This window comes from Mustela nigripes, chromosome 16 (genome assembly GCF_022355385.1).
Source record: "Mustela nigripes isolate SB6536 chromosome 16, MUSNIG.SB6536, whole genome shotgun sequence".
In the NCBI taxonomy this organism is placed as follows: Eukaryota; Metazoa; Chordata; class Mammalia; order Carnivora; family Mustelidae; genus Mustela; species Mustela nigripes.
Window position 1 is genome coordinate 59,756,393 of NC_081572.1, and position 62,533 is coordinate 59,818,925.

The 62,533-nt window shown below is 61.4% G+C and overlaps 3 protein-coding genes and 2 long non-coding RNA genes across 12 annotated transcripts; 2 read left to right on the top strand and 3 right to left on the bottom strand.

Annotated features, from left to right (window-relative positions):
- The first annotated feature begins 11,393 nt into the window (after nt 1–11,393).
- On the top strand, nt 11,394–15,758 carry GGT6 (gamma-glutamyltransferase 6). 4 transcript variants are annotated; one of them, XM_059380038.1, is made up of 5 exons: nt 11,394–11,510; nt 12,898–13,113; nt 13,647–13,852; nt 13,940–14,053; nt 14,305–15,758. In XM_059380038.1, the coding sequence occupies exons 1-5, from the start codon at nt 11,500–11,502 to the stop codon at nt 15,336–15,338; spliced, it is 1,581 nt and encodes a 526-aa protein (XP_059236021.1). In that variant the 5' UTR covers nt 11,394–11,499; the 3' UTR covers nt 15,339–15,758. The 4 variants fall into 4 exon arrangements, with proteins under 4 accessions (XP_059236021.1, XP_059236022.1, XP_059236023.1 ...); XM_059380039.1 differs by having other exon boundaries at nt 11,396–11,510; nt 13,650–13,852; XM_059380040.1 differs by lacking the exon at nt 11,394–11,510 and adding an exon at nt 11,761–11,953 and having other exon boundaries at nt 12,843–13,113.
- On the bottom strand, nt 11,678–17,084 carry LOC132004010 (uncharacterized). 2 transcript variants are annotated; one of them, XR_009400403.1, is made up of 3 exons: nt 17,018–17,084; nt 16,516–16,628; nt 11,678–11,761 (listed from the first exon to the last, which is right to left on the bottom strand). It is a non-coding gene; the product is annotated as an uncharacterized LOC132004010 (long non-coding RNA). The 2 variants fall into 2 exon arrangements; XR_009400402.1 differs by having other exon boundaries at nt 17,013–17,084.
- MYBBP1A (MYB binding protein 1a) lies at nt 17,024–29,436 on the top strand. The gene is made up of 26 exons (XM_059380020.1): nt 17,024–17,264; nt 17,387–17,482; nt 18,129–18,212; nt 18,299–18,373; nt 18,472–18,579; nt 19,729–19,904; nt 19,992–20,159; nt 20,279–20,396; nt 21,379–21,674; nt 21,885–21,995; nt 22,527–22,652; nt 22,835–23,002; nt 23,092–23,197; nt 24,919–25,015; nt 25,090–25,241; nt 25,483–25,563; nt 25,636–25,785; nt 25,875–26,051; nt 26,144–26,301; nt 26,859–27,099; nt 27,266–27,391; nt 27,470–27,538; nt 27,968–28,081; nt 28,199–28,300; nt 28,568–28,704; nt 28,804–29,436. Exons 1-26 carry the CDS (start codon nt 17,067–17,069, stop codon nt 29,351–29,353), a joined length of 3,984 nt encoding a protein of 1,327 aa, XP_059236003.1. The 5' UTR covers nt 17,024–17,066; the 3' UTR covers nt 29,354–29,436.
- LOC132004011 (uncharacterized) lies at nt 18,491–21,914 on the bottom strand. The gene is made up of 2 exons (XR_009400404.1): nt 21,837–21,914; nt 18,491–18,865 (listed from the first exon to the last, which is right to left on the bottom strand). It is a non-coding gene; the product is annotated as an uncharacterized LOC132004011 (long non-coding RNA).
- A 52-nt stretch (nt 29,437–29,488) lies between the features above and the next one.
- Nucleotides 29,489–59,072, bottom strand: SPNS2 (SPNS lysolipid transporter 2, sphingosine-1-phosphate). 4 transcript variants are annotated; one of them, XM_059380021.1, is made up of 14 exons: nt 58,549–58,954; nt 47,409–47,474; nt 39,253–39,389; nt 35,635–35,786; nt 35,407–35,473; nt 34,500–34,642; nt 34,193–34,345; nt 33,910–34,099; nt 33,531–33,596; nt 32,005–32,103; nt 31,771–31,934; nt 31,427–31,565; nt 31,159–31,205; nt 29,489–30,690 (listed from the first exon to the last, which is right to left on the bottom strand). In XM_059380021.1, the coding sequence occupies exons 1-14, from the start codon at nt 58,916–58,918 to the stop codon at nt 30,300–30,302; spliced, it is 2,184 nt and encodes a 727-aa protein (XP_059236004.1). In that variant the 5' UTR covers nt 58,919–58,954; the 3' UTR covers nt 29,489–30,299. The 4 variants fall into 4 exon arrangements, with proteins under 4 accessions (XP_059236004.1, XP_059236005.1, XP_059236007.1 ...); XM_059380022.1 differs by having other exon boundaries at nt 30,599–30,690; nt 31,427–31,522; nt 58,549–58,950; XM_059380024.1 differs by lacking the exon at nt 31,427–31,565 and having other exon boundaries at nt 30,599–30,690; nt 58,549–59,072.
- Between the last annotated feature and the right edge of the window lie 3,461 nt (nt 59,073–62,533).

Below are 62,533 nucleotides of genomic sequence, written 5' to 3' on the forward strand. Positions count from 1 at the left end.
TCCCCAGCCCCCCAGTCCCTGAGCCCTCCTCTTCCCAGTGCCCCCAAGTCCTCCCAGGACCTTGCGGCCTCTGCTCCCCCACTGCTCCCAGCCCCCATCCCCCCGTGACCAGACAGAACAAATCGTAGCCAGGCCGGTTAGGGTTCAGTGGTTTCTGTTTGGGGACATGACCGGGTCCCAGAGACAACGGCGGGACGGCTGTACAGTGTTGGGAACGTGCTTGCTGCCGCCCACCTATATGCTTAAAAACGCTTAAAATGACCAATGATTTGTATGTTTTACCCCAATTTCAAACTTTTTTTTTTTTAAAGATTTTATTTATTTATTTATTTGACAGAGAGAGATCACAAGTAGGCAGAGAGGCAGGCAGAGAGAGAGGGGGAAGCAGGCTCCCTGCCGAGCAGAGAGCCCGAAGCGGGACTCGATCCCAGGACCCTGAGATCATGACCTGAGCCGAAGGCAGCGGCTTAACCCACTGAGCCACCCAGGCGCCCCCAGTTTCAAACATTTAACAGCTTTTTCTGTCTACGCCGTCCTCCCGGCCTCACACTGGCTGAGCCCCTCCCTCCCCACTCCAGCCTCCCAGCTCCCCCATCTGTCTGATTTCCTCCACCCCTTCCAGGACCTCCAGCACCCCAAGTCCCCCACTCACCCGAGTTGCTACCCCTGGCCCCATCCATTTCTCCGAGCCCCTACCAGCCCTCCGAGCTCATCCCACGCTTGCCCGCCACGTCCACCCCACCCAGTAGAACCTCTCAGCGACCCTGCTCCAGGCCCTCTCCTTCTGTCAAAATTTTCCGGGCATCCCAGGAGCTATTTTTCCTCTTGGGGCTCCTATGAGTTGGGAATCGTGGCAGAAACCTGCCCACTGTGTGGTAAACAGGTGTAGCAGGATGTGAGACTAGGATTGGCCTCGTCCGAGCACTAAGGACGAGGACAGAAAGTGCCTGTGCCTCCCACGTTCCAGAGGGAGGGGGACCCACCAAAGCCAGACCCTCAAGGGAGGTGGTGAGAACCAGACCCTGAGCAGACCCCCCTCTCCCACCTTGAGCTCACAGAAGAGGCTCTGAGGCTAAGAGCGGTTAGGAAGCACTAGAAGCATCAGTTCTCCACGGAGACCTGTTCTGTGAGTCCAGCAACGGGGACAAGGCAGGGATGTGCTGGTTCCTCACTGTAGTCGAGGGACAGCAGCCTCATGGGGACCACGGGGAAAGTCAGTAACTGCCCCAGTTCCAGAAACGAGGGGCAACACAGAGAACACGGCTCGTGCCTCAGGCTTCCGCGAAGGAGGACCTCCTTTCTGCCTTGGAAGGGTTAACGGCCTCAGACATGGCCCCCTCCTACCATAAGCAGTTCAAGAACACAGGAAGCATTCTTCCACATGGAGAACAGCAGACAGCTGGATGGGGGTCCCTGGGAGAAGAGAGAGCCAGGTGCCGGCCCTTACCTACAGACGGGCTGGGAGGGGTGGGTGCCCCGACACCGCCCCCATCTCACTGAGGGGAGCGGCTGGAGGTCACAGGCCAAGGGCCGAGGAGGAAGGAGACTCCAGAGAAAGAGCTCTGGGGGTCTGCAGAGCATCTTCTGGAGGTTTGCTGAGAACTGACGTGCTTGTTCGTGGGAGGAAAGAACAACCACGAAGTAGCAGGCCAAACCACGTGTGGGGCTCACACAGTGGCAGGAACAGTCCGGGCCGCCAGCAGTCAGAACAGAGAGACCACGTGCACAGTACAGCAGGCACGTTTGAGTCTTCAGAAGGTCATGCATTTCAGCCAAAGGAAGGGCAACCTACAGAACCGGAGAAAATGTTTGCAAGCCCCATAGCTATCTAAGAAGGGACTAATGTCCAAAATACATAAGGAACTCACAACTCAGTATCAAAGAAACAACCCCATTAAAAATGGAAAAAGGACCCGAAGAGACATTTTTCCGAAGAAGATGTACAGGTAGCAGAGAGGCGCACTAATCACGGATTATCAGAGAAACGTTCATCAAAGCCACAGGGAGATACCACACACACCTCCTGGGAGGCCCATTCTCAGGAAGACACTGGGCAGATGTTGGCGCTGACGTGAGGAGGGGACCTCGAGCACTACTGATGGGTGTGCAAAGGGGTGCGGCTGCTGTGGACACCGTGTGACTACGCACCCCATAGACAATGGGATGTTATTCAGCCTCGAAAAATAAAATCCCTTGGGGCGCCTGGGTGGCTCAGTTGGTTAAAGCCTCTGCCTTCAGCTCAGGTCATGATCCCAGGGTCCTGGGATCGAGTCCTGCATCGCGCTCTCTGCTCAGCAGGGAGCCTGCTTCCTCCTCTCTCTCTGCCTGCTTCTCTGCCTACTTGTGATCTCTGTCTGTCAAATAAATAAATAAAATCTTAAAAAAGAAAGAAAGAAAGTACCACCATTTGCGGATTCATGGCCGGGCATGACGTGACATGTGATAACCAGAGAAAGACACATCCTGCATGGTCTCCCAGGTGGGGGGTTGGGGAGGGGACATCAAACTCACAGAAACAGAGTAGAAGGCTGGTGGCCAGACTGAAGTTGCGGGAAATGGGGAGAGGCCAGTCAGCGGGGACGAGCTTTCAGTTACAGCATGAGTAGGTTCTGAGGGTCTAACGTACAGCACGAACAGCACGTACAGCACAGTGACTGTAGTTGAAACACTGAATTGCGTTGCTAAAATTTACTAAGAGAATAATCTTAAGCTTTCTCACAAGTACAAGAAAGGTAATGATGTGAGGTGATGGATGTGTTGATTAACTTTGTAGGAATTCTTCTTTCACAATGTGCATGTACATCAAATTATCGTGTTGTGCACTTTATTTTTTTTAATTTTTTTTTTTTTTTTTAGTAATCTCTACCCCCAGTGTGGGCTCGAACTCATGACCCTGAGATCAAGACCAAAGCCACCTACTCACCCCCTCATGTTGGACACTTTAGATAGGTTACTATCTTATTTGTAAATTATAGCTCAATAAAACCACCAAAAAGGCGTGGAGGGAAGGGAATGAGAAAAAAAAAAGAGAAGAAAAACAAGAACCATGCACTAGTAGCAAGGCTGACTCATCCCAGAATAGAAGTTGCTTTAACAAAGCTTCCAAAGAAGCCGAAAGGATAAAACTGGCTCACAGATTACTTAACCATGAGCCAGAACAAAACCACTATTTTTTAAAGAAATACACCAGTATACAGTACTAAACAATGTAAAATCTAGAACATTCACCTATTAGAACATTACCAGGCCTGCAACAGAATAGAAAAAGGTGACACATAAGAAGGAGAAAAAAAAATTACTAGACACAGATCCAGAAAAGACAGAATGAGGGAATTAGTAGATAAAGACTTTAAAACAGCTGTTTAGACTCATAACCACCACTGAGGAAAATTTGGGCAGGACGAGCAGAGAAATGGAAGATTTACAAAAAAGACCAAAGTGGGACTTCTGGGGTGTGAATGCACTATACCCAAAACGAAAATACACCTGATGGGGTTACAGCCAGAGGAGACACCCCCAAAGGAAAAATCAGAGGACCTGCAGAAAATGTGACATAACCTGCCCCAAATGAGCCACCAGGAGAAAAGCCACCGGGAAAGCCGGGAACAGAGTCACGGCACCGCGTCCAGCGGTCTCACATAGGTGTGGCTGGGAACCCGGGAGCAAAGGAGAACAGATATTTCATTACATCATGTTTAAAACTTTCCAAAGGAAATGGTGTTCATCAACCCAAAGACCCAAGAATCTCAACGAAACCCAAGCGAAGGAACAAAGAAAACCACCCCAACCAAATCAAATCAAATCAAATTATAATCAAATCGTCATCAAATTGCTAGGGGAAAGAAAGACAATATAAAGTGAAAACTTCAAAAGTGATCTAGGAGATCCCACTTGTCACCAAGACGGAATGAGTGGCAAGGACTGAGTTTTCCCTCTTACCCACATACTCTAAAAATAGACAAAACACGTGGAATAATAGTTTTCTAGCGGTGAGGTCGGGAAGGTGGGGTCTGCCGTTGCTCCCACTCATTGTTTTGGCTTCAGCGTTGTAAAGGTTTCAAGGAAGGGGCACATGTCAAGTCTGAAATAAGGGGAAGAAAATCATAAATATAAAAGCAGAATTTACTTAAGTGGAAAACAGAAACACAATAAAGTCAATCATGCCAGAAATTAATCCAAAAACTGATTCTTTGAAATTATCTATAACATGGGAGGGAGGGAAGGAGGGAAAGTCTAGGCAGACTGATCGGGGAAAGAAAACACACAAATTATCAGGAGTGTAACAGAGGACATTTCCACAGACTCTACAGGCTTCAAGAGGGTAATGAGGGAGATAGTGTGAACTATAAATTTGACTAAATGAAATGCATAAATTCTCCAAAGATACAAAGTGTTAAAACCCACTCAAAAAGAAGAGCTAACCCTTCTTAAAAGAAAACTCCAGGCACCAATTACTTCACTGATGAAGTCTACCAGATATTTAAGAAAGAAATGCTCAAGGAAACATTTAGGAAATTAAGGAAGTTTTTGAAAGAAAGGAGCTACACCTGGCTTGTTTGTTCCTCTTACTCAAACTAGATAAGACTTGAGCAAATCAAATCCAATAACACATAACAAGATAATGCCTCATGACCGTCAAAGGTTTATGCCAGGAAGGCAAGCTTAGGTTAGCATTTGAAAATTAATCAGCATAATTCAAATTAATAGTGCGAACTAGAAGAACTATAGGGTTATCTCAGCAGATGCAGAAAAACCATTTGATGAAGTACAACGTCCACTTTAAATGATTAAATTTTTTTTTTTAACCCTCAGTAAACTAGAGACGGTATGGAACTTCCTCAACCCCGTAAAAAGCAGACAGGGTAATCTTACAACTAACACTGTTCTTGACCATAAAAGGCTAAAGGTGTCTCCTCTAAGAATAGGGGACAAAAGACTAGTGTATCTTGTCTCACTTCTCCCGCTCAAAACTGTGCTAGGGATTTTCGTCAGTGCAACAGATAAGGAACAGAAGGCATGCGTATTTGATACAAAGTCAAACTCTTTGTTCCGGAAACGGAAGTGTTCACTTAGAAAATCTTCAGCGATTTCACTGAGAAACTGCTGTTACTAATAGATGAGCTTAGCAAGGTCTCAGGACACGAGATCAAGGTTAATACACAAAAACCAATCGGATTTCTTTACCCAAGCAAGACATCACTAGCGGGGCCCTGAGATGTTCTCTAAAATACCATCTACAGTGGCAGTCAAGCAGCAGAAAGTACCATTTGTGACAGCAGAAAACGGAAAGACCGCCTAAGGAAACGTACAGCAGGCTTGCACGTGGGCAACCGCGAGGGACCGCAAGCCCAAGTGGAAAAAGTCCTAAGCAAATGGTGAGATAAACGGGCTCATGAATCGTAAGATGATTTTTGTCGGTTCACCCTCAGTGGGCCTAACGAGCACTGCCATACCCGTCAGAACCACTGCAGGCTCTCCTTCCAAAAACTGCAGGAAGGATTCTAAATGCTAGCCGGCGGTCTCAGAATCTAGCTGCATCCGTCGAGATAGTGTGCTCAGCGTGTGGGAAAGACGGAGCTATGAACCGACCGGGACTCGCTGTGGGCAAGAACGGAGCCCACACATGGGGTCATGTGCACGCGGTCTATGCACTTGCAGCGAGGGCTGGAAACAAGGAAGGCGGCGGTTTCTCCCCACAAGGGGCACTGGCGTAATTGGGTATCTACATGCACAGGTAAAACGGACTTTGACCTGTACCTCATGCCATTCCCCCAAATTAATTCAAAATGAATCATAGACCTAACTAAAACTAGAACAGAAATGGGGGCACCTGCTGGCTCACTGGGTTAAGTGTCTGCCTTCGGCTCAGGTCATGATTCCAGGTTGGTGGGATCGAGTCCTGCATCAGGCTACAGGCTCAGGGGAAGCCTGCTTCTCCCTGTCTGCCCCTCCCCCTGCTCGCGAGCTGGCTCTCTCTCTCAAATAAATAAAGTCTTTTAAAAAATTTTTAAAAGGAGGGATGAAAACATGCTCCCACAAAGACATGTGTGGAAATGCTTATAACAGCTGTATTCATAATAATAAAACTGGAAACAACCCAATCCTCACCAATGAGCAAATACATTGTTGTCTATCGATACAGCGAACGTCATTCATCAATAAAAAAGTACAAGTACTTGTGACAACACGGGTGCTTCTCAAAGCGAGTAATGGAAGAGGGTATATTGTATGATTCCACTGGTTACAGGTCAACCCTCTAAACAGGAGGCCTGGTAAAGGCAATCGCGGGGGGGGGGGGGGGGGGGAGAGGTAAGCTTGGTGGTTCCAAGGGCCAGGGATAAAAGGCAGGCCCAGGGGCACAAAGAAACTTTTTGCGTGATACTGATCTCCTGTGTCTTGATTGTGGTGGTGTTAAATACATTAAAATTGGTGAATTTTACCTTCTATGCATTATACCCCCAAAATCTGATTTTCAAAATGGGATGCATGGCTGACTTGTTGGCCACCGGCGGTTTTGCGGGCGAAGTGAAGACGGTTCGCCGCCCTGGACGCCAAGAGCCCCAGGTCCGCGTGGAGAAGGGCCGGCTCGTGCGGGCCTCCCAGGGACAGGTGCGCAGACCCGGACCAGGGCGCCCTGGAGCCTACCCGGGCGCGCCCCCTGGCGGGAGGCCGGATCCTGACAGCCAGGTCTGAGGCGCCTGCCGCTGGGCGCGCAGGAGGCTGGGCCACCTGCAGGCTGGAGCGGGAGCCCACGGGGTGCGGGTGAGGGGCGGGGGACGGGGGCCGTGGTTCAGGCCGCGGGCCTGCAGAAGAGCCCCGCTCTACATGAGTCAGCCTCGTACGCACACCAAGCCCGGAGAGGCGGTGTGCCAGCTCAGACGGTGCGGCTTGGAGACGTTGCTTGCCTCTCCCGTACCTCCACCCCAGAAGAACCAACAGCGGTCGGGTGGGTGAGGAGGAGGGTCTCAGGGTGCAGGGGTGGGCGGGCAGGTCTGGACAGAGTCGGCCACACACACACACACTGTCCCATGCACAAGGGCACACCTGCCCACACACACGCTTGTCCTCCCCTGTTGCCGCAGACCTCTCCAAAACAGACCAAGAAGGCATAAAGAAGAGGATTTTAACCTTGAATGAACTTTTCAGTTTTGTTTTGTTTGGGGAGGACTTGTGCTGTTTCTGCGTTTTTCATTGCGGTCAAATATCCCTGACATTGGAGGCACCTGGGTGGCTCAGTGGATTGAGCCTCTGCCTTCAGCTCAGGTCATGGTCTCAGAGTCCTGGGATTGAGTCCCACATCAGGCTCTCTGCTCAACGGAGAGCCGGCTTCCACCTCTCTCTCTGCCTCTCTGCCTACTTGTGATCTCTCTCTCTCTGTCAAATAAATAAATTTAAAATATATATATATATACATATATATATATATATATATACCTGACATCGAATTTACCACTGCTGGCCCTTGTTAACGGTTCAACCCTGCGGCAGCAAGTTCACTCAGCGTGGGTCTGTCTCCAGAAACTTCATCACCTCTGACGACAGTCCCCCACCCCTGGCAACCGCTGTCCTTGTCTCCATGCCTTTGGCCATCCTGTACCACTTTCTTTTTTTCTTTTTTTTTAAGATTTTATTTATTTATTTGACAGAGAGAGATCACAGGTAGGCAGAGAGGCAGGCGGGGGTGGGGAAGCAGGCTCCCTACTGAGCAGAGAGCCCGATGTGGGGCTCGATCCCAGGACCCTGAGACCATGACCTGAGCCAGAGGCAGAGGCTTAACCCACTGAGCCACCCAGGCGCCCTGTATGGCTTTCTTAATTGCAGTTACTGAAATGAGACTTTCATGACTTGAAGTGACCTGGGAACTGTTTGCTGAGAGAAACGGTCCTGTGTTCAGTTCAGGGTCATGGACCATCCCCGCAGAGCAAGCTGTTCTTTCTTCTCGAGATCTGTTGATTCCAGTAATGGCCTTTTGGGCCACTTGTGTCTTCTCACTTGTGTTTTAAGTTCCTGCTGTTATGTTTTAAATTCACCAATAAAGAGTGAGCCCTGGGCCCCATCCTCAACCCCCAAAGAAGCAGAAGGTCAGACCCCCCTCACCATGTGGCCCAGCTAAGCTGTGTAATTTCCAGGTCCTATAGGTAGTAGACCTCTGTTTCTGCAATGCTTTTTTTTTTATTATTATTTGAAAGAGAGAATGAGCAGTGGGGATGGGCAGAGACAGAGAAAGGGAGGAAGCAGACTCCCTACAGAACAGGAAGCCCAATGCAGGGCTCGATCCCAGGACCCGGAGATCAGGACCTGAACCGAAGGCAGACGCTTCCCGGACTGAGCCCCGAGGTGCCCCTGTTTGTGCAATTTCCTGGTGGTTCTGGGAGATGTCTCACAGTTACAGTAAGATTCACAACTGCCTTTCCAGCCACAACGTTGCTGGATGACAGCCCCAGACCAACACCAAACACCATCATAGTCCCCCTTCCGACTCGTGGACCAAGGCGGCATTCAGAAATTATTAGCTTAGCACCAGCATTTTATAACCCCAGAAAGATGTGATTATTTCATTTCCCAGGTGCATGATTCCGACGGCAAACGGCATACGCTCATTCTAACGCTGCCTCCTCCCTCTGTCCTGGCGTTCTTGACTTGCTCAAACCATTTTCAGGTGTTCCTGCAACTGGAATCACCTGGAGTGATTTTTTTTTTTTAAGGATTTTATTTATTTATTTATTTGAGAGAATGAGTGAGAGAGAGCATGAGAGAGGAGAAGGTCAGAGGGAGAAGCGGACTCCCCAGGGTAGCTAGGAGCCCAATGCGGGACTCGGTTCTGGAAGTCCAGGATCGTGACCTGAGTCGAAGGCAGTCGCTCAACCAACTGAGCCACCCAGGCCCCCCCCAGTGATTTTTTATACCGATACTCCGGTCACCTCACACAGAATCACCTGCCAGGAAAAGCCGGTTTTTCTACCCTGACACTTCATCCCCTCCCTGTCTATAACCCAGCGTGTCCCGTGGGCTGATTACACAGCCAACCTGAAGAAACGTGTGTGCACACACACACACGCAGCCACGCACGTATACAGCCATGCACGTACACACGCACCCGCACACGCACGCAGGCGCCCCGCAGGCCTGAGCTGGAGCGATGCTGAGCAGGAAAGCCTTGCCTGGAGCCTGAGGAGCCGGAAGGACTGCTGACCACTGACCACACACACTTTCTTGCTGTGGGGACACCTTCTGGGCAGAGCCCCCAGACTGCGGGAGGTGGTGCGTGGTCGACTGGGGGACCACCCGGCCTCAGGCAAGATACTCACCGAGTAATGGGTCTGGGAGGGTGTAAGTCCAGCAGCACTTGCCGGGGGGCCCCGCAAAGCCTCATGATGATGAGGCTCCCTGGCAGAGACAGTGACTCAGCTGGTGTCTGATGGCAGTGGGAGCAGGGAGACCAGGGTCCTGGTATTTTTTTTTTTTAAACTGACAGAGTGTGAGGAGCACAGGTGACATAGGGAAGTGTTGAATCTCTAGACACTCCGTTGGACGCTACAGTTAACTGTGTGTTTTGACTAACTGGAATTTAAGTAAAAACCTTAAAAGTAATAGAGGAGGCACCTGGACAGCTCAGTGGGTGAAGCATCTGACTGGGGATTTCAGCTCAGGTCACGATCTCAGGGTCATGAGATCGAGCCCGGCTCAGAGCCTGCTTAAGATTTGCTCTCTCTCCCTCTGTCCCTCTCCCAACAGGCAAAGGAAAGGTGCACACACATGCCCTTGATCTCTCTCCCTCTCTAAAAAAAAAAAAATTAACAGTGATTTCCATTGCAAAACTCACTGGAGGGCCAGATATGGCAGTTGTTGTCAACTGTGGCTACTCATTGGAAACACCTGGGAAACCTTGTAACCATATGTTTTTTTAATTTTATTTATTTATTTGACAGAGATCACAAGTAGGCAGAGAGGCAGGCAGAGAGGCAGGCAGAGAGAGAGACAGAGAGAGAAGCAGGCTCCCTGCCAAGCAGAGAGCCCGATGCGGGACTCGATCCCAGGACCCTGAGGTCATGACCTGAGCTGAAGGCAGCGGCTTAACCCACTGAGCCACCCAGGTGCCCCGTAACCATATCTTTTAAACACCCACCTAAAGATTCTGACTTAACTATTTAATGGGTCTGCCTGGGTTCTAGGAGCTTTTTAAGCTCACCAGGTGATTGTGATGTGCACCCACAACTAAGAGAAGGAGTGAGTGTCCCTTTGGTCCGATAGCCAGAGGTGAGCCACCTGCAGGTATGCGTGTGTGGTTGCTGGTGTGACTCATGCAGACCGCTGTAGCCCAGGGAGATTGAAGCCCTATGGCGGAGGGGTGAAGAGCTTCCTAGACCCCGTTCCAGCGGGGCTGGGGGCGGGTGTTCCCATACCAGCCGGTTCCCTTGCCTCCACTCGTTTCTAATCCCGTGTACCCGGAGACAGGGTCAGAGTCCATGGGGTAAGACTGCCCCCGCCTCTGCTTCAGACCAGCATAGCAAGTGAGCTGTTCCCTGAACTTTTTTTTTTTAAGATTTTATTTATTTGATGGAGACAGACATAGCGAGAGAGGGAACACAAGCAGGGGGAGTGGGAGAGGGAGAAGCAGGCTTCCCGCGGAGCAGGGAGCCCGATGTGGGGCTCGATCCCAGGACCCCAGGATCATGGCCTGAGCTGAAGGCAGATGCTTACCTGACTGAGACTCCCAGGCGCCCTGTTCCCTGTACTTCTGAGCAAATGGATCAGAGGTTCCCACAACCGCCTCCTCAGGTCAGATGACTTGACAAGAGGGGCTCACAGAGCTCAGAGAAACCCTTTGTTCCCGGGATCGTCGTTTGTTACAAAAGCCCCACTCCACCAGCCAGCACCCCCACATGCCCACCGACCAGAAGTTCTCCAAGCCCTGTCCTGGGTATTGTGGAGGCTTCACGACAAAGCACAACTCCTCAAATCCTGGGCCGCTGGTGACAGAGGCAGCCTCCAGCCTGTCTGCCGTCCGTCCCCAGTGGTCAGGGGTGGGGCTGGGAGTTCTCCAGGCTAGGCCACCGGCTCCCCTCATTAACAAGCAAAAGTCACCTATAGGTCTCTCAGCATTTAGAAGCTGGCAAGGGGTTAAGAGCTCCGTGGACAAACAGGATGACAAAACCTAAATCCTGACCTATAAATCACAGGCCCGGGAAGGAACCCACGGCTCTGGAAGGTCCAGGGTGTATCAGACTTTCAGCGAATCTCCTTGTTTGAGTCACACCTCAGCTCCAGGAGGACATATGTTGCCCGTCCTGTTTTATTGAAGTGGAGTCAGGACTCCCAGCGGCTACACCACGTGCCTGGCCACGTGGTGAGTCCGAGGCGGAAACTGGCTGAGATCCAGGTCTCCTGAAGCTGATGCCACTCCCCAGCCCTGCCGAGAGGATGGGCTGCCTCGGCCCGTGGTGCTGCCCGGCCTGACCACCAGGTGTTTCCGGAGTCCGTCGTGCCTCTAAGTGGAGCATGGCTAAGAGGTACCTGTGGGGAGCGGTGCTGTCCGGGCCCAGGGCTGCGGGAGCCAGAGAGGGCGCAGGAGGACCCGGGCAGGGGGAGTCTAGGCCCCAAAGAGCTCTTCCGGCTCTGCTCTGAGAGTCCTGTCCGTTCCCAGGGGCCAAAGGATCCTGTCTGCTAAGCAAAGGAAGCCGGCGCTGGGAGCCCAAGGGCTGGCTGCAGGTGGCAGGACACGGGAGCACCACGGACTTCCACAGTCCCCGGCGGCCTTTTCCTAGGAAAGAAGAACAACCTTCACCCTGAGATTATAGGCTTCCCTTAGTTTACGAAGCGAGAGCAGAAGGTCTTCGAGATCACTCCCACACACACTGGGCAAAAGGGAAAGGACGCAGACCTCTGCCACAGTCTGCACGTGACTCGTTCTTTTTTGATCTGAGAAATCAGAAACCCCGGACACCAGTCGAGCGTGAGCGCAGGGGGACGTGGGAGGCAGGGAAGTGGAGGTCGCAGGTGTTTGCGGCTTTCTGTGGGTAGTGCTACTTAAAGTGTGGTCCGGGATCACCCAGGAAAGCCAGTTCCTGGTGCCTCCCGCAGACCTGCAGAGTCAGAACTCGGACCGCACAAACTCCCTGAGTGATTCCGATGCACTCAGAGGGAGATGGGAACCACTGGGGAAATCATGAAGCCGTGGGAGAGGAGGGGCCAGTGAGGGCGTGGGGCCCTAGGCCAGGCGGAGGCAGGACCCGGAAGGGGCTGGGGCCAGAAGTGGAGGCAGGGATAGCTTTACCCTTGAAGTGGGGAGGAGAGAACCCAACGGGAGTGCGTTTGCAGTTGGGGGTGGCCTCGAGACTGTTCAATGTGGGAGGCAGGGTCTGGCTGTGAGGCCAGGGGACTGGGGGTATGACGTGGTCCCAGAGAGATGGGTCAGCACGGAGCAGGTGTGGGGAACTGGGGCCAGGCTGTGGGCCCAGGAGGTCTGCCATTCCATCTGTTGGCAAGAGCCACAGGACGCACCATGGAGTCCCCTTCCCCACCCTCCAGGGGGCTCCCCGGACAGAGAAGGCCGGGCTCCCCCACACGGCCCACACCGGCACCTGATTCCTGGCTGAGCCCTGACCCAAGTCACACTGAGTCCCAAACAGGCTGTGGGATCTAGTAGCTGCATCCCCGGAAGGTAGGGGACCTGCAGGAATGCTGACTGGGTCTCGGGCCACGGCTGTGGTCCCTGGGGCTGGGCTCCTCCTGCCTCCCTGAGCGGCACCCCCTCTCAGGCCCCCCAGCCCTGAGAGCCCCAAGGCCTGTGCCCTGATGGGGCAGTCTCACACGCAGCCTCCCTGGCCCTGTGCCCTGCCCAGACCTGTTCTAGATTCCACACCACCCTTCCCCAAGGCAGCCTCCACCTCCCACCAGCCAGGCGCAGGCGAGGCCAGGACTCAGCGGGAAGGCCGGCAGGCGGCAGAGCCGGTGTGGGCACCGTGGGGCCATGGAACCGGAGGCGAGGCCCGTGCACTACCGACAGCTGCTGCTCTGGGACCCCAGCTTGGGGTCTGAGGACGACGAGGACAATGAGGAGGAGACCTCTGAGCTGGTCGTTTCGAATTCCTGGAGGCCCCACAACTCCTTGGGGTGAGTCAAGGAGGGGTCTGGGCACCCGGCCCCTTGGGCCTGAGGCTGGCAAGTCCCTCCCTCTGGAGCCCCTAACGTGGGGGCAAAGGGCAGACACCCCCATGCTTGGCTCGACTTGGCTCCAGGAACTTTCTGGGTGAATGGGGAGAAGCCGGGCTGCAGCCCCAGACCCCGTCTCCACCAGTGAGTCCGAGGTCTGTGCTCGGATTACCCCCAGCCAGCCGTGCCCGCTGATCCATCAGAGAGCCCCACCCCCAATCCCGGTGCAGGAGGCACCTGCTGGGCAGGCTGGGTCTGGCCACACCTGGCTGGGCCCAGCTCCTCAAGCCAGACAAGCCCCCCACAAGGCCTCTCTCCTGCCAGTCTCAGCCCAGAGACTCCCTCCCTGGCTGGCTTGTGTCCCCAAGCCCCTTTCAGTCACCATGTCTCCTCTATGTGGTGCCAGGAGGCTTTTCTGGAAAATAGTCCCTAGGCTCCCTCAGAATTCTTGGTCGTCCCCTGGTCCCAGGCCTGACGCAAGACACCCTTCTCAGCAGGAATGAGGTTGGCGGGCTGCCCGGGGCCTGGGCTCGCCTTGGCGCCGCCCTGCTGCTGCTGGTCACTGGCTTCTCCCTGGCCGCGAGGCAACTCTACATCAAGAGTGACCCTACAGGAAGCCAGGCCTCGGCAGCCCCCCGGCCCGGCGGGCACTCCCACCCCCCTGGTGTGTACCACCACGGTGCCATCATCAGCCCGGCAGGTCAGAGCCAGGAGCCGCTTGGGGGAGGGCAGGGCCCAGGGCACTGGTCGCCGGCCATGCCCCAAGACCATGTCTTCCTGGCCGTAGCCACGTGCTCCCACCTGGGCCGAGAGCTGCTCATCGCCGGGGGCAACGTCGTGGACGCGGGAGTGGGAGCAGCTTTGTGTCTGGCGGTGGTGCACCCTCACACCACGGGGCTAGGTCAGTGCCCCGCGGCCCCGGGCCTGCTCCCTGATCTGTACCCTGGGGTCCTGACACCCCAGGCCACTTAGTAGCAGGACCTAGGCTATGAGCCCTGCTCCCTGGTGCATGTGGTCTTGACCCTGGGCCTAGTTACTGACCCCTGTGTCCAGGCCTAACCTCAGGCTAAAGCAGCCACCTCCCCCCGGGACCACTGAACAAGCCTGACCCCATGGCCCCTGAGTCCTGGGTGACCCCTCTGTCTCTTCCAGGTGCCACATTCTGGGCCCTCTTCCACAACAGCTCCTCAGGCAGCCCAACTGCCCTGATGCCGGGCCCCGCACAGCCCCTGGCCCCCGGCCTGCGGCTGCCGTCCGCCCTGCCCAGCCTGCGCCTGCTGCACGCACGCTTCGGCCGCCTGCCGTGGTCACAGCTGCTAGGGGGCCCTGCCTCGCTGGCTCAAGACGGCTTCCTGGTGGACACAGCCCTTGCCACAGCTCTGGCAGCCCGGGGCACAAAGGGCCTCTGTCCACTACTGTGCCATGCTGATGGGACCCCCCTGGGCGCCGGGGCCCGAGCCACCAATCCCAAACTTGCAGCCGTGCTGCGCCTAGCGGCCCAAGCCCCAGCCCCGGACCTGGCCGGGGATGACCTACTGAGCCTGCTGGTCAGAGACCTGGGGCTGCGTAGGCCCCAATCCAGGCCCACACCTGCCCTGGAGCCCGCAGTGCAGCGAGCCATACCCCAAGGCGTCCTGTCCACCACCCCCGGCCCCTCAACCTGCCCGGAGCTGCTGGCGATGGTAGGGGCAGCCCTGCGCTCAGGAGAGCCCGGCCCCGACCCCTGCCCGGCGCTCTCAGCAGCTCCCGTGAGCCCTGTGGGCACTGTCCTGGCCACTGTAGACAGCAGTGGCTCAGTGCTGCTCCTTACCTCCTCACTAAGCAGCCCCTTTGGCTCTGGACGCCTGTCCCCAAGCACTGGGGTTCTCCTTAGTGACCTGGTGGCCAAGCCTACAGCCAGTGCCTGGGCCTGCCCCCTCCTCCTCCAGGGAAGCTCGGATGACACAGAGGCTGACATGTTAGGGCTGGTGGCTTTGGGAACTCCTGCGGTGGCCAGAGTTGTGACTCGTGCCCTGCTCAGTCACCTGGCTGGGCCCCAGACCCAGGCCCAACATGAGCGACGGCAGGGACCGACACTGAGCACTAGTGTTTGTGGCCAAGGGACCCTGCTCCAGGTGGCTGTCCAGGCAGAGCATGCCCATGTCTCCAGTGTCCCCAGCAGCTGCTGCACTGTCCAGGGGTTCTAAGTGGGGGATGTGTCTAGCCAGGGGTGGGAGGGTGGGGGTGTCCCACCTGACGGCAGGAGCGGAACAGACCCAGCAACGAGGACGTGCATAGCAAGCATGCCTAATTACCGGCTCGCTGCTAGCTCAGGCCCACAACGTCTGGCCTAGTCAGTACCCTGGACTCCAGATCGGGTTCTTTTTCAGCTAAGGAGACTGAGAGTACTGGGGAAAGAGCCCCAGACTCCAGTTCAGATCCGGTTCTGAGAAGGACAGGTAGTAGGGTGCCAAGCCCCTGTCTTGCCTCCAGACCCCCTGGGCAGGGCAGGGCAGGCAGAGCCTGGGGTCCCGCTGGCCTCTCTGTCTCCCCCTTCAGGCCACCCTCTGCGGATGTCTCTCAACTGAGCTAGAAACAAAATAAAGATAAAATCTCTGCCAACCCGCTTCCCAGTTTCCCATGGGCCTGTGGGGTGCTCAGTGTCGTGGCCTGCAGCAGACCTAACCCGCACAGGCAGACCCTGGGCCACGGTCGCGGGCCACGGTCCTCCAGCTTCCCCTATCCCTGTTCGCCTTCTGTTCCTGGGGCACCATAGACAAAAGGTAAAGGTTTGCGTCTCAGTTCCTAAAACGGCAGAACAAGGAAGGGGATGAGACAAGGAGCAGGAGGGGCCCCAGGAGCCTGGGGTCAAAAGGAGCCGGAGCTGGGGGTGTGGGCCTTAAGGGGTGGGTTTTGGCCCTGACAATGCCAGCCTCCCATCCCCAGCCTGGGGTCCCTGGGGTTGACAACCCTCCAGAGACAGCCTCTGCAGTGCCAACGCAGGGTGACCCGCTGTGCTCCTCCTCCGGGCCTTTGCCCAGTCACCCCTGCTTTCCTGGAACTCATTCCCCCCGCTCAGTGAAGGGCAGCACCGGCTACCGGGCTATGTCCGCCCTCACTGTCCTTCTCCCCCACACCCATCACCCTCGACCAGCTCCGGATCAGCTCCGGACCAGTGGGACTCCCCCGGGGTTGGCTCCATCCACCCCACCAGGGGCCCCTCCTGCTTTTCCGCTGCGGTCCTGCGACCCCCGCCCCATACGGGCTGAGTGATCTTTTCAAGGCCTGCCCACGCACAAAACCTTCCGGCGTCCCCACTGTGCTCAAGCTGAAGTCTGAGGGACTCCCGGGTGGCTCGGTGGGCCAAGCATTCCGCTAGCATACCGCGCCTGGTTTCCGCTTGGGCCGGGGCCTCGGGGTCCTGGGATCGACCCCGACAGGACTCCGCAGGCTCACTGGGGACTCTGCTTGAGACGCTCTCCCTTCTCCCTCTGCCCCTAAAATAAATAAATAAATCTTTAAAGCGAGTCAATAGGGGCGCAGGGGTGGCTCTGGCAGTGAGGCGTCTGCCTTCGGATGGGGTCTTGAACCCGGGTCCTGGGATGGAAGGCCCCCCCCACGTTAGGCTCCCCGCTCAATGTGGAACCTGCTTTTCCCTCTCTCCTCGCTACCTCTGTCGCTATCTTGGTCTCTCTCAAATAAATAACTAAAATCCTTTTTAAAAAATAATAAAATTAAATAAACCCCGGGGCGAGCGCACCAACCCCACGAACCCCACCCCCGGCCAGACTCCCCGCCCCCGGTCCCCTGCGCGACAAGGCCCCGCCCCCGGCCGGCGAGGCCCCGCCCCCGCGGTCCGCCCAGCGCGCAAGCGCCGCGACCTGACCCGGAAGAGAACGTCTTCAGAGCCCACGTGTTCGCGGCGCTAGGCAGACATGGAGAGTCGGGTCCCGTCGGAGTCTGCGTCCCCCGGGGGGGCGGCCACGAGCGGCCCGCGGCCGGCAGATCGGGAGGGGCTGCTGCAGCAGAGCCGCGAGTTCTTGGACTTTTTCTGGGACATCGCGAAGCCGGAGCAGGAGACGCGGCTGGAGGCCACGGAGAAGCTGCTGGCGTACCTGCGCGCGAGGCCCCAGGTGGGCGGGCGGGGGGCGCGAGGCGGCTGGAAGGGCAGGGACAGGGCAGGAGCGCGTGGCGGGGGTGGCGGTGCGCCCCGCGGGACCGCCGTCTTCACCGCCGGCCCCGCTCGCTCCGGCAGGGACCCGAGAGGAAGTACGCCCTGAAGCGCCTCATCACCGGGCTCGGGGTCGGCCGAGAGACCGCCCGGCCCTGCTACAGTCTGGCCCTGGCGCAGGTGAGCGGCGGCTCCGGAAGGGGCCCAGCCGGGCGCTCGGGGCGCTGGGGAGTGGGAAGGGCGGGCATCCGAGCCGAGGCGCGTCCCCGCGCGGACGTGGGAAACCGAGCGGGGCGCGTGCCCAGGGACGCCCGGGCGGGTGGGCCGGGGGGTGAGCAGTTTTCTTTCTGGGGACGTGGGTGAACCAGCCTCAGGGGATCACCGACCAGGCAGTGAGCTTTGGGGTGGGTTACCGTGCCTTGGCGAGGTTCGGCGCGCTCTTCCCTCCAGGGGTACCCAGCGGGTTAGAGGCTGCCCCGAAGGCACGTGGGCAGCCGGATGGGAATTCGAGACCCAGTCCCTTAGCAACCTCGCTGGGGGCGACTCAGCAGGCTGTGGAGGCAGCAGGCTGTGGAGACGGGCTAACGGAGTCTCAGCCAGAGGAGCTGTTTTCTGAAGCCTGATGGGCCCCGGGCCGGGAGGCGAGACTGAGCTCCCTCCAGCAGCCGTGTTCACACACCAGCACTGCTTGGAGTGGGCACCCAGAGGCCCTGTGGGCCTCGCGCTGGAAGTCGAAGGGTGATTTGGAAGGAGGCTGGGGTCTCTCAGGTGGGGCTGGACCTCCCCTCCCTGAACGGCTCACCCTCGTGCTACAAACCCCCGGCAGCTGCTGCAGTCCTTCGAAGACATCCCCTTGTGCAGCGTCCTGCAGCAGATCCAGGAGAAGCACGACTTGCAGAAAGTTAAGAAGGTAAGCATCAGTGGCCTGGGGGAGATGGGCAGCCCCAGGCTGGGGTTCCTGGGCCCTTTTCACTGATGCCTGAAACTTCTTTCTAGGCGATGATGAGACCGGCTCTTTTTGCAAACCTCTTTGGGGTGCTAGCCCTCTTTCAGTCTGGCAGGCTGGTGAAGGTGAGAGGTTTGGGGGCAGGGGGCATGTGGGCGGGCTGGAGAGTGGGGGGTCCTGTAGCATGCCCTGCTCATAACCGCATTCCCTCTCTGGGCACCAGGACTCCGAGGCGCTGCTGAAGTCGGTAAAGCTGCTGCAGAACCTGGCCCAGCACCACAACCACCTGCAGGAGCAGCCCCAGAAGGCCCTGGTGGACATCCTTTCTGAGGTACAGACTTCCCACCGTGGGGCCCCAGGTGGAGAGGCTGAGAGTAGAAGCCTGGACACCCCAGAGCAGCAGTGTCCCCGGGGAGGTGTTCAGTCTCGCGGATCTGGAGTGATGTTTCCACCCACGATCGGCACGAAGTCGAAGAGGATCCTTACGTTCTTCTCCCGTCGAGTCCCTAGAGTCCCGCGAGCATCTTGTCCTGGGGTCCATCTCCACTCACATTACTGCACTCCGAGAGCTCAGCAGCTGCCAAGTCGGACAGCGCCATTCTAGAGCAGCACCTGTCCTGCGGCAAGCGAATTAAACATGTTTGCCATTTTTGTTTTGGGCTGAGCTGATTCCCAGGGCCCCGCAGCCCTGCTGGGGAAAGGGAGGTGGGCCAGTACCTAGAACCCTTTGTTTTGGAGGAAGAGGCAGGGACGTGAACTCAAGTCCCAGCTCTCCGCTTGGCGCAGCTCATACAGGAAATGAACTCATCCCTCGGGGCTCCTGGGAGGCTCAGTGGGTTTGGCGTCTGCCTTCAGCTCAGTGTCCTGGGATCAAGCCCCATGTCGGGCTCCCTGCCTAGTGAGGAGCCTGCTTATTCCTTTGCGGCTCCTTCGACGGATGCCTGCTCTCTTAGTTGTTCTCTGATAAATAATTTTTTTTTTTTTAAAGATTTATTTGACATAGAGAGAGATCACAGGTAGGCAGAGAGGCAGGCACAGAGAGAGGGGGAAGCAGGCTCCCCGCTGAGCAGAGAGCCCGATGTGGGGCTTGATCCCAGGACCCTGAGATCATGACCTGATCCGGAGGCAGAGGCTTAACCCACTGAGCCACCCAGGTGCCCCTATCTGATAAATAATATTTAAAACGAGCTAGTCCTGAGTCAATCGAAAGAGGTAATTAAAAGGGTAGCTAGTCAGCATCGGTGGGGCAGTTGTTAAAAACCCCAGGCCCTAGGACTGGCCGTGGAGTGAGCTCCCTAACAAACAGCTTCCCAGGGTTCTGGGGCCTAGCAGGGTGGGGGCGGCTGTCCCACCTCACCCAGCACTGTGGGGGGCCTCACAGAAGCCTGGCAGGTGCAACAGGGCCACAGGGCTCACCTCACGGGACGTGGCACAGGTGCTGGATGGTGTGACCCTCCCCCAACCCGTGTCCCCACACCAGGTCCCAGCAGCCACGTTGCAGGCGATCCTGCCGAAAGTCCTCAAGGCGGACTTGAATTCAGTCCTGGGCTCGCCCGAGCACCTGCAGCTCTTCCTCTTGGCCCAGCAGAAGGTGCCGGAGAAGCTCAAGGAGCTGATAGGACCAGTCAACCTGTTCTCAGATGAGAACATCCCCAGGTGTGAGGGCGGTGGGAGGATGGGCTCCCCTGGGGACCCTGCCACCCAGTGGGCCGGCGCCCCCTGAGTCCCTCTACCCCTCCCAAGACTGGTGAATGTCCTGAAGACGGCAGCTGCCTCCGTGAAGAAGGAGCGCAAGCTGCCTGCCGTGGCTCTGGACCTGCTCCGCCTGTCACTGCAGGAGGGCAAGTTCCCGAGATTCTGGAAGGAGGTGGTTGAGCAGGGGCTCCTGAAGAAGCAGTTCTGGCCGGCCAGGTGCGTGGGGGCACATCTCAGGGGTGGGGGGCAGCCAGGTGTGCAGGGCCCAGCTCGGGGTGGGGGTGGAGAGCGGCCAGGTGCGCAGGGCTCTGAGCGGGCTGTCCTCATGCCCCCAGCTATCTGTGCTTCCGCCTGCTGGGCGCTGCGCTGCCCCTGCTGTCTGAGGAGCAATTGCCCCTGGTGATGCAGGGCGACCTGATCCGGCATTTTGGGGAGCACATGGTCACTGCTAAGGTGGGTATCCTCCCCGCCCCTCCCCCAGCACTGCCAGGAGGACGGGCGCCTCGGGGGTCAGCCAGCTTCTTGGGAAGAGGGTTGCTCTTGGCCACAGCATCCCCAGTCTCCTGCCTTGGCGGTCCTGCTGGGGAAACAGGGGTCCTTTCCCTCTGGGCAAGGTGAGCCAGCTGGCTGCCCGTGCCCTTCCCCTCTGAGTAGACTTCGGCAGGGTCACTCCTGGCCTCAGGCCCCTCGGCACAGGCGTACGTGGCCAGCGGCCTGCCCAGACCTCCCGACCCCCACCTGGTGCTCCAGTGAGGAGAACCGTCCTGGTCTGTGACCACCAAGCGCCATGTGCGGCCCCGTGCTGCGCCCACACTGGACGGGAGAGACCTGTGCTTGTTTGAGTTCAGGTTTGGGAGCCCGGCTCCCCCTGGCCCGGGCCTGCTTCGCCTCTGTGAACTCGGCGAAGATGAAGGGTCACGTCCCCTGGAGCGCTCATGGCGGGCGCCTGGGCATGGGGTGTGGCCACCCCCCTGTTCTGGCTGCAGCGGGGCAGGGCAGCCGCGCCCCAGAGCTCCACATCCCACAGGCACCACTTGGAACCCTGTGACCTTGAAAAGTTAGTGGCCAGTTTTCTTCACCTGTAAGGTGATAGAAGGGGCCCCCAGTTAGGGGTTGTCATTGAGGATGATGCCTGCGGCCACACGAAGTCACATGGCGTGGTGCACGTGGCACGGTGACACAGCCAGGAGCTGGACAAGGGGGTTGATGCCCCAGCCGGGACCCTGCTCCGCCCTCCCTGAGCCGGAAACCCAACCTGTCCTGGGGGGGGAGTGGGTAGATGGCGGCCCACTGTGATGCACAGTGGGAGGGCCGGGGGGGTGGCGTGGCCTGTCCATGGATGACATAGGGTGTCAGGCCTTGGTGTCACCTGTTGGAGAAGAGGGTGGTGGACCCTCCTGGCAGGTGACCCCGGTGTTGGCCTGACTCTCAACAGCTCCCAAAGCAGTTCAAGTTCGCTCCGGAGATGAACGAGTATGTGGGTGCCTTCCTGGAGGGCTGTCGGGATGACCCCGAGCGGCAGTTGGCTGTGGTGGTGGCCTTCACCCGTATCACCAACCAGGGCCTCCCTGTCCTGCCCACGTTCTGGAGGGTTGTGCGGTCCCTGAGTCCCCGTGCCCTTAAGGGCTATGTGGCCTGGCTACAGACCACGTTTCTCCGGCCCGACCTGGACTCCCTGGTGGACTTCAGCACCAGCAACCAGAAGAAAGCTCAGGATGCTTCGCTGCATGGGTGAGTGGGCGTGCGGAGCTCGGGGTGGGGGTGCCGGGCCGCGTTCCCACGGGATGGTGGCCCCAGGAGGGGAGGGAAGGGGAGGACTGAGCCGCCACTCTCCCGGAAGGCCCGAGTTTCCTTGTGTGTTCCTGTGCTGGTGGCCAGGCTGGGAGAGCTCACCTTCCATCTCTGAGGTGGGTACGGAACCAGTAACTCGGCTCCCCACAGGCCTGAGCGAGCGGTGTTCCGGCTGCGGAAGTGGGTCATCCTTCGCCTGGTCAGCACCGTGGACGCCCTGCATGCGGAGAAGGAGGACGACTTGATTGAGGAGGTGGCCAGGTGGGACAGGCTCTGCCCTCAGTGCCCTCGTAGGAGCCCAAGAATCAGGCCTCTTGTCTAGTCTTTGGTCGCCCTGGAGCCAGGAGCTCTGAGTTCAGGTCATCAGGGGGAGTAGGCTATTCTTGCTCCTTAGGCAGAAGGCAGTTTAGGGAAAAACCCCAGGAGCCCCTGAAAGGAAAGGTTAGGGTTAGGGTTAGCCGTGGGCCCTGCAGACGCCTGCGGGGCTAGGGAGGCTCTGGTGCTGGACTCGCCTCTGCCAGGTGCTCTCAGCCCTCACCACGCGGCCAAGGGGCGGGGGGGTGGGGAGCAGCCCACGTCTGCAGAGACTGTGGCGTGCTCTGATGTGGTGGCCTCATGTGTGGCCTGCTTCTGAGGGACAGACTCCAACTTCACCGCAGTTAGGCCAAGTTCAGTTCAGCTGGAGATCCGGACTTGGGAAATGTTGTTTCTGCCACTACCTGTCCCTGGGCCCTGGGTGATGCCATCCTGGGCGGGGGCTCCTGAGACCTGTGGCGCTCCTGCCCTCCCCAGGTTTTGTTTCTTCCACTCGTTCTTTGAAACGAAGAAGCCCACGTCCCAGATCCCAGAGACGGAGCAGCAGTTCTCCTTTCCTCTGGAGAGCCGGACCCGGGAGGTGGTCAGCAGCGCCTTCTTCAGGTGGGCCGTGGGCAGCCTCGGAGCAGGCAGGGTGGGCGGGCAGGGTGGGACAAGCTCGCTCGCTTCCTTGGTTCTCAGCCGGGAGCACATGGAGGCCCAGTGAGCTCCAGTGGGCTGGTTGTGGGCGTGCTGGGAGGCGGCCGTGCCCGTGGCCAGCCTTGACCCCCGCCCTGCCCTCCCAGCCTGCTGCAGACCGTCAGCACCCAATTCCGGCTGGCGCCAGTGCGGACCCCGGATGGGCAGCCCTGGACCCACCGGCTGGTACAGTTTGCAGACTTGCTCTTGAACCACAGCCGCAACGTGACCCCCCTGACGCCCTTCACCACACAGCAGCGCCAGGCCTGGGACCGGTGAGGGACTGCAGTTTCCAGGGGGTGGGTGGGACACTCCAGGGCCCAGGGGGCAGCAGAGGCCTGAGAGCCTGCCCGTGTCACTGCAGGATGCTGCAGACGCTGAAGGAGCTGGAGGCCTGCTCTGCAGAGGCCAAGGCCAAGGCCAGTGCCTTCCAGCACCTGCTCTTCCTCGTGGGCATCTACCTCTTCAAGGTATCGTGGCCTGGGGAGGAGCGGGCCATGTTCTGGGGGCTCTGCGAGTCGAGGCTGGCATTGTAGGCCCTGGTGGGGTTACAGTCCAGGAAGAGCTGCTCCGTCCACTTTCTGGGCCTCCGTCGCATGCTGAGCTGCCTATGCGGCATTTCTTATCCCCCCCCAGTTTTGCAGCAGGTGCCACCTTGTTTGCCGGCTGGGGCGGCCGGAGCTCCCGGCCGAGTAACCTGGTGCAGGCCACACAGCCACAGCCTGGGATAGGTCCTCGGGTCTGACTGTGCTCTCCCACCAGACCTCCAGACTTTCCTGCCCTCACAGAGGTGAGATGTGGCTGAGGACCTGCAGCCGTCCAGGACGGGCCTGCTCCCTCAGTGCTCGCGGTGGCCGTAGTCCGCGGTCCGCAAGGATCGAGGCCCTGACCTCTCCCTGAACCTCACCCGCTGGCAGCCGCCGTGGCAGGTGGGGGTTAGCACGTGTCCCTGTGCCTCTCCAGTGTGGGGCTCTGCCCCATCGTCGTGGCCTGCACGTCCATGTCCCCACGCTGATGACCGCATCTCTTGATGTCTCCATTCTTTCCACCCGGAAGCTCTTACTGAAGCTAGGGCTCAACTCTCGGGGTTTGTTCTGGCTCCTCCGGAGGCCGCCTCTCAGGCTACAGGATGTTCTTGTGCTTTCTGGTGCCGCCTTCTGCCCGTTGGGCTGGGGTCGGGGTTGTGGTCTGTGCTTCCAGACCTCAGACGCCCAAGCCGGCCTGCAGGCGATCGTGTGTGCGCGTGTCGGTCTCTGTGAGGTGTGTGTGCGCGCCGTTCTGTGTGCAGCATGTGTGTTCATCTGTGTGTGTACATCTGTGGTGTGTGCGCGTGCCTGTCTCCACGTGTCCGTGTGTGGTGTGTGGGTGTGGCGTGTGTCGGTCTGTGTCTACACCTGTCTGTGGGGTGTGTGCGTGCAGCGTGTATTGGTCTGTGTGACGTGCACATCGGTCTGTGTCTGCACCTCTGTGTGACATGTGCGTGTATCGGTCTGAGCTGGTCTGTGTGACTTGTGCGTGTATCGGTCTGTGTGTGTGTGGTCTGTGCAGAGGGTGAGCATGTGCATGTCCATGTGAGGTGTCTGTGGGCTCTGTGTGTGTTGGTCTGTGCACGGTATGTGTGTGCAAGTGTCTGCGTGTGTGTGCACATCTGTCTCTGTGCGAGGTGTTCGTGTGCTTGTTTGTCTGTATGTGTGCACACGTGGGGGCCTCTGCCCCTTCGGATCCTAGCGTTGGCCTCTGATGGCAGCAGGGCGGCAGCGGGCACGGGATGCCCTTGGCACCTGCCCCCCAACTGGGCGCTCAGCTCACCCCAGAGCTGCATGTGCAGCCGTCCTGGATGAAGGGTGTGGGGCGCAGACGGCCTGGCCGCGCTCCGCCACCCTGTCCAGGTGCAAAAGCTGTGCCCCACGGGGGGCTTCAGCGCCCCCGACTCCTGGGCAGGGCTGTGGTCTGCGCTAACCCCGGCGCGATGGGGGCGAAGTGGCGTGGAATCAGCTCCAGTTAACGGTCCTGGTGCTCTGTAGGGACATTGCAGTCAGTGTGGGGGAACATATAGCGTCATCAGGCTCCCAGGCCCCACTGTGGCCTGTTGGGTGCTGAGTGGGTGCCTGGGGTGCTCAGTCCTGGCTGGGAGGGGCTCAGCGGGACCGGGAGTGGGGCCTGCCCTGATCCTATCCTCGCCCTTCCCCAGTCCCCCGCAGACAGCTGCGAGCTGCTGGCAGACATCCAGACCTGCATCCAGAAGAGCCTGGGAGAGAAGCCCCGCCGGACCCGCTCTAAGGCTGCCAGTGGGTCACTGCCCCTAGGGCTGGGGCGGGTGGGCACATCCCCACGGACCTGGCTCAGCCTCTCCCGCCTGCAGCCCCCCAGGAGCCGCCATGGGTGGAGGTGCTGGTGGAGATCCTGCTGGCCCTGCTGGCCCAGCCCAGCCACCTGATGCGCCAGGTGGCCCGGACCGTGTTTAGCCACGTGTGTGTCCACCTGACCCCACGGGCTCTGCAGCTGATCCTGGATGTAAGCTGGGTCATCTGGGGAAGGGGTGTCTGGGACTGGGCTTGCCACAGGATGAGGGCCTCCTCGTCATTGCTTAATGTGCAGAGCGGTTGGGAGCCTAGCCGGGCAGTGCTGTGCTCCCCTCTCCCGGTTCCATTCTCCTCCCTGAGATGGGGGACTCTGGGCTGAGACTGGATGGGGCCTGGTATGGGGGGTGGTGTCTGCAGCAACAGGTGTGTCAGCTGTCAGAGAATCTGTTTAGGTGCTGAACCCTGAGAAGAGCGCAGACGAGGACAACGTGGTGGTTACGGATGATTCCGAGAAGCAGTCGGAGAGCGGGGAGGTGCGTGCCAGGAGGGGTGGGCAGGCGGACGTGGGGTGGGCAACGGGAGGCGTGACACAGGGGACCCCGCAGGATAAGAGCTCAGACAGTGAGGACGACAGACCTTCGGCTAGCGAGGACGACAGTGACGATGAGGACAGCAATGAGGAGGACCGGGACGGGGATGTGGACCAGGGCTTCCGGGAGCAGCTCATGGCCGTGCTGCAGGCAGGGAAGGCCCTGGTGAGCAGTGGCGGCGGGTGGGGAGGGCGGGGGGCGTGCCTGCAGCCAGCAGCCAGCGGCCAGCTGCTCAGCGGGCGTCTGTCCCCTAGGGCGCGGTGGACGGAGAGGATGACGGCGACGAGGAGCTGGGGGACGAGGCCATGATGGCCCTGGACGAGAACCTCGCCAGCCTCTTCGCCGAGCAGAAGCTGCGCATCCAGGCCCGGAGGGACGAGAAGAATAAGCTGCGGAAGGAGAAGGTGCTCCGGCGAGACTTCCAGATCCGGGTGAGTGTGGGAGCCGCCGACAGCGCCGCCCCCCCCCCCCCCGCCGCCCCCCTGCACGCCCTGCACCCGCTGACCCATCCCCCTGGCCACAGGTCCTGGACCTGATTGAGGTGCTGGTGACCAAGCAGCCCGAGAACCCGCTGGTGCTGGAGCTGCTGGAGCCGCTACTGGATGTGATCCGCCGCAGCATGCGCACCAGCAGCTCCAAGCAGGAGCAAGACCTGCTGCACAAGACGGCCCGCATCTTCACGTGAGTGTGTAGGCGCGGGCGGGGCCAGCGGGAACAGGGTCTTGGGACCAGAGCCTGGCGCGGGTCCCCGCAGGAAAGGCGGGTGTGGACCTGCTGGCCCCAGCACGAACGGGGCCAGACCTGAGGGCCCGAGTGAGCTTCACGGAGGAGCTGGGGGGGCGGGACAGACTGCGCCCCCACAGCATGCCCTTGCCAGCCCCAGATTGCGCTCGCTCGGTGGGCTGTCCCCGCCACCTGCCAGGGTTGAGTCTGTGGATGACCTGGTCCTCGTGACCTGAGCATCGTGGACCCGAATCTCAGGGCCCAGAAGCCTCTGTCCTAGGGGAGGCAGGTTTGCCCGTGTGGCAGGCTCAGCCCCGGGCGCTGGTTTCTCCTCTTGCTCACCCTCAGCAGAGCTGCAGGCAGCCCCGGGCCCACCCTTGCCGCCGCGGTCAGACTCCTGTCCTCTGGGTTCCTATCTCCCTGCCTGTGAACTGGAACGCACAGGGGGCGGGCTCAGCTCGGTGGGGCGAGGCGGACGGTGGTGACCGGCTCTTCCACCCTCTCCCCTGACGCAGACACCACCTGTGCCGCTCTCGGCACTACTGCCACGACGTGGGCCGTGGCGTGGGGGCTCTGTACGCACAGGTGGAGCGGCTGGTGCAGCAGGCAGGCCGCCAGGTCGATGCCTCCCTCTCCCTCTACTACTTCAACGCGGCCCTCTACCTGCTCCGCGTCCTGAAGGGCAACAGCACTGCCGCCACTGTCTGCAAGCCCCAGAAGAAAGAGAAAGCCGGCCCCAAGCCCGGGGGCCCCAAGGTGAGCCGGCCCCGGCCCAGGAAGGCTCGGCCACAGGAGCGTGGCTGCAGGGTTGTGGAGGGGAAGTGGAGGCCGTGACTCCTGGGAGCCGCCTCCCAGCTCCCCGAGGACGGCCGTGCCTGTCCCTCTCCCCAGCATCACGCAGCTGCTCTCCCCTGTGGCGCAGGCTAGTGGCGGCTTGGATCTGAGCCTCGTGACCCCGATCTTCTCTTCGGCGCTGACCTCCTTCCTGACCAAGCGCAACAGCCCACTGACTGTGCCTATGTTCCTCAGTCTCTTCTCCCGGCACCCGGTGAGCGTCCGGGCTGGCCTGCCCCCGGAACCCCTTTGCGGCCTGGCCCAGCTCATTGCCCCGTCCTGCCGTCCGTAGGTTCTCTGTAAGAGCCTGCTCCCCGTCGTGATCCAGCACGTGACAGGCCAGGCACGGCCCCGCCATCAGGTAGGCCTGCCCTGGACCACAGCCCTGGACCCCAGTCCCGGGCTTGTCAAAGTTATCCGCGTGACCGTCTCCGCCCGGGTGTTTGGGAGGCCCTGGAGGTGCTCTGGCGAGGGCACAGGGTCACTGTCAGTAGGGAAAGCTTCAACCCTGCCGCTGCCACCCCCCATGTAACCTGAACCCCGAGCTCCTTGACATGTGCACTCCGATGTGGCTGTCCCCCAGGGTCAGGCTGACGGGCAGGCCTCAGGAGGGCACTGAGCTGACGAGCGGGCCAGGCACTGTCCCCACTGTCCCGGCCTCAGCTCCTGCACCTGCCTGGGGAGAGGGCTGGGCCCAGGTGGTGGCTGCTCCTGGGTCCCGTGGAGTCAGCTCAGTCCTCCCTGAGCTTTGGGCTGCTGCACTGAGGCGCCCATCCTGCCCCCCAACCAGGCCCAAGCCTGTGTGCTGCTCCAGAAGGCCTTGCCCACGCGGGAGCTGCGGCTGTGCTTTGAGGACCCTGAGTGGGAGCAGCTGGTCAGCCAGATCCTGGTGAAGGTCACAGAGGTGAGGGCTGTGGACCCCTGCCGCGTTCCCGCTGGGGTGGTTCTCTGGGACCCTGGGCTTCAGCTGGAGCTGGGCTGCCTCCTCCGGGCTCTGGTGTTGAGCGGGCGTCTTCCCTAGAACCTGCGGACGCTGGGAGAGGCGCAGAGCAAGTCGGAGCAGCAGCAGGAGCTGTCCTCCCTAGGGTTGCTCAACACCCTCCTCAGGACCGTCCATCAGGAGGTGGGCGGTGCGCGGTGGTGGGGACGGAGTGCAGGCTGGGCTGAGGGGGGGGCCCACCCCATGGGAGGATGCCAGGGAGGGCCGCGCCCCGTGGAGGGAAGTGCTCGTGGGCTGGGCAGCAGCTCGGGAGGTCGGTCCCCCGGTCCAGCCCAGGACGGGGTCCTTAGCAAGGATGCTGGTGGCGGGGGTGGGAGAATGTGGGACCCAGAGCCTAGCAGGGGCCCTGCCTCTGGTCCCTGCGGCAGCCATGGTGTGTCCTGCCCGCAGAAGCTGACGGTGGACCTGACCGGCGTGCTGGGTGTGCTGCAGAGCCAGCAGCAGAGGCTGCTGCCGGGGGGGCACTCGGCCAGCTGCAGTCGCCTCTGCAACCTCTACTGGCAGGCCATGAAGGCCCTCGGAGTCCAGTAGGTCCTGGGGGGGCCTGGCGACTCCCTCGGGCGGGGAGCACTGTGGGGAGGGCCACACCTCTCACTGGGCACGCCCTTTTGTGCCCTGTCTCCAAGGCGCCCCAAGTCAGAGAAGAAGGAGGCCAGGGAAGTCCCCAAGGTCACGCAGAGCCCCCTTAGCACGAAGAGGAAGAAAAAGGGGTTTTTGCCGGAAACCAAGAAGCGTAAGAAGCAAACGTTGGAAGGCGCAGCGCTGGTGGAGGAGGCCAAGCCCACGACCTCTGGGGGCGACCAGCCCCCCAGCACAGGCAAGAGGAGGAGAAGGAAGAGGAAGGCCCAGGGGTCCACCCAGGCCAATGGGACACCTGCCACCAAGAGGCCGGCCCCAGAGGCCATGACTCCCAGTGCTTCTGCCAAGACCCCGAAGCTGCAGGAGAAGCAGCAGCCCTCCCAGGTGAACGGAGCCAGGCCTGCGTCCCCTGCGGCACCCGCCGGCAGAAAGCAGCCTCAGAAGGATCTGCCCGAGAAGGGAGTGTCTGGCAAGTCGCCGCAGTCCGCGCTGCCGCGGAAGAAGGCCAGGTTGTCTATGGCCAGCAGGAGCCCCACCCTGCTCCAGAGCGGGGCCAAGAGAAAGAAAGCGTCGCTCAAGAAGGCCAGGAAGCCCTGAGCCCCAAGAGCCCTGCGTTTGCCCCGCGGTGAGTTCCGGCACCGGAGGGACTCGCGTGTCCGCTATCCCCGCGCACCCCCGCTGTCCCCATGCACCCCCCACCCCGGGCGGCTGTGCCCTGGGAGCCAGTGCGGCATGATTTAAATAGGTTTATTCCTTCATTTACAAGAGGAACATATTTGGCTTCTCTCTTAAGACTCTGAGATTCACGATCAGCAGCTCTGAAAAATAAAGGAGCAGTTTGGCTTCCGGAAGGAAGAGGAGGCAACACTTGGACGTGGTTCTTGTACAACAAGAAAACATCGCTGGGGCCCCCGTCGGGGTCGGGCTGGTCTTGGGGGTCCCACCCCCGTAGGTGCCCCAGAGCTTGGTGAGGAGGGGGTGCTGCTAGCTTGCACACGCACAAGCCACGCCAGCTAACTACGGGGCAGCGCGTCGTTGGGGCCGGCACCTCGATTCCAGCCGGTGTGCAGGAGCACGTGGGGCAGGGTAGGGTGAGTTCCGCCAGCAGGCAGGTGTGGAGGCGGTGGCAGGGCCCCTGAGCACTGGCAGTCGGCCTGGGGTATGGGCCTCGCTCCTGGCCGTTTTCCTGGGACAGGAATCCTCATGGGGTGGCTGCTGTTTCTGGCAGCTAGCACCCTGGGCCCTGTCGCTGGGGTGGGGAGTGTGTGGCTCCCACACCCAGGCCTGGGTCACAGGTCAGGTGCAGCAGCCGCCAGGGCCTTCACCCCTAGAGACGCCAGCTCCCTGGCAGGCTGGTCCTGCAGGCAGCAGAGACCAGTGTCCTTCGCAGGGACAAGCCAGGCTGGGAAGTGCCCAGCCACGGGCACCCGGCTCTGCCCACTGCCCGCTGGAGTCCATCGTTCCCGAGGTCAGAGTGGTCCCCATGTCCCCGAGCATGAGGTTGGACCACCCTCCTCTCTGTGGTCCGGGAGCCACTAGGCCTTCAGAGATGCCATGTGGGGAAATCCAGCCGTCCGGCCCCATGGTCTGGGGACGGCAGAGGCTTGCCCGGGATCCTGTAAGGCAGGGACAGGCCAGGCTCTCCCCATAAGCCCATTGGAGGCTGTCTTCGTCCTGGGCCCCAGGGGGTCTGCAGCCTGGACCCGGGGCTGGGAGTCTGTGCGGCGCTGTGGCTTCCCCACACACATCCTTCCACGCTCGCTGAGGACATGGCCTCTCGGAGCCACGGCCACTCCACAGCCCCAGACCAGAGAGGGTGGGTGCCCAGCCTCGGATCACACACAAAACTTCGAGGCAGCCCAGCAGGGCCAGGGTGCCGTGGGACACCTCCCAAGTAGGGTGTCAGTGAGGGGTCTTCATGGTCCCAGAGGCACCTAGAAAGAGGGGCCAGGTCACAGGGGGCTTTGGAAGAGGCCAGTCCTGACTGTCCGTTTAGTCTTCCTGCTCTTTGAAGAAACGGGCTTGTTCCTGGACTCTGGGGGCATCACGGGGACAAGGGAGGGCTGCTTGGAAGAGCAGCCCCCAGAGGCTGGGCTCAGAGGAAGGTCAGCTTAGGACCTGGCATGCTTCTTGGGGACTGGGGAGCACAGTCCCAGATGGAGTAGGGGTTCCAGCCCCGACCTTTGCCCTCAATTCCATTTGAGGAAGGAAGCCGGAGTCTGAGTCTGCCTGCCCCCCCTGACCTAGCAAGTCGGCGCGGGCCACGTTTCAAGAGGAAGATGGCCCTGGTCCTAGAGCTGGTAGGAGGTGCCTCAGGAGAAGCTGCTCCTGCTTCTGGAACATTCCCCTGGACCCCCACCCCTCCCTTCCTGCCAGGAGCTGTTCAGCCCGCCTGCACTCACGGCCTCAGACTTTGACAGATGCAGGCGGCATCACCAGCTGGTTCACCCTGGGGGAGAGACGGGCGGGGGTCAAGGTGGTGGATCAGCGGCGGCCGGGCCCGGGCACTGCTCTGGCACATCGCATCTCGGGGGCCGGCTGGCCGGACGTGCCGGGCAGGGACCTCGTCAGCCCCAGGGGAAGGTGGGAGAGCCCAAGGGTGGGGAGAGGAGATAGAGGAGCAAAGAGGAGAGAAGAAAGAAGTCAGAAAACAGGAGGAGGCGGGCTAACCTCCGCTCCTCTCCCTGAAAGCCGGTCCCCAGCCTGGGCGTGCGAGCTGTCCACAGCCCCTCCTGCGGGCTGGGCAGACGGGTCCATCCGGCAATCCTGGGCGACCAGGGGACCTGCTAACTGTCCCACTCCTGCAAGCCTGGGCAGGCAGGGGACCCACATGTGCCAGCTGTCCCCAACCAAGCCTCCAGCCCTGCAAGCCTGGGCGGCCAAGGGACTCTCCTGAAAGCCTGGGTGGCCAGGCAACATGCATGGACCAGCTAGCTGTCCCCCTCCCACGAGCCTGGGCCACAAGGGGACCCTATGTGCCCCCCGCCAGCAGGTGCCTGACCCTGCACACTCACTGCTGCTCAGCCTTGGCGCGGTCGCCGAGGAAGAAGAGGGCCGTGGCGAGGAAGAACATGCCGCCCAGGACCACCACGAAGGGGCAGAGCATGAGCGCGTAGCCCAGGCTCAGGAACTCCCAGAGTGGGGAGTCCTTGGTGCTCTGGCGGATCTGGTCCGAGATCTGTGGGGGTGGGAGCAGGTCAGGGGGTGCCTCCCACCCCAGGAGGCCGCCCCCAGCCACCAGTACTCACAAAGCCGATGAGGTAGGGGCTCCCGGCGTCCCCCAGCAGGTGGGAGGTGAAGCTCTGCAGGGCGACAGCCGTGGCTCGTCTCGTGGGGATGACCACATACTGCAAAGAGGCCGCAGGTCAGATACCAGAGGGCACAGCTACCGGCCTCGTCCCTGGGGTCCCTGGGGGCAGGCTGCCTGAGGTTCTGCCCCGGGCATGTGGCTGGGAACCTGTGCGGGGGTCACAGGAAACGGAGGCCCGGCACATGGACGACATGGCTGCGGCAGCGCTGGGACTGGAACCCATAAGCTGAAGACCATGCTGGTTCCCCTCCATGAGGACGTGGCAAGGCCCAGGCTGGCCTGCCTGGGGAGGCCCTCACCCCCGATTCTCCACTGCCCCCAGAGCCAGGAGCCCCCCAGGCTAGGCAGATCCTCCGAAGCCTCAGAGCAGTGGTGGGGGGGGGGGCAGCCCACAGGGCCCCTCCTTTCAGGGCTGGGGGAGGGGCAGCTGGATCCGATGGGACTGCATGGCCCCATTTCCAGCAGTGATCAGTCATGTGGCTGTGACCATAAAATGGGACAGGATTTCCCTGGGACCCAAACCCTGCCAGCAGCTGGGGCTGCCCCCAGGGGCAGAGGGAGGCACAGGAGTCCCGCCCAGCACCACAGACTCCCTCCTCCCTTCACTCTAGCCCCAGCCACTGGCCTGGCTCCATGTGAGCCCAGGGCGGAGTCAGACCCCCCCACTCCCACCCACGGATGGCCCCCCAGTGAAGCAGGGTGGGCTTCCTGGAGGAGAAAAGCCAGTAGGAGCCCCCCACGGCAGGCTGACTCTGATCCTCTGGGCTGTCCCATAGTGTGGCCCAGACCCCAAGTGACATCCCTCCCCTGCCTCCCAGGGAGGCCTGGCCTGCTGGCTCCCACTCTCCCTACAGCAGGCCCTGTGCCCCCTTCTCCCAGCCCCTCCTGGCCCTGAACAGGGAGGATGTCCCCCCCAGTCGCCCCCCACAGTGCCTGCTGCCAGTTATCGGGGCCACACCCCCTCCCGGTTCCTCCCAGGGACATGGCCCCTGCCGCTGCTCAGACGGCCCTTTGTCCCTGGCTGGCTGGTCGGGCTCCCATTGTTGGCCTGTGAACACCGCCTCTGTCCACCCAGCCCAGCCGCGGGCTCTCAGGCAGGCGCCCCTGGGACCCAGGCTGGGTTGGGAGAGCCGGGCCCTGAAAGCTTGGACCGGGTGGGGGGTGCACGCTGGCAGGCAGCATCCCCTCAGGCCAGCCTGGCAGTGCCAGCCTCCCGGCCGCGCGGAGCCTGCCAACACCCCTCTCCCCATCCAGCCCCAGCTTATCCCTCTGCTTGCCCAGGGCTCAGCTCTCAGACCCCGAAGCCTGGTCCCCTCCCCGCCTCCACGCCCACCTCCCCAGTTTGCCTGGCCTTCTGTCCACCCCCCATAGGCCTGCCAGCCTCCAACCTCTTCACCACCCCCTCCAGCTGCCCCAGAGGTCCAGAAGCCTGGCTTGGCACAAGGGAACCCCGGCTGGCCTCACCATGAGGATGTCCGCGGTGATGGCCCAGTTAGAAAAGAGCAGTGTCTCCCCAACAAAGATGCAGATCTGTCCAGGAGAGACCACAGCGGCTATCAGGGCCTTCCACCTGCGGGCTGGCAGGGAGCCCCCCAGGCTTCCCACCCCTCCCTGGGGCCTCCATGTCTGGGCACTCAGGCTCACAGGAGTCTACAGAATACAGAGGGACCTCAAGGCAGGCTGGCAGCTCGAAAAGACACCCAGGGCCCCGGACAGAGCAGGGGGGAGGACAGGCAGCCGACAAGGGCCTCCCCGTAGGGAGGAGCCCCGTGAGCCAGACTGCATGTCCCACACCCTCGGCCCAGCCCCCGCCCCCCACGCGGGCACCCCCCGCCGCACTCACGTAGGCGCCCACGATGCTGCTCTTGGCCGCCACAAAGATGAGGCAGATGAAGATGGCAGAGCCCAGCATGCCCACCGCACACACCAGTGGGTCGGCCCTCTGGGTCCGCAGGCGGCACCAGCGCGTGGCTCCCGCCCCCGTGAGCACTCCCAGAAAGCCGGTGAAGCAGGTGATGGCCCCGAAGATGAGGCTGTGGGAACAGAGGGCAGGGGGCCAGGGTCAGTGGGGGGAGGGGGCGAGCCGGGGCAGGGGGAACGCCACCCGTGTCCCAGGCCGGCCCCACCTGTCCCTGGCCCCGCACGGCGGGCTGCCGCACGTCTCCGCTGTCTTCTGCACGACCTGAGCACGGTGCAGGTACAACGGGATCCACATGCCCAGGGCTCCTGTGGCGAAGGACACGGCCGACGTGGCCAGGGAGGAGAAGACGTAGCTGCGGCTGGAGAGGGGCAGGCAGGGGCAGCGGCACTGAGCGAGGCCACCGAGCAAGGCCCCCGAGCCTGTCCCCGTTGCAGGGGTGAGGAGCACTGGCCCGTGGGCAGCCTGGCAGGGAGGGTCCTCCGCCCACCTAGACCCCTCCCGGCTGCACTCACTTGCGGATCAGGGCCTTCATGTCACGGAGCCATGAGCTGTGCACCCTGACCTGCCCCCCAAGCGGGTCAGCGTGGCCTCTCTTGGTGGCTGGGACCAGGATGAGGATGAGCGTGCCTGTGATCATGCCCACGATGGGGGACACCTGGTGGGGCAGGAGCACAAGCTGGGACCCCAGGCCTCTGGGGCATCATCTCTCGGCAGAGCTCCCCGGGGGCTCCTGCTCTGCTGTCCAGGGAAGGAGGAGGACGGATGGACGGAGAACGCACAGACTGCGGGATGAGTTAACAGGCGGAAGGCAGAAAGACAGATGGTGGACAGGACGAGGACCGACGCACAGAGGGACCGACTCTGGAACCACTAAGAGGGTGGGGGCCCAGGGTCCAGGGAGGTTCCTGCTGCTGATCGGGAGGAGCCCACGCCATCATGCCCGAGGGCATCCAAGGTCGGGAGCAGAGCCTCTGGGACACCCGCCCCCTCACCCGCTGGATAGGCCCGTCCCCACCCCCCCCCCCGCGCCCCATCAAGAAATTCCACGGAGGCTGCTTCCTTCCTGCTTTTGAGGAAAAAACACTTTGTCTTAAGCTTCCGTTCTTCCGCGGGACGGGGCATCTCTGTTTCCTCTGATCGCGCCGTCCTGGGGCCTTGGCAGACTCGCCTGAACCCTCGCTCGGGGCAGGAAGGGGCTCCAGACCCCGGGGGCCCCCACACAGAGGTCGCCTGGGCCCCCACTAACCCGGGGCTGGGCCGGAACAGGATGCGCCCTCGCAGACCCGGAGCATTAGACACACGGGAGGCCGTCCCTCATCCTGTCCGAACCAGCCCAGCTCCCCAACGCCCCCAGTACACTGGTCTCGGGAGACGAGTCCCTGGGGACCCTGGGCAGGGGCTGGTCAGCGGTGTCCTTACCCGCAGGGCCCAGTGCCAGTCTCCGGCAGCCTGCTTGACGCTGGAGCCCGTGATGTAACCCAGGCCGCTGCAGAGGAGACGGCGCAGTCAGACCGCAGTGGGGCAGGGGTGCCCACCGGTGTGTGAGGCAGTGTCTGCCCCCCACCCCGGCCCCCTGCTGGCGTGGCCCAAGGACGGCCACCACATGGCCGGGTCATGGAGCCCTGGCCTCGGGGAGAGGGCCCTCACCTGCCCAGCGGGATGGCGAAGTAGAAGACGGACAGCATGAGTGTGCGCGTGTTCTTGGTGAAGAGGTCACCTATGATGGTGGGCGCGATGGTGGAGTAGCTGGCTTCTCCCAGGCCCACCAGCCCCCGGGACAGGACCAGCAGCCAGAAGTGCTGTGGGAGGGCAGACAACGTGGGCTCCCCTCAGTGTCCAGGTCGGGGCAGCGGGCAGGGGCTGAGCCAGGCCCCAGCTGCTCTGGCCGGGATGGCTGCAGGGAGACGGCCATGCGTGTGGCCCAGACGTACCCCTGGAGTCTGCCCTGCCTCCCCTCAAGGGCAAGACCTCCTGCCTGGGCCCTGCCCCACCTCGAGAGCCACACGGCCCCCCTCACCCCCAGGCCAGACAGCCGGTGGGCTCCATGGTCAACAACTCCCCCACACACATCAAAGAGCGAGAGCGAAGCCCAGCTGGGCCGGGCAGGGAGGGGCCATGCCAGCTGCCAGGGGTCCTCCCCTTTGATGTGGACCCAACCCCTCCGTCCCCCCAGCTGCCCAGGGCCTGAGAACCCGGCCCGGTCATCTTTCCCCAGCCCCACCCTGACCACCCATCCAGCCAGCCTTGCCCACACGCTGCCCTCCTCCGGGTCTCCTGCTTCCCTCCCTCCGTCCGCCCATCTCCATCCGGGCCCGCCCCCTGCAGCACCGGACGCCCGTCCAGCCCCATGCCTCGCCTCCGTCTCTATGTCCCCCACACCCTTGGCACAGCCCCTCTCTCCAGGGCTCCGCTGCCCAGTGCCTTCGCCTACTTTGCTGCTGGCTGGCTGTCTTGTCCTGATTTCTACGAGCATTTAGGGATCGTGCGTTTGGACCCTTGACGGACATACATGATGAGCGTCGTTTGTCACCTTCCTTCTACTCTGATCGTGGGGTCTGTGTGACCCGACGCTCTCCGGCCCAGCGATGGCCCCTGCTGGCCTCTAGACTGCGCACCTCGCTAGGGAAGGCCTGCGCCATCCGAGACGATGACAATGCCCCCCTTAATGCACCGTCTGCTGGGTCTCAGAGATTTCCTCATTGTCCTTTGCACGGGAGCGCAGGGGTCATCCCACACCCCCCAGAAACCCGTGACACGGCACCACCTCATCCCCATGCACCGGACACCAAACGGTGTCCCCCATGTGCGTTCAGAACGTACACCCCAAAGTGTCCGTCCATGCCCCTGCCCCACACTTCGCCTTGCCCTCCATCATGCATTCCGGAAGCCCGTTCGCACGGCTGGACACAGACTCCCACCACCGAGTCTCTCTGCGGGAACGCGCCTGCGTCGCCCTGCATGTCCCCCTCCTGCTCCAGCCCCTCACAAGCGCCATGCCGTGCCGTGTCCACAGGCCGAGGTTGCTCTCCCGGGCACGCAGGCAGCTGGGGCGCACGTGGCAGGCTCTGCGGAATCCTGGCGCTTTGCTCTCCAGAGGGGCCTCGTCACCGCGCCCGTAGCAGCTTTGATCACACTTGGTAGTGGCGGCCTTCCCAACCGCTGCCCATTGGAGGGGTGTGAAACAGCATCTCATTGTCGCTGGGATTTGTATTTCCCCAGGGACGGGAGTCCGGCACTTGCTCCTCCCGGAGTCGCGGCCTTCTCCACCCTCTGCCCGTGGTCCTGCCGGCTCTTTGGTCTTCTCCCATGGACGTGTAGCCCTGGACTTTTATGCTTTGCTTTCCACTCCATTTTCCTCTGTCTGGACTAATTCTGCGAGATGGTCTCCCTTCCATCCAGACGGACTGGCAGCGTTGCCCGAGCCACGTGTGGTGCACCTATCTCCAAGCCTGGGCCCCCACGGGAAGGGCATCTCTGTCTGCCTGCTGTGTGGGTTAGGGGAATGCACCGTGGGGACCGATGGGGCGAGCCCCTTCCACGGTCACTTCTCACCAGGTTTTTGGCTGTTCCTGGGCATTTCTTGTGCCAAATCATCTTCAGAATCACACTGCCAACGCCATGGAGGACCCCCATGGGGCTCGGGCCGGGCGTGCAGTGAGTCCACAAACTGGGGTGACCCATCCATCCATCTCTGCCCATCCTCCTGCACCCCCAGAGCTGCCAGCATGGCGGTCCCAGACTCACGGCTTCATCCCAGAAGTGGCACAGCAGGTCAGAGGACCAGTGCCCTGGCCGGGGCAGGGCAGGGCCCAAAGGCCCCCAGGAGGCATCTGGTCCAGGCCCCATTTTTGATCATGACCCAGAGCCCACCAGCACCTGATCCTCCTCCAAGAAGTTGTACCCCAAACCAGCTGGATTTCTGCCTCTTCTCCAGCCTCTTCCTGGTCCGTGTCCCTGTGACTCACCCCTGCCCTCAGGATGGAGACCAGACCCTCTAACGAGGCATCCGAGGTTCTCTATGACCTGGTCCCTGCCTTCCTTTCCGGCCAAAACACTCTCCTCGTTTGGGGACCCACCCACACTGCACCATTACTGCTGCCGTGGGTTTGTGCCCTCTGCCTGTCCGACCCAACAAAAAGCCTCACCTCCTTGCCTGCCTTTCCAGCTCAAATGCCACCTCCTCCAGGAAGCTTTCCCTGGCCCCCTGGATTTCCAGAAACCGCTGTCTCTTCAGTGAGAACTCTCAGCCCTTTGCACATCATGAAGTCTGTGAATGTGGGGGTCCCACCCCGTCTTCCCATGCCCAGCCTGCATGCTCCTGAGGACAGGGAAAGGGTCTTCTTTATGCCCGAGGCTGAAAGCTCCTGGAAGACAGACCCTGGTTCTCCCCTTCCTCTGTCCTCCACGGCAACCGCCACGCTCTGCTGGAACACGCCTAGTGACGGGAACTCACTCCCTCTCAGAGCAGCGTGTCTCCCTCGCGGAAGAGAGAACAGAAACTACGGTTTGTTGAACCCGCCATGCTCCGGGCTCTGGGCGCAGTGACACTTCAAGCTGAGAATTCCTTCTGTTCCACAGATGCAGAAATGAGGCTCTCCAGGTCACAGGGCTGAAGGGTCCAGAGTCGGGACATTCAGACCCAGGACCATGGTGGCTGATGGAGAAACATCTTTCTTATGTGGAGGTGATGCAGGACACCCTAGAACTCCGACCCGAGCAGCCAGCTGGTTACTGGACAAAGCAAACTATGTACGGGATGCCTGGAGGGTCAGTTAGTAGAGCACACATTTCCTGGCCTCAGGGTCATGAGTTCGAGCCCCAACTTGGGCACAGAGTTCACTTTAAAAAAAAAAAAAAGGAACTGTGCAAGGCACAGAGAGGCACAGTGACTCACCTGGAATCACACAGCAGGATGATGGCAGAGCTCGGACTAGAACCGAGGGCCCTGACTCCTAGACCGGAAGGTTCTGCTGTCCCTTACCTCCTCCCTGAACCAGAGGCAGCTCGGAAAGAGGAGGCCACGCAGGGCTCCAGGTCCCCCAGCTCCGGCCAGCACAGGGAAGGCCGTCCCTGTCTGCATGACCTGCTTACAAAAGTACCCGAGACCCCTCAGCCCACTGCGCTTGGAAGACAGACACCTGGGACTCCAGCAGAGGCTGCCACCCCAGTCCGGACGAGGACAGTCAATGAGAGGTGGCGGCCCTGGAGGGAGCGGGGTGCGGCAGGACTGCGGGGACGCCGGGAAGGAAGCCCGACAGGCCTCACCTGCTGAGGGATGAAGGAGCTGGAGAAGGTGACCGCGGACCAGAAGAAGATGCCACAGCTGAGAATCACCTTCCTGTTGAAGCGGTCCCCCAGGTAGCCGAAGACGGGGGCAGCCACCATGAAGCTGCAGATGAACACTGCGCGGGAGAGGGAGAGCGTGATGGGGTCCTCGTGGCTGCAGCCGGCTCCCCGCGCCACCCGCCGAGCCCGGGGTCCAGGGGCAGCCCTTGGCCAGGACCAGGGGCCCAGGAGGGCTGGGGGGGGGGGTCCTAGAGCACCACCCACTTTGCCATAGGCCCGGCTTGTCCGGCGGGCAGCCCTCACAGAACTCGCCAAACAGCGAGGATCGATTTGTTGAGTGTGGTACGTGCCAGGAGCCGTGCCGGGAGCTCACCACCCGGCATCGTGGGTGTGCCCCAGCCCGGCGCACCTCGCAGAGGTGGGAAACAAGACGTGCCCAGGGCCCCACTGGCAGCCAAAGTCCTGTGCGCTTTGATCCCGATTCCAGAGTCTGCTCCGTGCACCTCCCACATTGCTCCCATTATTAGCCTTGGGAAAGAGGGTCAGAGAGGGGAAGGAACCTGCCCAAGGTAAAAAAGCAGGGTATTAGTGGGTCCAGAGCCCTGGTCTCCCACTCTCACTCCCAGCGGGCTGTCGACGCTTCCCTAACCTCCGTAAACACAGCCTTTGCTCATTCACTCATCCGTCCGTTCAACGAAACGGACAAAATTTCCTGCCCTCTTCGGCAGGAGAAACCCAAGATCAAACAAAAACTGGTGTGTCAGACGGTGACAAGTGCCAAGGAGGGTAACAGGGCAGAAACAGGAGATGGGAAGTATGTGTCTGAGAGACAAAGCAGATGCTATGACTTTAAACAGAAGGGTCAGAGAAGGTGACACTTCAGCACAGACCTGGAGGAGGTCAGAAAACAAATCCTGTAAATACTGGGGCAAGAACAGCGAGTGCAAAGGCCCTGGGGCAGAAGTATGCTTCATACATCTGAAGAACAGTGGAGAGGCCAGAGTGGCTGGAGCAGAGGGATGGGTTGCAGGGGGCGGAGAGGCCAGATGGAGCAGGGCCTCACGACCCGCTGTGGTGACTGTGGTTTCCACGGCTGAGAAGGAAAACACTGGGGGATGCTGAGCAGGGTGGTGATGTGACCTGGTTTTACTCTTCTAGAACAAGAGAGCAGCGGCGTCTCCAAGGGCTCCGTGGGGATGCCACTGCTGGTGCCAGGTGGGGCCTTGGGGCCCCAGGTGGGACGAAGAGGCCCAGCCAAGCAGCATAGACCCTAAGGGCCAGGGATCAAGGCTGCTCCCCCACACCTCCCCTGGAAGAGCATCCCACAGCTAATGGGCAGATGGCCAGACAAAGGCCAGGGGTGGGCAGAGGAGGTGGCCAGTTGGCCGGGCTCTGACCACCAGGCCGAATGTGCAAGCAGGCTTGGTGTCTCCCTCAGACCTGATCTGGGCAGAGGCAGGCGGGAAGAAGAGAAAGAGGGGGGCGGGAAGGAGGGATGGGGAGATCACGGGGAGAGGGCTGGGTTGGAGGAGGGGGACAGTGTCCCTCTCATCTGTGAGCAGGATGGTGAGCCTGTGGCTGCTGGGGACAGAGCCAGCACCGAGGGCCACGGGTCTGGGCACCAGAGACCCTCCCTGGGCCCAGAGTCCGCCGTTCCTTCCCAGATGGGTGACCGTGGGCAGGCTTCCACCTCTCTGTTCAGGGCCATACTGATGGCTTTCCAAAACAGTGGGGGTGTGGCAGGGGACCCCGACGGGTGGGGTTTGCCAGCTGGCGTGGTGCAGAGACACCCACCACGGCTGACCTCAGGCTGCCGGAGTCAGGGGGTGGCGTGCGCCACACGCTTCCTTCCGCTGAGCGGGGGCAAGGGCAGGCCACAGCCTCACCAACACCAGGACCGCAGGAGGCTGCAAAGCGGGGAGGGAGGGAGGGATCTGGGTATTTGCTACGTCGCTTCTGAACACAGGATGTTGAACCCTGGGTCTGCACGATTTAGTGGCTCCTGATGGCTGTGTGCAACCACCGGCTCACACAATTCCTGAAACTCTAACAACAGCCTCTCACATGCCAGCCTCCTCTTCTGTAAAACAAAGATAAAACGGCAACTCCAGGGTCGCTCAGAGTGCAAGGTAAGACAGCACCTGAGGAGCCTGATGCCACACCCTGCACAGGGCCCGCAGCCTTGGTCAACACTGGGCCCTTGTTTAGGTTAGTCAACACAGAAATTACTTCCTCATATCTAGAAAAAGAATTTTCCTGCTGGGCCTGCCTCCCAGGACCTGCCTGAGATCAGACCAGGATGTGGGCCTCGTCAGGACTCACATGTATTAGGGAAGGAGAAGGAACCATTCCCTCTGTGTCTGTCTGCACTGGGGGCCGTGGGGGGAGGAGGGTAGGCAAAAAGAATCAGATCAAGAGTGACCCCTGTCCATGGGTTGCCCTGTTTGGAAACCAGCAAGGAGGGCAAGGATCGTGAAGAGAAGCTTTGTGGAGGTGGTGACACCAGAGCAGGGCTCTGAAGGGTGCATAGGAGTTTACCGGGATGATAATACTTAAAATCAAGACTATTCTTACACCACCAGTCTTAGGAGCAATACCGCAGGAAGGTGAAGGTGGCGGGGTGCTTCCCATTACCAAGAACCTCACTTCCCATTGGCAGCCCGAGCACACGCCTTGGACCTAAACACCAGTCACCTCACTGCCCCACACTCGTCTCTTCACCCCACAGGAAGGTACAGAGGCCAAAAGGAGTGAAGTCATACAGCTCTCTGGGCGGCCAAGCCAGAGGTTAAATCCCGTTTGTCTAACTCCAGGGTCCTCACTCTAAATCACACTACAGACCCCAGCACAGGGAAGGGGGACTGCAGGAAGGTGGGCCAGGCCAGAGCAGGGGAAGGTGCTAGAGGAGCCCGTGGACAACCATGGCTTGTTTGCTCTTCCCCTTTGAGGAGAAAGTGGACAGACCCAAGGGGAGAGCTGCCCCAGGCCATCCCCACCTACTGCCTGCCACAGAGAGGACCTCAGGCTATCTGCTGGCCCATCTGAGAGGATGGCCACCCAGACACAGTCTGTCCTCACGACCCAGCCCCAGCCAAGCTCCACCGTGTCACCCTGTTATAGAGCTGGGTCACTGACAGGAGGAGGAACTCGCCCAAAAGGACACAGTGACCCTCCTGAGCCTGCATCCTCGGGGACAAGGGTGTCCAGGATCAGGAGGAACAGATCTATCTGTCTCTGCAGCCCTCCCCTCTGCTCGGGACAGACAAGAGAGGGAACCCGTCCGGGCCCTCAGGGACTTCGCAGGGCGGTGTGGGGTTCTGAACACAACCAAGCAGGGAGAGGAAGAAAACCGCGCCCAGCAGGAGGACTGGCAGAGGACCTGGTCCCTGGCGGGTGTGCAGAGGCTTCTGGCCAGCGGCCACGGGCTGGGGGTGAAGCCAGCCGGGCCAGGAGCGTCCCCTGCCCACCACCCCCCGCCCCACCACCTTCGCTGGAGGAGAGCTTTCTGCGCAGCCAGGAGGCCCCACCCGGTCTGTGGGACGGCTTTCCCAGCAGTTCCCACACGAGGACATCCTGTGGTCCGGGTGTGGGGAAGCCCTCAGCAACTCACGTGTGCTGAGCCCACAGGACCAGGACAATGGGCCCCGCGGGCAGGCAGCCAGGCCAGAGGGGGCCTGGAGGCTCTCTGTGGGATGGGTGGTGCCCCCACCATGCAGGGCCAGGGAGAGCTCGGGGAGGGGCTGCCCAGGCCCCTGACCTTCTCTGCGGGCCCACGCCCAGAGCCCGGGACCACGCCGCTAAGGATTCAGAGCCCCTCTGACCCCACCCGTGGGGCTGCCGAACCCTTCTCAGGGTGCGCTCGGCCCTGCTGACCCCCAGAAGATGGTCCTCGGGCCGGAACAGCTGAGGTCTGGGCTGGGGGACCCTGGGCTTCCCCACAGTGGCCCTGGAGCTTGGGTCCAGCCCCCACCGCAGCCTCAGCTGAACGAGGCTATTTTTACAAAGTCCAAATCTGGCCTAACTGTTATTTGGGGAGACTTGCCATCCTCCTTCTCCTGTGGGCAGGGAAGTCACTCAGGCAGACTCTGCCCACAGGACGTGGTGGACGGAGGCCCAGGAAGCCGGACGATGGGGAGGACCCAGGACAGTCCGGCCCTATCACCATGCAGACTTCCTGCAGAAAGAATGGGAACCACTCCTCCCTCCCACCGCTAAGGACAGACACCCTGGGCTGGCCCCTCAGGCCTCAGGAAGATGGGTTCTTGGGCCTCCCTGGGAAAAGACGGGGCCAGGGGCAGCCTCGCTGGATGAAGTGGGGAGGGTAAAAGGCCAGAAGGAGATGGCCCCAAGGCAGAGCTGCTGTCTGGTTTCAGTCTGAGCTGGCTCTTCCTCTGTCCCCCATCCCGCCTCTGCCCCGACCCCATCCTGGAACATCCTCGTGACCACTCCAACCACATCCCTGGGCTGCCTCCCCTCTCCCATCCACCCCCACACTGAGCCCCAGAGAGAACATCTCGATGCCTCCATCAGACAGGGACCTGCCTATCCCAAAGCCTTCTCTGGCCCCCCACCATCCCAGGACGAGAGCCAGATTCCTTTTGCGACGTGACCCTGCCCTCTACCCAGCCTTCCCTCCCTCTGCTCCCCCACAGTCCAGTGCCTGAGCCTGAAGCCCGCTCCCCTGCCCCGACTGGCTGCCTTACAGAGACCCATCTTCTGATTTGCTAATTCTCTCTTTGACTGGGTCTAATTGCTCCAGTGTTAAATTTCAGTGCCTACCTTCTCACTTCCAGAATTTTGAGCTGAGTCTTGGAAGGAGCTCCCTGTTCCTTCTCACTAAAGTGCTCACCCAGTCTTTTAAGTTTGACTCTTAGAAACGGAGCTCACACAGCTTGGAAGCCCTGAAGGCAGACCTAGTGCCTGTATGTTGCTCAGAGATCAGTTTCCCCATTTTCCAGCCTCAGCTGGCCACCTCCTTGTGGGCTCTGCCCATTTTCTGTTTGACTCTGTCCTTGGTGGGCACTGCCATCTGTGTCCCACACAGGCCCTGAGTCACGGAGCCTTCCCCTGGGAGCAGCTAGGTCTGCCTCTGGGGGTTCCTACGTGTGGAAGGGCCTGGACCCCTCTGGCCTACAGATGTGTGCCCTCACAGACAAACTGCCACTGGCCTGAGGGTGCAGCCAGACATCAGGGAGCTTGCCCTGGGCTCTGGGGGGAGACCAGGTCACCCACGTGACACCGGGAACTGAGGCTGCATGGGCCGATCCTCAGAGCCGGGGAACCCTGGAGCCTGGGTCCTGGATTGGCAGACAGTCCCGTGCATCTGGGCGAGAGCTCTGTGGAGCTTCCTGGCGCCGCTCTCCCTGCTTTTGATGTGTATTTAAAATTCTTCATCATAAAATGTTCACACTAAAAACACCGTCACAAGCTCTGGCAACAGATCCTGGTCACCAGGTGCTCTGGCCCACTTGGCTTCCACACCAGCGCCCACCCTGTTTTCGGGTCCAGGTCTCTTCGTTGGCCCTGGGAATCCCCCTGCTCGCTTGGGTTTTCAGGCTCAGCTACGTAAGGTAAACGTTTCCCGGGTGTATTTCATCAGCTCAGAGCGGGGGAAGGAGGGTGACTGGACTTCCCACACCCCGGGCAGATGCCCACTCACCCTGCCGAGCCCCACTTGCACGTCCCCTCCTCTGGGAAGGCCTGCCCACCTGCCCCCAGGCAGAGCTAGCTTCCCCCTTGCTCAGTCCCCATCCCACTCCCAGTCCCCAAGGTGCTCCCTATGCCTTGTGGCGACTGGATATGTTTTCTGTTCCCACTGGAAAGCAGGGACAGAGCCTGGGGCAGAGCCCAGCCCAGGGCCTGGCCAGCAGTGGGCTGGGCTGGGCAGCAGCTGCCCCTCAGGTGTAGGTTCTGCAGGCTCCTGGTTTCCCAGGGTGGCATGAGCTGTAATCACAGAGGCTGAGCTGCTGCTCCTCCCAGGAATCGGGGCCCGGCTCCCACCTGGCAGCCCTCTGCCTGGGGATGGCCAAAAGCAGGCTCTTCCCAAGCTGGCTCTCAAGATTGGGTCCCGGGGAAAAGGCAGGGGCAGGCCCAGGCCTGACCCCCAGCTCCCCCCACCTTGTCTCCGAGCACAGCAGCCCCTGGGGCCCACAGACAAGCAGCAGACTCTGCTTGCAGCCTCGCCCTTTGATCTGGGCGCCTCCACCCTGCTCTGACCTTATCAGGGGCTCAGGGAAGAGACAGGTGCCTGGGGCCCAGGCCTGTTAGCTGATTGGCCTGGTTGCCCACTGAGTCACATCCTGGTCTAGCTTGCCTGGCTTCTAGGCTCCGGGGGCCCGCCCGGTCGCACTGGGGGTCGGGTGTTAAGGCAAAGGTCATGGGGGTCCAGGACTCTGAGAGACCACCACCCAGAGAACAGGGATGACAGAAGCTCAGACGCTGGGGACAAGACCTGGACGAGCCAGCGGACACCCGTGTGCCCTCCGCGCTTGGAGAGTGTGACACACACAGGGTCCCCATCCCAGGCCCGCAAGTCCTCGTGACTCCTCTCGGCCTCTGCCCCTTCGTCGGGGACATAAAGCTGCAAAGAGAGCTTCTGGGAGGATCAGCCAGCGACAAGGACGCTGCTGGCTGTTTGTCGCCCTCCCACCAGGTTCCCGGGGGCCAGGGAGGTGGCTGAGGACACATGGCAACAGGTCCTCCCCAGGAGGCTGTGTGGGCCTCAACCACACCGGTGGGGCTTGAGTGCAGGGAGCCAGGGCAGACCTGGCTCCTGGTCGGTCTGCAAGGCCAAGGCCAGGAGGGGAGGAGACTCAGCCTGGTCCCCGGGAATCAGGGGCCAAAGAGCGGTGGGGCGGGGGGTGGCTGGAAAGCCGGGCTGTCTCCTGCCTTCCCAGCCCCACCCCCACTACATCCAGCCGAAATGCTCCCTTCCAGGCTGTGTGGTGGTTACTGTGTGCTCAGAGCCCGGGAGGTGGGCTGCGCCTGTCCTGGGGGTGGCTGACTGGCTCTGGCCCCGCTGGGAGGCCTGGCCAGAGGAAAGGACCAGGGGATGGGTGTGGCCTCATGTCCTCAGCGCAGTGCTGGGGGCAGTGGTGGGGACTGGCTGCGCTTAGGGTGTCGGACCCCACAGCCTTGCCCCTGCGCCAGCTCACTCAGCCGTCTGTCGAGCCGAGCCCGATAACCACCAGGCCCTCCCTTTGTGCCCCGAGGACCCTACCTGGGAACGGGCCCAGGCTGCAGGGCTTGGCTGAGTGGTGATGCTCTGGGGGCTCATGGAGGCCACGGAGGCCTGGCACAGCCCTCCCTGGAATGCCACCGAGACAGGTCAGGCAGGTTCCTGGACAGGGCCAGCTCCCTCCACCCCGCCCTCCCTGGGGAGCCTGGGCCGGGCAAGGGGTTCACACTCTGGAATGCACACCACGGACTTCCTCCCACACATCTGACCACGACTCCAGGGCCAAAGGGAACCGGAGCCAAATGAACTGGGCCCACAGCCACACGGCCAGCTTCAGGCACTGGGTGGGTCAGGCAGGGGCAAAGGACACATGGGCCCAGCCGCAAGGGGCAGATAGGCAGGGACAACGGCTCACGGCCTGCCACACTGCCCTAGCCCAGGGGGCAGAGGACATCAGGCCCAGAACTCACCCGGGACCCAGGCTCTCAGGCCCTTGCCTGGGACCGGCCAAGGGGATTTCCTGCTTTTACATCTGGGAGAGGATTCCCAGCCCAACGGGCAATGGAAGCAGCCGGGGGAGGGAGGGGGTGTGCTGCGGAGACATGGTCACCAAGGCTTCCCCGACACCGTCCTGCACAGCAACCTAATGAAGTCCCTCCAGCAGCCTCAGGGTAGGCTCTGGACCACCGGCTCCTGAGGAGGCCCCAGACCTCAAAGGAAGGGTCACCTCCAGGGCCCCGGACCTGGACCACACCCCTGTCTGTCCCCCACTGACCCCCCAGACTGTTCTTTGTCTGTTTTACAAGAAAGAGGGAGAGGCTCGGGGAAGCTGTCTTCTAGGAGCCTCGGCCATGAGATGTGGACATGAAGCACACGTCCCTTCCCTCGAGTCAGGGAGAGGCCAGCAGGGAAGGGCCCAGCAGGTGTGCCGGGCCTGGTGGGGGGCAGCGGGCCTCACCTGACTGGAGCAAGCCGGCGCCACGGTCCTTGACCCCAAAGTGCTGCTGGATGTCCAGAAGGACGCCTGTGAGGGGAAGACAGAGGGTGCTTACAGGTCACATCTGGCCTCCCCTCTCCCCCTGAGCCACACCCGGCCCTCTGTCCCCAACCCGGCTCCCACCTGCTGGCCTGGAACTCCCGCCTGCCTGTGGCCCTGCCCTCAGGGGAGGCCACAAAGCCCCCAACAGTCACTAAGGAGGTCTTCCAGCCGAGGAGCAGCAGAGGGGTCGCAGGCCATGCTCACACCCGCTCCCCTGCACGTGCACACGCCCGCCCGGCTGTCCCCGAGGTGATTGCCAGCACCCCCACTCTCCCGATACTAGAGCTGAGGTGCCGAGGGAAGCAGGCGGGGCCCCAGGCTTCCTGGGGGGAAGGAGACCCCTCGAGGCCTTGCCGGCTCTTCTCCCAAGTCCCAGCCATTTCTATCTACTCTCCCACGAGGACGGCCTGTCACGGGGCGAGCGGCGGAGCAGCGGCACAAGCAGGAGAGCTAAAACGTCAGCAGCAGCCATGGCCACACGGGCCAGCCAGCTCCTGCACACCGCTCCCTCTCCCAGAGCTCCACTGGGTTCCTGAGCCAGGAGACCCCCAGCCCTGCTTCTCACAGAGGACCGCAGGGGGCTGGGCCCCCGCACATGTGCACAGAGAAGGGACGGGGAGAGAGGAGGAGAAGCCCCCCATGCCAAGGAGATGACGGGGCCTGCCTGCGGGGGACCCCCGGCCCTCGTCGCAATGATAGTGAGGACGACGGGGCCCACCTCTGCACCATAACCGGTTTCCCAGTTCAGGGCCCACACAACCCACGAGGCCAGGACTCTCCCCCACCCCCAGACAAACAGGGAAACTGAAGCAGGTGGAGCTCAGCCCCACGCCCCAAGTTACACAGCAGTGACGTGGGCAGAGCCACAGCCCCGGGCCTGCCGGAGGCGCCCACTGGCGGCTGTCCCCCCAAGAGTCATTTCCTGGGATGCGGCCTGACAGCCGGGAAACACTGGCCACCTCCTTGTGAACGTTGAGTGGATTTGCCATAATTACCCGTAATGAAGAGGCTGTGTGAGGCCCAGTTAATGACTTAATAACCAAGGCGGGCTGTGGCCATGCTCTGAAGGCGGAGGCCGGGGGCCTGTCTGGGGCCTGTGGACAGCGGGGCTACCAAGGGGCCCCACCTCCGGGAACCACCTGCGCTCACCTCCCAGCCCCACAGACTATCCGTGCCCACTCCTGAGCCGGGCCCTCCATTGCCCACCCTCTCTCAAGCTGCCAGCCTCTCCCATGGCTCCCCAGTGCCCCAGACAAGGACCCTGGCCTTCACCAGGCTACAGGCTGCAGGTTCAGCCCCTCCAACCTCACGCCAGCCACACTTGGAATACCAGCGCCCCCATGCCATGCTGCAGCCCTCAGGCTCTCTGCGGCACCCTGACCGCCCACCCATCCCCATCCACCCTGGGGACGGTGCTGTTCCGGCCACTCCTTCAAGACTAGTTCAGGCGCCTCTTCCGTTGGGAAGTCTTCCCGGTTTCTCTCCTCCCGTCACCCTCAATAAGTCAGGTGCCCCTGCCGTTCCTGCTTTAGCCCTCGTCACACTCGGACTAGCGAGTTCTATGGGGAAGGCGCCTATGGACATGGATATGCACTCTCTGGGTTCGCCGCTGCTAGGAGCTAAGGGCCACCAGGTGTGGTCGCCACTAAGGTCTGAGCCCCGTGAGAGGCTCTGGACGTGCTTCTTCTAACCCGAGGCTACCTAGGATTTTCGACCCCGTGCTGCATGTTACATGAGTCACCCGGCATGTAAGGGTCGGAGAGGAGACACACCAGGTCTGTTAGCAAACATGAAAGCGTGTCCTTCGGCCTCTGCATGTGCCTTGCTCTCATCGGCCCCCCAGTTGTGGACAGAGACAGTGGGTGAGTGGACTCTCCATGGCCCCCTCCAGCAGGAGCTGCTGCAGAGCTGTGGGGGGGGGGGGGTGACAGGTCATCTGCAGCCCCCAAAGGAGACACGTCACAGGTTCCGTGTGCTTACGGACAGGTGCAGTGGGGGGGGTCGCAGGAGAGTAGGCCTCTCCCTGGGCCCCTGCAAGACAAGGGCAGGGGGCCGCCCTGGGGGAGGCAGGCCATAGCAAGATGGTTGTCACGAAGACGGCATATGTCCCCAGCAAATCAAAACACTCCTGCATCTTCCCTGGGGCACGTCCTGCCTAGCCCCCTGACTAACCATGCCTCACCCCTGCAGCTCTTCAAGTCCCAGAGTTTGCCTCTGCCTCCAGGAAGCCTCCCCTGACCACCTCTGATGCACAGGGCTCCTGGGAAGGAGGAAGAACACTTTTCCACATCTAGACGGACATCCTGGAACTCCTGGGCGGCCAGAGCCCAAGACAAAGGAGCCCAGCACCCCAGGGCCTGGGCTTATGTCCACAGCCTGAGCTCCAGGAAGAACCCTCCCTGGGAACAGGGCCTCATGGAAGCTTTAAGGGGCCATTTTCCCTCTTAGTGGCCAGGAAGGGGCTACGGCCACAGGCGGGTGAGATCTGCTGGCCGCTGGCTCGGGAAGCATGTGTCACAGCAGCCCGCTGGTTGTCTCGGATTTTCCTCTGGGCCCCAGCCTGGCTCGGGCCCACACACCCCTCCCTTCTTCCCACCACAGCCTTATTTTTAGCCTCTTTCCTGGAGGCTGAGGTTTGGTGGGGTCACAGGACGGGCCTCCCGCCCAGGAGCAGCCTCCTTAGCCCAGGCCAAGCCCCTGTACCAGCCTGGGGCGTGCCAAGTGGAGCCCCCAGCCACCACATAGCCACAGCTGCCAGTCCAGCCTCTCGACCCACAGTCAGGATCATTGCACAGGGGCCTCCTCCCTGGCCCAAGGAAATGTGCTCGCCCACTGACTCCCAGTTACACTCCTCCCAAGCACCAAGGGTCTCGCCTCTCACCCAAAGCCAACCGTCCCTCCTGCCCCCTGGGGACGCTGCCCTGGGGCACCCCTGGCCTGGGCCTCCCTTCTGCCTCCTGCACGGCAGCCCCTAATCTTGTCCTGGTGGTGGAAACTGTCCTGACTCGCTCCCTCTGCCAGCCGCTCCTCCCTCTCCCTCCTTCATAGCTGAGTTGGTATAAGAGTCCCCCTGCCCCCAACTCAGTGTCCTCCTCTCCATTTCTCCCCTGAAACCAGCCTTCCTGGTGGCTTGGCCCCACCCTCCTCCCCATCCAGAGTGGCCCATGGCGCTCCCCAGACCAGAGTCCCATCCCCCTGCAGCCCCATGAGTGACCCCGGAGAGTCCCCCTTCTTCTGTACCCGGCCTCCTCCAGGGGCTCCAGCACCCTTCTGCAGTCTGACCTTACCTGCACTGTCCATCTCCACCTGAGTCCTGGGCTCAGGAGCAGACACTGAGGCCCGGCAGCCGCCAGCTCTGGCGAGAGCAGAGTCACCCACCAGTTCCTCTCCGTTCACTGGCCGACCCCAGTATCAGTAACGCTACCCCCACGGTGCTCCCTGGGTTAACTGAGGGTGACGGCTGCCTCGTGCCACCCCTGTGAGATGCTCGTCCCAGCCTTCAGGCTTCTGAGCCTTGACGACAGCTGGGCCCTCCTCCTGGGGTGGGGGGGGGCGCTTCCACCCGTGTCCAGGGCCCAGACCCAAGGTCATGTCTCCCAATTGCCCCCGACTCCCTCCTCTGATGCTCTTGTTGAAGAGTTGGCGCCGGACCTGGTCACAGATATTCACAGTGTCACCCCCCCACACACACACTGCTGGTCCTCAGGAGACCGCAGAGAAGCCAGATCCGGATCCTAACCTGCTGCAATCATGGAGGCCTCCCCAAGACCAAGGTAGAAGAGGAAATCACACTGACCTCAGGAGCCCCAAGCCCAGACCAGCCTCAGATGCAAGTCTGGGACCACATGACCCTGAGGTTCCTTCCCACCTTGTCAGCCAGGGCTGGGCATGCCCCCAAACACAAATGCCCACACCCCACATTCACCCTGCCTTTTTCAGAGCAGCAGACAGCTTAGCGGAATTCCCAAGAGCACGGCCTCCAGAGGCCGACCATCTGGGTTAAAATCTTGGCTTCTCCACTTATCCTGCTGTGTGACCTCAGGCAAGTTACTTAACCTCTCTGTGTCTGTATCCTCCTCGGTGATAGGTCTTAATTCTAAGATCTGAGTCACCTGGTTGTGAGGCTTCCGTGCATTAATCAGTACAAAGTGCTTAGAACATAGCCTGGCACACAATAGGTCATCAGCAAGTTACGAAATGTCCTCAGGGACAGGAGCCTCGGCCACGACCAAAGAGCAGGGCGAAGTCCCCCCTCACGGTTCTTTTCTCCAAAAAGGGGCAAATGGCAGGAAAGACAGGGGCTGGGGCTGGGAAGGGATGGGCCACGCCTGCCACTGGCTGGTCCGTCTCAGAGGGACTGGGTCCCCTGTGGAGAGCTCAGAGTGGCTGCTCTGGGAGGATCACTGCCACTCCAAGGCTCAGCCAGAGCTCCCGCCCCAGTAATTACAGGAGCCCGAGGGCCTGACTACGCTGACCTGGCTCTGGAAGGCTAAGGCTGCGAGCCACAGGCGGGCCCTGTGGGCACCCCCCCCACCCCGCCCCCAGCCCGAGGGGACTGGCCAAGGCTGTCCCTGAGCCGGACCCACTTTCATGCGCAGTCGCTTCTAACCTGCCTCCAGAGCTTCCGTGGGGCCACATCCTGCCCATCCCCTGGGGAGGAACTGAGGGACTTCCGGGAGCATCTGGCCTGTGCTCTGAGCCTCGGACTGCCCCTCAGACAGCTCCCCAGGACCCCCCATCCCTGCAGCCTCCACACTTGTCATATACACACCCAGGTCCGCTGACCACTACCCCCACGTCACTGGATAGATCTGGGGCATTCTGTCAGAACAGCTCGGCAGTGCTCTCTACAGGGACCATGAGGCCGAGGCCCCCAGCCCCTGGCTGACAAGGCAGGAAGGGACCTCAGGGTCAGCCCCGCGGAGAGGCCCCACCTCCTCCCTAGAGGACCCAGACCCCAAGCGTGTGACCCTAAAGACCCTGCAGCTGCAGCAGCCCCTTCCTGTGGGTGCTAGGAAGGAGTACCCCCCCCACCGTCCAAACCCCCGTGCTCAGGGCCCTCCCCAATCCCACCGAGTCTCTGTGCCCAGAGTGGGCAGGGACAGGCGGCCTGGCCTCTGTCCCGAGGTTCTAGTCTATCATTTGGGGCCAGCTTTCCTGGAACCGATTTGGCCTTAGTAATTTGGGGGCTCTGCACAGCCACTCCTTCCCTGACACGCCCCCACCCCTGCCCCTGGCCCGGCTCAGGGACTCTCCTGAGACCACCAGGGCCACACTTATCCTGACCCACAGACCCTGGATGAGGCCGGGGGTAGGGGGAGATAAAGCCTTAGCGGCTGAGACCCATGGCGGCTCCCACCTCTCAGACACTAGATGGACATTCAGAAGGGAACGTGGGGCAGAGGCTGCCGGGCCAGGCGGGGACCGGCCAGTGTCCCTCACCTCACCTAACGCCCCTTCCCACCTCCATACCAACTGCCCACATGATTGCTGGAAACAGCGAGTGACCCGGCAACAGCAGCGGCCCAGACACAGCCTGTGCTCCTTGCTTCCCAGGAGCCTGTTGGGCAAACCCGCGCAGGACGGTGACGGGACCGTGAGGAGCACACAGAGCTCACCGGTGGCAGGGCACAGCCCCAGTCCGGGCCCCAGGGCAGCGGAGGGACCCCTGTGAGGGGACGCCCTCCCAGCCTCCATGCTGCTCACTTCTGCAACAGTGTAGGTGCTCTGCCCCTCACCCAGCTACCCTCAGGGCTCCTGTCACCAGCCTCCCTGCCGCCAGGAGAGGGCCAGGCTCTCACCGTGTGGCCCAGGACCAGCCTGCAGAGGAGACCCAAGAGTCACCTCCCGAACATACAGAAGCCATTCTGCCCCACATGGGGCAATGAGACCCCTCCGCCAGGGCTGGGGGTGGGGGCAGATGGGCCCCCCCCGGACCACGTCCCCCCATCCTTCCCATTCACGCAGGGCCCACAGCCTGCTGTATGCTGTGGTGGGGAGAGAAGCACCTCACTGGCCCCAGCACGAGGACCCAGGCCTCAGCAGGGTCATCCGAACCCACCAGGGCCCCCAGCCTAAAAGAACCCGCGGGTTGAGGTGGGACTGGATCTAACCACCCCTGGCACCTGGCCACACCTTGGCCAGCCCCCAGTGCAGACGACTAAGGTCGGCCCCTTGAAATGGGGCAGGTGTGCTGAAGGCTGTGGTTGGAAGCTGGGAAGCCTTCCGGAAGGAGGCCAAGGCACCACGGAGACCCCCCCAGGGGAGACTGGGCTCAGCTGCTAGCAGCCACTGGGGAACTGGCCTGGTTGTCCTGGGGAAGGAGGGCACAGGCAGAGCTGGTAGCAGGGGCGGCAGGCAGCAGGGACCACGGGCCTCACACTACCCTTGGGAGCAAGACCCTAACCACAGAAAGGGAGGGACAGAACCATCAATGGTGCACTCAGGCTCAGAGAGGGTCAGGCTCTGCCTTAGGTGACACAGCAGGTCTGACACAGCCAGAAACAGGAAGCTGGGCTGGGAAGATGGGGACAGTCAGGGCCACACAGGGAGCCTGAGGACCCAGCCAGGGCCCTCGTCACCTCCCTTGCTCTCATCCCCTCTGCCGCAGGGCTTCAGGCCCCCATACCCAGGCAGAAACCCAAGCCCCTTCCTATCCGGGGAAGGATGGGAGCCCCTCCTCTCTGACCCCCTCAGGGATCTGCAGCCCTCCCACTCCTCACAAGGCAGGAAACAGAGGCAGAGCTGGCCAGTAATGCCCTGGGTCCCAGACCAAGTAGCGTGTTCAAGGCATGTCCACTGACAGGCCCAGAGCGCAGCCGGAAGGTGTGGAGACGGGCACTGGCGGTGAGTCATTTGGCCCTGGCGGTCTAGGCCAGCCCGGCCGCTCACCTGCCTGCTGGCCTGCCAGACAGGCCCTCTGGAATGTGGCCCTGGGACACCGCACCCGGCAGAAGTTACCGCTGACGTGGCCGCAGCCGGGCCACCCAAGGGGATGAGGCCCCCCGAGGTGTGGACCATCTCTATCCACAAAGATAGCCACAAAGCGGGGAGCCTGACCTGGCTTCCACCCAGCCAAGTGACCCTGGACAAGGCCCTGGGCCTCTGCCTCCCCATCTGTCAGCCCCGAACAGACTCAGCCAGGCTGACCGTAGCCAGAAGCCCAGGCTGGCAGCACCCCCCACCCAATCCTACCCCCAGCTCAGGTGTCCTGCCAGGCCGATGGGCCCTCCTGGGTTTGTGTTGAGGAGCAGTTGCCATGGGCCACAGCCACGGCTTCTTCGCCAGGAAAGGGCTCCCCCAGGCAGGGCTCTGCCTCTCCTCCGCAGCCCCTACCCTGCCCCAGTTCCAGCGCCCCGTCCATGACAGGCTGGGTCAGAGGCAAAGAAAACCGGGTCTCAGGGAAGTTGGGGCAGAGCCTCCTCTCCCAACAGCCACTCTCCGGCGGTACACAAGGCCTGCACCAGCGCTTCCGGCTGGGCCCGTCTCCAGGAGCCCAATGATGCCTCCTACACCCTTGGCTCTGCTTCCATTTCACAGATGGAAGAGGGGGAGCCCAGAGGCAGCCCTGGCACCAGGACACAGACCTGGGGAGAGGGACCCCAAGACCCTCGCTAGACGGGCCTCTCTTCCTCCTGAGCTGCTAGCCATGACTGGACTCAGAGTGGAGAGCAGGGGCCCTGGGAGCAGAGCCACAGTGCACCTGCTCAGAGGGCCCTTGCCCTGGCCGGAAGCAGGGGCTGTGCACCCCCACCACCACCAAGAGGACGCTGCCCTGGGAGGGGGTGGGGTCCTGGTCCCGCTTGTTTCGCCCTGCGAGCTTTAATAGGTGCCTGTCCCCTCTGCGCACACAGCAGATGGCCCGAAGCATCTAGAGGTGACTGCTGGGCTACGTTGATTTTACTCAGCTGAAGCCACCCCAAAAGGAAGGCCAGGGCCAGGGCTGGGCCCTTCTCACCTGCTTCTGAGGCCTACTGCCCTCAGGGGGTTCTCATGGGGAGGAGGAGAGGCCATAATTAGCTGGGAATGCGGGGACAGAGCCAGATGCTGCCGCAGTTCCCAGGATGGAGACCGGCCTGCTGAAGAAGGGAGGGGTTCTCAGAGGGACCTGGAAGGGACTATGCCACACAAACATGGGCAGGGCGCAGGGCCGGCCCAGCGGGTGCAGAGGCCCGGCAGGGATGGCACTGACAGGGTGCAGCTCTCCTGGGGGTCTGCTTGGCCCAGGTGCTTAAGAACATCCTCCCGGACTCCCCCAACCCAGGAGGTAGAGAGGAGGACGCGGCAACCGCAAGGCTCAGGGGACACCCCCAAGGTCACCCAGCTGGGAAGCTGAAGAGCCTGACTCCAACTCTGGCATCAAAGATGGGGTCCGTGCCACCCACCGCAGTGACCCAGCCGCCGTGGCCCCTGAAATGGGCCGGACCCACCTGACATGAGCTGCAACTGTAGGTCACGTGCCGTGTTCCAAAAGTCAGTATGCAAGAAAGAGAGAGCTGTCCCATGGATAGCTTTTATATGAATGACACGGTGACACTTTCAGATAGAGCGGGTTGAATAAAATACATTAATTCACTTATTTCTTCTTACTTTTCTGATGTGGCTGCTAGGAATATTTAAATTATGTATATGGCTTGCATGGTATTTCTTCTGGACAGAGCTGGCCCCTACCATAAAGACAGAAAGGCGCAAGACAGCTTAAAGAGAGAGACGGAAACTCTCCATTCTTTGACGAGGAGGCCAGGGCCACGTGGGGGAGGTTCTCAGGGCCAGGTGGGCCAAATGTCAAAGACCACCGAGCCATTCAGGGCTTGCCTCCCCTCCCGTGTCCCAGCTGGGGCAGCCAGCGACAGGTAGACTCGGGCCTAGGATGAGCCCTCTCCTGCCCTCCCCCACCAAACACATCACGCTGTACCAGTTGTCATAGAGACAGGAATCTTCCTACAAACTGAACTCAGGACAGGGGCGTTGGGGGAGTCTGCCATAAAGAGAGGGAGAGGGAGCCAGGCTTATCCGGAGAGGAAATCTGTGTATGTTGTTGGGTGTTGGGGGAGGGGCCGGCCGGGACAGGGAGGGACAGGCAGCTCAGGCCTGCTGTTTGCACAGGGTTTTCCGGGCCTTCCTCCCCACGGCCCCACGCCCCTCTTAACTGCCATTCTCCATCCCCCCCTTACCCATTCACTCGAAATTTCCTATCTCGTGCTCCCATGCTAACTCTGGGACCTGAGGAGGGCTAGGCAGATAAGCCCCACAGCTCCCTGATCCCACCCCCTCCCCTCAGTCCCTGGCAGAGTCAGTGTCCCTGAGAACACCAGGGAGGGGTGGTCTGGGGCCGGAAAAAAACAAGCAGTAAAGTGTCACAATGCCAGAAGCAGCTCCATTCAGCGTCCAGCAGGAACTGGGAAGTCTCCCCCCAGACTGAGGCTTACTTGGGGGTCGAGTGCCAGCCTCATCCGACCTCCCTGGCCATCTCGGACATGAGGGGCACGGGGGCCTCAGTCTCCTCTATATTCAGAAGTCCCCAGCGTTCTCTGACTTCTCCCCACTTTAGGGGGACACCTAAGCTCCCAGGTCCCAGGCAGCATGTCCGGAGTATTCTTGCTGAGCTGACCCAAGAGCCTCCTGGACATGGCCCAGCTCAGGATCTGGTGCCACAGGCACCCGCTTCCAGCTCCCTGGAACGGGAGAGAACGGAGGGCCAGGGCGTTCTGAGCGTGGGGGGTGGGGGAGGATCTCCCATCAGAGCTCTTCCCTTTAACTTGACACAAAACCCCACTCAACAGAGGAGACTGAGGCCAGGAGAAGGGAAGGAGACCCAGGGCCACACAGTTTACACCAGGACTCTCCTCTCTCCTCTCCCCCAACCTACAAAGTTCTCTTTACAGTATGTCCAAAATTCCTCCTCCTATCTCTCTCTCCCTCTCTCTCATTTTTCCTTTTGGTTGTTCCAGATTCTTGCCAGGCTGTGCTTGGGCTGGTTCTGGGCCCAGGTGCCATGTGTAGTCACCGCTCTTCTCCTGCAGGGAGCCCCCATACCCGCTGGCCAGAGTGCTTTCCTCTCAAGGTTACACCATTCTCACCTAGAGGCAGCTCAGTCCACGGAAGGGCCCTACTTGCAGAGCCCTGAGAACGGGGGAGGGGGAGTGAGCAGCCAGAACCCCAGAAGCCCGTCCATCCCCCCAGGGCCCAGGGATCAACCACCTCACCAACAGGAAACAGACCTAAACACTGAGACTGGCCCAAGGTCACACACCAAGCACCTGAGAGGCAAATCTGGGACTAGAAACCAGCAGGGTTATCGACCCCCACCCCAACCCCAAGGCGGGTTCCCAGAGACGCTCCCACGGGACGCGGCAGCCCCCTCTCCAGCCCCAGCGGCCTGTGCCCTACCCCAGGCCCCAAGCGCCACAGAGCAGGGGGAGGCGTCTTCAGGCCTGTAGCCAGGGCCAGCTGCAAACCGCATCCTGGGTCCCCAGGCGCCGCGGACCCGCCCCGCCCCTCCCTCCGCTCCCCGCAGCCCCAGCCTTTGTCAGCCACGCGCTCACACACAGATCCGCGCCGCCCGCGCGCACACACCCGGTCTACCCTGGCGCACACCCGCAAGGGGCGCGCGCACTCGCTGCTCGCACGCAGGGGAGTGGAGCGGCGGAGGAAGGAAGGAGCTGACTCGCTAGGGCCCGACAGACCGCCCGGGCTGGGGGAAGGGGAAGAGAGGCCGGGGAACCTGCGGCTGGGGCGGGAGGGGGCGCGGAGGCGAGAACACAGAGACACGCAGAGGATACTCTCAGAGAAGAGGACAAGGGATGGGACGTCAAGGGCTGGCGAGGACGCGCCGGCTACTCCGGGGATGGGGACTCCTTTGGCCCCTGGCTCGGCGGCGCGGGGTTGTGGGGAGCGAGGAGTCGGTCTGTGGACTGGACCTGTGTTTGCCCCAGTTGTGCCAGAGCACTGAGCCCTCAGAAACCTACATAAGGCTGGAATACAGGGACCAGAGGACCAAAGGCTTCCCGGGGTGCCTCCAGGCGGGGGTCCTGGTTCTCGGGCGGGGGCACCCGCTCACCTGCTACGGTGTACCTGTCCAGGTAGTTGAGCACGTTGCCCAGGCTGAGGATGGCCGCAGCTGCCCCCCGTCCGCGGCCCAGGCTGGCTGGTTTGGGCTGCTGAACGCCGGGGCCCTTGGCAGCGGCTGCGCAGCCGGGGGTGCCGGGGGCGCCGGGGGGTCCGGACGGGGCCCGCCTCACGCTGCCCGACAGCGTCTGCACCTCGTCGTCCGCTGCCGCAACTCCAGCTGCGCCCACGCCCCGCGCCCCGCAGCAGCCGCCACCTCCAGCCCCTCGCGGCGCCCCCCGGCGCCGGCGCCGCCGCTCCGCGTCCGCCTCCTCCTCCTCCGCGCCGCCCGCCGCCGCCGAGGCGCATTCCAGGCACATCATGCCGGCCGCGGCGGCGGGGGGCGCGGGGGGCGCGGGGCCTAACCCGGGCCCCCTCAGGGCGTGCGTGCGCCGCGGAGCCGCTGCTGCACCATCCCGGCCGGCCCGTCGGCTCCTACGCTCCGGCCCGGCTGCGCGCGGCCCGCGTACCCCGATGCGCCGCCGCCGCCGGAGCGCTGACAGCTGCGGCCCGGCCCCGCCCACCGCGCGACGCCCAATCGGCGCGCGGCTCGGCCCGGCCCCGCCCCGCCCCGCACGTGCTGCCCCGGGCCGCCGACGGGGGCGCAGTGCGCCGCGCGGCCGCTGGGCGGGGGCGGGCTGGGGGTTGCCCACTCCCGCGCGCGGCGTCCGGGGAGCGGTGAGAGGGTCTCGGGCGGTGGGCGGGGCGCCCAGCCGTGCGGCCCCCCGCCCTGATGGAGTCGGCCTGGGGAGAGCCCGGCCGCGTGCCCGGCGCGGGCTAGGTGGGGGCCTGGCCGGACGCAGACCACTGTTTGCCCACCGCCCCGGGGAAGCCGCGCTCTAGCTCCTGAACTCTGCCTGGTACCACTCCGGGCGTGCGCGCCGGGACCCTCCCCGAGCCCCCGGGGCCCCGAGAGGCAGGCCCTGGCAAGGGGAGCGGGGCTCCCACGGGGCCTCCCCAAGCTGCGGACTCCCAGCTGCGCAGGGAAGGGACGCACCCCGGGCAGGCCCGCAGTTCTCTCTGGGTGCCCGTCTCTCCCGCGGGTAGAGAGGACAGGTTTCAGTCTGCAAGTCTGAGTGGTCGCCGCCCGCAGTGAAGGAGGCCGAGTCCTGCTCCCGGGGAGAGTGGTCGAGTCACTTCCGTGTTCAGGGCCACAACCCATCTCAGAAGAGCTGTGGTTCTGTGTCCCACCCCCAGCCCCAGCCCCTCCATCTGTTTGAGGCTTTGGCTGAAGTTAAAATCCCATGTCAAGTGCTGAGGGCAGAATGTCAGCACTACACAGAGCCTGGAAACCCAGAAGTACACCATGTTTCACAGATGGGTCCCTGCCTCCAGAAAAGACCCCATCATGGACATCCAGCTAGCTCGTGGCCCAGTCGGTGCTGACCCTGCACTCTGATACCACCCTCCTGGGATGGGAGCTACGTCCCCACCGAGGTCTGTTCTGGACCCCATGTCCACAGGTAGGTGCGGGTCCCACGAAAGTGTTGGCCATGGTGAGTCACAGCATACCTAAGAGGTGAGGCAGCACGAGGTACCCTCTTCCTGCTGAGAACAGAGTTAACCCCAGGCTGGTAGTGTTTCTTGGCGCCTTTGAGGTGTGTTCTAAATCCTGCAAAGTGACTAAAAATATGCTTCGGTGTGTTGGGTGTGGATGACGGTCACGGGAGGGCCAGGAAACACACTCCATTCTGAAAGTTCCTGGCTGCCTCTTTCCAGCTTGAAGCTGGATACGGGAAATTCTGCTGGGCGCTCTGGGACGACCCGGGCTCAACAGGCCAGCACAGACCTAGGAGCTCCCTGGGGCTGGGGCTCAGTCCTGGCAGTGTCCCCTACTAACTGGGGGGGGGGGTGTGCCAGCAAGGGGCCAGCATCCATCTGTGGGGCTGCATCCATCTGTGGGGCTGCACCCAGCTGTCCAGCTGTGAAGGAGACACAACCACAGCTCAAAGCACAACCCCAAGCCCCCTTCCCTCTCACCAAAAGTCCTCCTCCTTCCAGCCATAGCCTGCCTGGGGAGATGGTTTAAGCTCTTGACCAGAAAGGGGAGCACTTCCTTTCCAGGGCCCAGTAGGCCCAGAGCAGGAGAAGAGGTCAGAGTTTCGAGCCTTCAAATTTGGGGCTCCTCTGAGCAGCTCTTCTTACTGTGTGGGGTTTCCTGAGGTTTTAACTCCAAGACACTCTATAGAGCAAGTATGTGGGGGAATCCTGGGCCACCAAGGGCAGGATGAGAGGGAGGACAAGACTGGTTGGTGTGACCCTGGGCAAATCACTGCAGTCTCCTGAGAGCCTCCGGCAGTATCAACGGACCATCAGCCAGACAATTTGCAGGGCCCTTATCTCCAGTGCCAGTGAAGAGACCGAGACCCACGTAAGAGAAGGGATGTGTCCAAGGTCACATGCCTGGTGAGCAAAGGGACTTGCACTGAACCCAGGTGTGCCTGCCCCTGATGCAATGCGTCCTCTGCTGCCCCACGATGCTGCTCTGAGCTCCACAAGGTCCCTCCCCTGATCTCAGGGATGGCTAAAGGCCTTCCATGTTTGTGTGTGATGCCTGGGCCACACCAGGTTTCCTGACCGAGGAACTGGACTTTTCAGAGCCTTTAACGGAGGGCATACACTGTGCGTCTCCCAGGGGGAGGTGTAGGCTGCCGTGTCCCCATGACCCACAGAGCATTTGGTATGGTGTCTCGAGCTTTGCAGAGCATCCTCGGAAACACCAGCTTCCCCAAGGCTGATAATGGGGAGCTTGGTCCCCTCTGCCCATCCCCCAGGGCTCAGGCCTGTCTCTTCCCTTCTCAAGTGGGCACCCCCGCCCTCAGCAGGCTCTCAGCAATCACCCACGTGCCCTGGACACCCCAACCTCCATCTCTAGATGTGGCCTCATCTTCACACACACCCCCACCCAGATCTCCCACAGCTTCCTGAACTCAGCACAATCAGAACTGAACTCCCCATAAGCCATGCCATTCTGGTATTACTTATCTCTTGCCAAATAGCACCGTCCTCCTCATTGTCACTGCAGAGGGCACCTGGGGCCACGGGGGACTCCTTCTGCCTTGACAACCACATCTGGGGCCTGTCCACTTTTTGTCTTCCAGACCCCAGTGTCCCATTGCTCACTGACCCAACTCAACATCTTACCTTTTTGCAACCCAAGACCATCTACCCCAAAACCCCCCTCCAGTCTTTCCTCCTAACTTTTTGCCAGTAACTTTCTAAATCACACACGGGACCTCATGACTACCTTGCACACCGCCTTTCCACGGCTCCCTACTGCCCATAGGGTAAAAACCTCTAAGTTCCTTAACACAGTCTCCAAGACCCATCAGAACCCTTCATGACCCATGCCGATCTCCAGCCTCAGATCCTACTGGCAGGCTCTCAAACTTACCCCTGAACTCATGGATATCTCACTTTCCAGAGCCTGGAAGCTTATAGGAATTGGGGTGCGTGCACATAGTCTCTGGTCTCCCCTCAATGCTATGACATTCAGGACCACGGAGAGCGTCACCTGGGAGCCCCCTCTCCCTGCTCTGCCTCCCGGGTCTACCCAGCTCACTCCTCTCCCTTTCCGTCAAAAACCCAGCACAGATCAGGACTTCCTCCAAGAAGCCCTCCTTGACCCACCTGGAAAATGTCCTCCTCTGGGCTACTTGAGTAACCTGTGTATGCTTCCTTCCCACCAAACTCGTTGTGTTGATTATGTTTGTACAAAAGTCTACTCCCCACCCGGCACACCTCACCCCCCCAACCATGAGCCTTAGGGCCCTGTACCCCATCAGATTCCTCCCCACAGCCCAGTGCAGAGGAGGTGCACGGAGCATGTTTGTTGATTGAATGAGTAAATGACATTTAGCAGGTGCACAGGAAGGGTGTGTTGATTTGCATCGGGTCCCTGTTGCTCTGAGTGACTCAGACACCACCCAGATTCCTCT

Bases quoted from the DNA above. Each gene is read 5' to 3' on its own strand.
- SPNS2 (XM_059380021.1), bottom strand. From the start codon at position 58,918: ATGATGTGCCTGGAATGCGCCTCGGCGGCGGCGGGCGGCGCGGAGGAG. The intron at 31,566-31,770 runs GTGAGTGTGCAG...CTGCCTGCCCAG, and splicing joins CGCGCCAAGGCTGAGCAGCA to GCTTGCAGGAGTGGGACAGT. The intron at 31,206-31,426 runs GTTAGCCCGCCT...TCTCTCCCCCAG, and splicing joins TTTCAGGGAGAGGAGCGGAG to GGTGAACCAGCTGGTGATGC.
- MYBBP1A (XM_059380020.1), top strand. From the start codon at position 17,067: ATGGAGAGTCGGGTCCCGTCGGAGTCTGCGTCCCCCGGGGGGGCGGCC. The intron at 22,653-22,834 runs GTGGGCCGTGGG...CTGCCCTCCCAG, and splicing joins GTCAGCAGCGCCTTCTTCAG to CCTGCTGCAGACCGTCAGCA. The intron at 28,301-28,567 runs GTGGGCGGTGCG...TCCTGCCCGCAG, and splicing joins TCAGGACCGTCCATCAGGAG to AAGCTGACGGTGGACCTGAC.
- GGT6 (XM_059380038.1), top strand. The intron at 13,853-13,939 runs GTCAGAGCCAGG...TCCTGGCCGTAG, and splicing joins TGCCATCATCAGCCCGGCAG to CCACGTGCTCCCACCTGGGC. The intron at 14,054-14,304 runs GTCAGTGCCCCG...TGTCTCTTCCAG, and splicing joins CCCTCACACCACGGGGCTAG to GTGCCACATTCTGGGCCCTC.